The following is a 60,414-nucleotide window of genomic DNA, read 5'->3' as shown; positions in this document are numbered from 1 at the left end:
CTGAGAAAAACTGTAATCAGGTCAAATCTTGTCCATGTCTTTTGCCTGTCTCTCTTTCTCTCTGTTTTTACATCTTTCTGTCTGTAGTTTTTACCGACTTCCTGATGATTGCATCCAGCTATCATACTCCATAAAACTGATGAAGCGAGAGAAATGCAGAGAGAGCCATTAAATATAGCTCCATCCCCCACATATTCTCTCGACTGCTCATGCCACTTAAAGCTTTCCTTCAGTGTTCACTCACAATAGTTGCCAAAATAATGTTGTTGGGACTGATGGTCCAGAATCTCAGAAAATAATCAGAAAATTATCAAATATAGGCTGTACATTAATATTAGAATGTCTGCAAATACACATAACCTACTTTAGAATTGTGCATTGCTTATAGGCCTGTGTCTGTGTAATAGTGTTATCTTGGATAACTGTGTCTGCTAAATGACTAATATATGTGAGGACTGACAAGTTGACTTGTACTGAGAACCTTTAGAGTGATATCTAAACAATTCATTTTCTCTTTTTCAATTGTATTTGCTTTTTGATTGATAAACTTCAATGCCGCGCCTCCTATTTCCCAGTCAGAAACAGCCTTTTAAATCAGTCCTTGCAATATTTTGTGCTGTTCATGTAAAACGTTTTAGAAAAAGCATCTGTTTGACATTCTTTTTTTACACTCTCACAAAAAAGGTACAAAAGCTGTCACTGGGGCAGTACCTTTCAAAAAGGACACTTTTGCTTTTTTAATTAATGACCCAGAAGTAGTGTACTATCTTAATTACTTCTTTGTCATTTTGTGTTTCTTAACTTTTTTTCACTGAAGAAAAAGTGTACTCTTTTTAAAACCTAGCCTATTACTTCTCATTATTGACCAATAGGGGGCAGCAAAGTTTTGTTATACATTATTTCACTTTTGGAAGCGAGACTTCTATAACTTCTAAGCAATTTGAAACAAAATCACTGTAGTTGATTGATGACAAATAAAGTTAAAATGTAAAACTAATAATATGTGATGTATGTATCTTAATTTGCTATCGTTACCATTTTACAGGCCTACCAGATAAATGAAGTGACACTGGGTTTGTCCACTAAGAAGCACTAGCGAGCAGCTTCCGATAGGTGGCATTTGTGTGTGTGTGTGTGTGTGTGTGTGTGTGTGTGTGTGTTTTTCTTTTCTTTTTTTAATCCTGTGGATTGAACCACTGACTGCATTACTGCACATTTTGTATATCTCCAGTAGCCTATTATCTGATCCAGTGGCTCCCAATCCTGGTCCTGTGTGTCAGAGAAGAGAGACAACAAACGTGCAGTGTTGGGGGTTCTCCAGTTTTGAAAAAAATAAATAAATAAATAATAACAATAATAATACAACTTTAAATTCACTCCGTTAATACAATAAATAAATAAATAAAAATCACTTGATATATTTTATTCTCAAACGCAATAGCGTTCGTACATTTACCAAATAGTTAATGTTACAAAAAAATAACTTTATTGTGTTTGAAAGTCTATTTATTTTTTCTTCAAAATCTCTTACAATAAACCCTGCAACCTAGTCTGTTTGATCCTGTGCAAATATCCAAAAGAAGGTTACAAATCTGTAATCTTCAATGCATGCGTCAACAAATTCATGCGCTGACTATGTCAGTGTGTCATTGTGTGATGAAAATCTGATCATTGTATGTCTGACGCGTGCACAGATGGTCCGGCAGTGCGCGCGCAGCCGGGTCGCATTGTTCTGAGTGTGACACTTTCTATGCGCTAGTTAATGAGAACAGACTGACTCTAGTTTTCCCCTCTAAGCGGTTTTTTCTATTCTTTTCTTTATAAACCCCCTTAATGTCGTCTTCCTCTCATCCGTCCGTTTCCATCTGGCCACAAATAATTTAACCAAACTGACAGATTGACCCGGGATAGACAGACAGACAGACTGATAGAAAGACAGACAGACAGACAGACAGACAGACAGATAGACAGATAGACAGATAGACAGATAGATAGATAGATAGATAGATAGATTTTTACTATGGAGATTTTTAACAGATGGAGAAAATATTGTATAGGCTAGGCCTATAGCTTAATACGTGGATTTTATTTGATCAGGATTTAATCTCTTTTTGTTTTATCATCTAAGACACTTGTAGAGACGGCAGATTGGCTCTTTGCTTGAAGGGTCAAAGTCTAATCTGGCTACCTGAGTTTAAGGCCAATGTATTCGACCCTTCTCCGTGACATACACCCAGACATATGGCGTTACAGCGGGGCTGAGGGTCATTCATTAGATAATCCACTAACGAGACTTTTTCACGTCCAGAGCACACAAACTGATCAGCCCGTTTGCCAGGGCGAGGAACATAATGTAACTTCTGGGATGTGTTTAGTTAGCCTAGAGCTTAAGTGTAAACCTAAAATATTTGTTTTCATCTAAACACATTTCCACAAACTAACAATGTCTTTACTGATTGAGTGAAACAATCAAATTTGAGATCGACTGTAACCCTTAAAGTTGCATCATCATCGGCTGAGTAAAAATCTTTAATGTGAAATATGACCAACTTGGACACGTACACGCGCACATGCTCTCTTGCTCTTTCCCACGGGACGCAGCAGAAGGGTCGTAATTTGGTTGCCTTGGCCCGTCTGGACGAGCACCTGTCTCCTCTCTGGGGAGAAAGTCGCCTTTGGGCCGTGAGCAGAGCGGACTGAATGTGTTGTGTGACAGCATGAAAAGGTCTTTTTTCATGACTTTTTTTTTTTTTTTTTTTTTTTTTTTTTTGACAGTGAATTTCATAATGTGAGCCTATAGTTCGTTCATTTCAGGTTTCTGAGATGACGTGCGTGAAAGTATATGAACAGAGAACATCATATTGGCACAATATCTTTAATTTCATTTTGTTTTATACAAAAACTACAACAGACGAATCAGCGCTTAATTAATATGTTTACTATTTATTCTAAAATAGTTATGAAAAACTGCGATACAAACCAGTGTAGCTACTGGCTATTCCACTACAAAATGACAAACAAAACCCTGAATTAACAGGGTGATCTTTGGATATGAGGCAGATGTGAGATCTTTTGTTCACTTTAAAATTCCCCAAAAGTTCACAAGAATCAAGTAAACAAATAATCTCTATAAATAGTTTATAAAAGAAAAATAAAACTACTTTGAGATCATTTTTGGTCGCAGCAAAGAGAGCGTCGATGGGTAGCTTGTAGACTTGGAAGGCAGGCAATACGCTTTTTATGTCTATGCCCAAATTATTTATCTGGCATTGATTATGATGTATTTAATTAGTATAATTGTACTCTTAACCACCCCAAGTCATCGGGTACCCAAAGCGCTATCTATGAGCACTTTGTAAACAAAATAAAAAATACAGCAATAGATCCTATCCGATGGGAAGTGCTTCTCGTTATCATAGGACAGGACATCAACAGCAACACCATTAGCTATATTAATAAATGTAGTGCACACACAGCGAAGGCCCTCCTACTCTTAAGAAAACTGCCAATGAAAAGTGCAAGTGAAAACCAACAGTAAACCCAAACTCTGCGACATCAGTCTAAAATAATAAAACATTAAATATTTACATTTATACGTAAACACTTCAGATATGCTATTTTAAGGACACTCGCATAATTTAATTTACTTCATAAATAAATAAACAAGAACATAAAAATTAACCACCAACAAGGTTACGATTTGTTCCAGCACATAGAAGTAGCCTATACATTTCTCCACACGGTTGGTAGCCTGTAAAATCAGCTTGATTTATAACAAGCTTGCGAAAGATAACTATTTGTTTTGTTTGATGTAGCCTAATGAGATCCAACCCGTCAAATCTCTCCACAACTTTTGCCACAAACGTGCTCATATGATGTGGGATGTTGAACAGGATAGCTAATCTTTGAAAAGCTATCCAAAACTACACTAGCTATCAAAAACAACAAGCTTCAGTTATTGCGACAGCCTACGTAAAATTTCGGTAGCTAATGTTTTATAATAGGCGTAATTAAAATACTTTCTCCCATCCCATTGTTCCGATTTCCCTTTTCTTATTTAGTGGGACAACAAAACGTAGCCTCTCTCTCTTTTAATAGGCTGTTTGTGTGAAAGCTGGAATATGCAACTTCTCAATGTTTATAAAAGTAGCTATTATTTTTGTTCATTTGTAGGGTTTTGTTATAAGGTACTGGTAAATGTTCGTTTAAACGTCCAAAACGTGGTTAAGATAAGAAATGTAACATATAGCTAGGCGAAGTATTTCGATTTTTGACAGCTTTTTGTCGGGTGGAAGTGTTGGTAGCAGCTTTCTCAGCTCAGCGAACGCTACGTTGAACGCTTCCACTCGGATGCGCTCGCGCGTGGCATGCGCAGAACGGTATTTGGCGGTCGCGCGCCTCCTCCGTCTCTTCTCCTCTCTGGTGAGCGCGGCTGGCACGAGTGCGCGAGTCTTGCCATCCTCGGCCTCTAAGGGCTCGTGGGCCACACACTCCACCTTCATGACGTTCAGACATTCCTCGTCCGGTTGTGTCCAGGTGAGGTCAGGATCCGTCTGATCGGGACTCAGCATCATTTTCAGATCCGTTTGATCAAGGCTTCAGTGGTGCACTGATTGTTAACTGCCCTGGTGAATTAGACACAAAATGATTTGTTTTTTATAAATATAAAAAAAATCTGTAGGCCTACATATTATAATAAGTTCAACAAATACAACGGTTATATCTCATGAAATGACTAAATCATTGTATTTAGACTCTGTTTTTAAAAGTAACACTGTAGGCTATTGGTTTCTGTTACTTTAAAAACAGTTCAGTAGCTACTAAATGTTGGTAAATGGTTGTCAATGTGCATTTTGCAATTTAGCTCACTCAGCCCACATTACCCTCAGTAGATGATTATAAATATTCACCGGTTCCATGCAAAAGTTAATGGAAATCAAGTAGTCTATTGTCATAAAACCAAAGTCATAGCTGACCATCTGTCGCAAATGCAAATGCAAAGCCTATAGCTCCAGATGACACAAGGGTGCGTGAATCTCAAGACATAGATTCAATCACAAGGAATGTTTTTAATAAAAAGAAAAAAGGTATAAGATGGTTGATGTGTTTAATGTTTATTTTGTATATTATATGTTCAGGATACTTTTATTTGAGCGTTGCAGCTAAACACTGTAAAATGCCTACCCATTACAACTGAAAAATGTACATTTAATTGCTGTTTTAATTTTGAAAGACAAAACCCCAAAGCAGTGCAAAGGTGACAACCTGCAGTGATTAGTTATTTACACTTGTTTAACCATTTGAAATATGGAAGATCTAATTGAAATCCTAAAAACAACGTGGACATTATTGTGACAGGTTAAACGGATGAATACAAAGATGTTGTTATCATAAAAAGGTGTAGGCCTATCACTGTACAAAATTGTTTTGCAGAGCTGCTTTTTTATAGACTGTTGCTATGGCTAATAATTCAATATAATGGCATTTACAACATGAAGATGAGGGAAAAGTATAATCAACATTTTATGAAATTGATTTGAAACTCACCTCTGTTGATGATGAATTGGATGAGAATCAATTTATTCCCTCAGATCCCTTTTATCAAGTCTGTTTTCAGTCACTGATTCATGTTCATCTGTCCATTGCGCTTTCTGAATATTTATTTCAGCATCAGCGTATTTTAGTAATACTTTCCTCGTCACTAATTTCTCGCAGTCTGCAACGATGATTTGTGTTGATATATCATGAAATTCCCGTAAGCAGAGTTACAGAATGGATATAAATATCAGGACCGGTAACGCACGCTCGGAGATGTGTTGCCCTCTGACCCGTGTGTGGCTAACAATGGACACGCGTCCTCAGATAAGATCGATTAGATATACGAAAGTATCGTCTCAGGCTGTCCTTTCTGTTTCCCGTGGATTAGGACAACATTGCTCCAGTCATCCTAACAGCCACGCGTGCTGGTCCTCGTGCCTCGGATGATTTGAGAGATAACATCCCGCTGGCTCCCTTTAAAGTCTCCCTCTCTCGCTCTCTTGCTCTCTCGCTCGCTCTTACAAATCATTCACTTTATGCACTTATCCACGACAGTCACACCTCCGTCCCACCCCCTCTGTTCTCTCTCCTTCCACTCAGCGAGTTCTTTCTCGAACAGATTGAAAGGCGCGCCTGAGGCTAGAGCTGGACGCAAATGTTTGGCAGTAACGCATGGGTTGTACGCCTGTGTTAAAGTGGTGCAATTGTTTGTAAAACTTTTTGTAATTTTTTTAGCTAAATTAAGTGGTAAGTTGTTATATTTTAAGAAAATACATTTTTAGGGTGACGTTTTGAATGGCAGGAGTATCGCGAAGGCTATAGCAAATTTTATACATTTTTATGACTTAAATTGAGAGACATATTTGAGGAAAATACTAACAAATTATCCGTAATACAACATGGATATTAAAATGAACTGCCACAAAGCAAAGCTACAAAGATAATTAAAATGGTGTAAATTTCAAAGGAAATTGTTATGTGATAGTATACGTGAAACTAAGTTTTAATCTAAAAACCATGGGCGGACAAAATTTTTTTTTATTTTAAATGTTATTTTTAGCTACCTGTTTACAAAGATGTTTTTATTTTTATTTTTATTTTTTACTTTGGATCCAACTATAAAATTTGTTTGCCTTACATGATAGTCTATGAATTTCATGAAGTTTATAATTTTAACAAAATCTAAGCTGTCCAGAAGTCATAATAATGATTTAAGCATTGATGGGCCACAAATATAAATGTTTATTATTATTACTATTGGCATCTGAGGCTCCACGAGGAGCCTTTAACATTCACAGACCCAAAAGGATAGTAAAAAAAGTTTCTTCAGATTTTCACACACACACACAACAAAATGCTCTTTTAACTGTTTTCTGAAAGATTCTTTTTGGGGAACCAGAAATAATTCTTCTGTGGCATCACTGCAAAACCCCCTTTTGGAAGTTTTTTGTTTTTAAAAAGTGTAGTACAAATATTCTTTGATCAATTCTTTAATTTTCCAGTAAAAAAAAAAAAGAGTGAGAGAGAGAGAATGTTAGTAATGATTTGTTGTGAAGATTGTGTGATTACATGAGTAGAGATATGGCCTTAAAGATGCTGATTTGGCAAAGATATTTCCCATGAAGATATTTCTCATTTCTCATAGAAAGATATTTCTCATAAAAGTTTGGGAACAGGGGTGTTTAATGTACTGCCAAACTTCCTGTGAAAGAACTGTAAAGAGTATTTCACTCCATAGTCATATCAATAGCAAATAGATCCAGCTAAAGATCGGTAAAATGAATGTATAGTCCAATACCAAGTTTGATGAGAAAAAAAAAAAGCTTTAATAGAAAATGAAATCATTGGAATTCTCCAGGATCCACAAATCATCCTCAGACTGATTATGTTTTAGACTATTATTGATCATGGCCAATGAGATGTATTAAATTCCATTAAAACCCCTTATTTCTGTCCTCTGTTTGTGAATAAAGTCAGCTGGTCCGTTATTTCCTGCAACACACCCCTCCCCTCCTCACACATACACATATAAATACACAGAGTCAAATGTGAGAAAGAGGCATATGGCTTCGAGTGTCACCCATCCCCCCTCTGCTGCCCTTTTTTGCCTGGTGCATGTGTTCAGATCTGGGCATTGCTATGGGAAGGGGGCAAAGACCTCACTGACTGAATTAAGGTCTACTCTATGTGTGTGTGTGTGTTGGGGCAGCTGGCTGATGTTGCTGGAAGGATGGAAAGATGGATGGGTGGATGGAAGGATGGAGGCAGGATGTCTGACCCAGGGCCAGTGGAGGGGTATGAAAATAATAAGACACAGAGAAAGAGGAAAAAACAGAGGGGAGGACATGGAGGTAGAGAAGTACTGGGACTATGGGATGGGATATTTTGACTGGAAGAGTCAAGTGAAGATCATATGCGTTTTGGGGAATATTATGGCATGAATCACTTTGTAAAGGCTTTGGTTTGTATAATTTGGTTTAGTCAGATTATGCCGTCACTGAAGGAAACGTGTTATCCTATGTGCTTAGTTTCAGGAGGGCTGGTGGAGATCATAAGTATTGATCTCTGTTGTTCATGGTTAAAGAACAATGGATTGCAGCTCATTTCACGGCTTAATTCAGTCCAAGTACGCGGTCAATAAGAATACCTTCTGCCGGGCCAAGCTGTGAGGCATGTTCTTTTAAATCACATAAAACAAATTTCCAATGCTTTATTGTGGTGTGTAGTGCAAAATATTCCCCATCTGCATCATCTCCACATTTATCCCTTATGCATACAAAAAAAAAAAAAAAAAAAATTCAATAACAGTATAGCTCATATAAACTGTTATTCAGGTGGATATATTGACTAACTTACATTTTAGACTCAAAATAGGAAGATATTTTTTGTTCCACCAAAAACTGTACTGAGCAGCTAGTGCACAATTAACTGTAATGCGACTCTGAACAACACACACAGGTGCTTCATTCCTTTATGAATCAGTGTTTTTGAAACAATCGGTTGAATCAATGACACCTTGACTCACTCCTAAAGACAGTCACTTGATTGGCATATCAATGTATTCTTCAAGAAAGAGTCAATTTACCACTAATGCACAGATTGACAGCCTGTATAAAAAGTCATAATTTATGTTGTACTGTATAACTTAATATGAAATAGCATATTAGCATACTTAAAATATTTTTTCTCTGAATACGCCGTTCAGCCACACTCTTAAAAACAGTTCTTATGTGGCACATGTGGTTTTGTGAAGAACCTTTCACTTCCATGGTTCCATGGAACTGTTCACTGAAATGAAATCTTTGGGGAACCCAAAACGGCATTGCTTCACATTTGAGAACTGGAACTAACTGTATAATGTGGGACTTATCTCATATTATTTGGCATTCAGTGGAAATACTACACCTGATTAAGCAAATGTTTGCATGCCTGTTCATAGTACTGTGGTGATCTCAATAGCTTGTCATGGAGGACAAATTAATTTAAATGGAATTTTAATTTAGAAAATCATTTAATGACCTGATCTCATTAAGATAAGTACGTAACTTCTTTACTTTTAGGAGGCTGAATGCATTTGAACAAGGATTGCTATACCGAGGGTAGTCTAAACTCAGCTGCGTGACTGACCCAGGCACTGGAAGCACCCATTACAGCCCCAATGAGAGCCAGCTGCAGCTCATCAGCACAGGACACCTGAGCTCAGCCCTGCTTGGACATACTGCCCTTTACACACAATAACACTGGTTCACACAGAAGCACAATGTTATGTACATGCACATGCATGCATAGGCTTCTCAAGGACACCATCTAATATGGTTTTAGGGGTTATTGTTGGTGTTAATCTGACAGGAGCACAAAGAGTTACTATCCGAGAAAGAGAGACGAGAAAGATGAGCGATGGCATATATTTTCTTCTTTCTCACCTCTCCAGGGTGAGCCCAGATCAGAACACCTCCTCCTCCCCCATGAATTGGGATCAGGTGGGGATCAGCTGGACCTTCAAGAAGGGGGGCAGAGGGTTTATGTGTGTGTGTGTTTTGGTAGTGGTGCTGATGAGCAGAGGACGGTAGGGTGCCAGGCCGGCCGGGGGCCAATGTTGCACCTGTGAGAGATCCTGGAGGCAAATCTGGTTATAGATGCATGGATATGATTGGAAAGGTCCATCTCTGCACCTGCACAGAGAAGATTGAAGAGTTTGACAGGCCCAGAAATCAAAAACAGCAACAACCTAACTTTGGCTTTCATGATACATCCAAGATGTGCTGGATGTGTGGCTGCACTCCTGGGCGGGAAGAACCAATTGGTAAGTCCTTTCCCCCCAAGAACAATCTTTGAGGTGTAAATAACTGAGACAAAGAGGGAGTTAAGAGAGTACCCAACATCTTTCTCCCTTTTTGCTTTTCTCTGTCTCTCTCTTTTTCCCTCCCACTTCGTCTCCAGGGACTGTACCAGCCTGGCTTGAACTGGACACCATCTGCTATAATGTGACAGAATGGAACCCCCAAATACTTTCATTTAATTCTGCTTTGTGAGTGTGAGTGTTTGTTTGTGTGCACATGAGAAGAAAGCTATTATGTTTTTTTTTTTTTTTATCCAGCATTGCTTCTGTAAATAGTATACATTGTATACATACTTGTATACATCCTGATATAAGCACATGTACACTAAAGGAGTGTGGGTCATGTCTGCACCCAGAGTTTGTTCCCCTGGGTACTTTGTTGAATTTAAAGACCATCTGTTTTTCTCTAACAAGCTTTCTCTTTTTCTTTTTGTTATTTTAACAATGTTTTGTGTGTTTTATTTGTTCAAAGTGTGTGTGATTAAATTAAAGTATTTGCTTTTACAGGCCTCTAATATTATAAGAAATGTGAAAGAATCAGCACCATGGACAGTGCTGGAGAACCATATGCGCAGGCATTGCCATACTGAAAGGATTAGTTTTGTTTATTTATTTATTTTTACAGAGGTCTGTGAATGCATGTGCTGAACTTCTTAGGAGCACAACAGGAAGTATCAGATTTCACTGAACATTAAGTAGGCATGAATCCTGTTTAATATGAAAGAGTAAAGCCACGAAGCACTTGTGAAACTCAATTTCTAATCCTTATGGTGGTTTTGCAAATGCAAATTATTTTCTATTAAATGCTAATTATTCAATTGAATAATTTATTAGCTTCAAAGCTGCTAGAGGGTATGATGGGAAACGAAAGCATTTAAAAAATGTGTCTGATAAAATGTGTCATACTATTATATTCTAAAGTCAGAGCATGCTTCTGCTATACACAGTTGTTTGATATTATATTCAATAAAGAGAAAAAAACAGAATGAAAATGAAAGATGTTAAACTTGCGTTTTAGATGTAGCTTTGTCATTAGCATGTTTAGAGAGAGCCAATTCTGGAGGGGATATTTTAATATCCCATCAGAGCCTAATCTACGAGATGAATTACTGAGGATCACTTTTTCACCCCTACATAACCTACATAAAGGCAGTGTTTTGTCTTAGTTGTTGCTCTACGATCAAGATTGATCTCTCCATTGAAAGCTCAACACTCCACCTACCACCAACAGGACAACTCTCTCATTACACCTACTATATTACAAAAAATCTTACAGACCACCAAACATTTGACCAGTAATGTACATATTTGTACATTATCTGCTTACTGCATGTAGAATGCATGCTTTATTCATATACAATCTAAGCACAAACACTGGTCACCGTCGACTGTAATATTCTTCCCTGAGTTTGAAATATGACTGTATCCTATCGATCGTATGTCGTAGCACGGTGACTAGACTACCAGAGAGAGAATACAGCCTTGAAAAAAGTGAACTGAAGGAAAAACAACTTTGGTGGTCATAGTGAGAAACTAGCAGACAGAGTGAAAGGTGATGCAAGGACAGATCGGTATTATTTTAAAGCAAAGTGACAGATTCTCACAAGCACATACATGTGTCTGTGCCTCACTACCCGTGTTATTGTTGAGTGTTTGATGTGGACTTGGCCTCATCTTCTTTGTCCATGAGACTCTGTTACTTTTCTCTCTGCATTCACATCATGTCTCGTCTCTGTCATGCCTGTGCGGCCGTGTGTGTTTGTGGATGATGGGAGTGGAATGGACACATGGATACGAGGAACTGGTGCCTTGCCTGAGGAGAGCTGTAATAGCAGCTGCCAGTGTGACTATCTATCTATCTATCTATCTATCTATCTATCTATCTATCTATCTATCTATCTATCTATCTATCTATCTATCTATCTATCTATCTATCTATCTATCTATCTATCTATCTATCTATCTATCTATCTGTCTGTCTGTCTGTCTGTCTGTCTGTCTGTCTGTCTGTCTGTCTGTCTGTCTGTCTGTCTGTCTGTCTGTCTGCCCATTCATTGATTTTTCTTTCTTTCTTTCTTTCTTTCTTTCTTTCTTTCTTTCTTTCTTTCTTTCTTTTTCATTTGGCTCTTTCACCTAAAAAAAATCACACTATTTCCCTTGGGCCTTTCCTCTACGACCATAATCATCCCTCTAATGAAGAGTGGCAATCCCTATGATGAAGGCCCTTCCCCCCTTTCTCTCCTCTTTCTCTCCCCAACCCCAATTTTACTGTCTGTCCACTTTTTTTTTTTATACAGGTGACTGGGTGTTTTGATTGGGTGCTGCTGCTTCTATTTTGCAATATAATATGGATCAGCTGTCACGTGATTGGTTTTTGCACTGGCCTGGAGTATCTTTTCTACTTTTACATGGCTATTTCCCTGTAGTTTAGACCCCCTCGAGGGATGTGCCATAACTGAAACACTGTGTGAGTGTGTGTTTTGTGTATTTATGATGGAAATATATGAGTCTTGTTTTCTTTTTGTCTCTGAGGGGACAGGTTGCTGTGGTAATGATGCCTAAGGGACAGGGGCAAGATGTAAATTGGGTGATCATCACAGAATGTAAAGTGAAATCTACAGTGTATCACGGGAGTCTGAGTAAGAGAGACAGACGGAGTGAAAAAAGAGAGGGGTCATGTCCTGCAGGCGCTCAGGGTCTAAGATGCTGAATTTCCCAGATGAAAGAGAAAACAGGGCCTGTGTTTTTTGTGGGAGTGTGTTTGTGTGCCTATGATACAGTCAGACTATACAGCATGTCTGGACATGACTGCTCAAAGTCCATAAACTTAATTGGCTCTCTCTTGAGATTATGAGTGCTGGTTAATTGGAAAAACACCCTCACTTGCATTTATACCTATATATATTTCCTCAGGAAAAAAAAAAAAAACAAAAAAAAACAATTGTTAACCATATTTATAAATGCTTAATTAAAATAAACAATTAAATACATAAATACATACAAAAATGTAAAAAAAAATAAAATAAAAAAATAACCGAAGAAATATCAAATAAATTAGCCAAATCCATTCAATTATGAAATTTTATATGTCTGTTTATTTTTCCCTTGTAAAACATTTTTATTTACTGCAATATATACAGTATATATATATATATATATATATATATATATATATATATATATATATATATATATATATATATATATATACACACACACATACAATTATTAAATAATAATATAAAAAATAGCAGTGGACTTCAGCTTGCATGTTTGGGGAGCTTTTTTATTCTCGGAAGCTGCAGGCAAAATGTGTACTTATAACAAAGAAACTGCAATTTCTGGCATCACTAAACATGCACCAGTGGATATGAACAGCACCAAATACTGTAATGCATTTTTTGAGAGGGGAGAAATGGGAAGAGGAAAGGAATATAAAAAGTATACATTTTTACTTGCACGTGTTAAAGTACTGGCATGATTTTAATAGGATAGAAGTATGATTAATTTCAGTGGACATTGGAAATAAAGTATTAGACAACATAACCATATTGTCATGTAAAAAATGGCACATATAACAACAAACATATTTAAATCTGTCTCATTTAATCTACAGAAATGTCAGCAAGAGAAGCTTGTCATGAAGGGGAAAGGTCATTTCTGTGTACTTATTTTTCTCTCCCACACTCTGTTTCTTTTTTCTTAAGCAGCCAATGATATCTCAATGTTTTATTTTTTTCTTCATCCTCTTCCTGAGTTTGTCCAGTTGCCAGGTAACCCTGGGTCACATCTGGGGTCTAAATCGAGCACTTTCTCTTCCTAGTTATCAGAGAGCAGGGCTGTAATTTATTAGTTTGATAAAAAAGAGAAAGGTATTATACAGCACCGCCAATCTCCACAGAGCTTGTTTGGAATTCATGCCCTATCCCATTTCCGGTGCATTCCTTGCGGCATCTCTGAGCCATTCATCTTCAAATTGACCACCTGAGCCAGGTTTCTGCATATTCAGTTGGAAGAAAGCACACTAGGTTTGGACAGCCAGCCCTGTAGATTCAACATGTGCTGTAGCTTAATGGAATTAGGGTTTTTAAAGGGATTTTTGAAGCAATTTTTCATTTATTTATTTCATCAATATATTATGTCTGCGATCGACATTGAAGCATATTTCTGCCACAAAAAAATAAATACAATACAATACAATAAAAAATAAATAATAATGATAAGGAAAAAAATAATGCTTTGGTAAATCATAATTATGACATATAAGGTTGAAATTATGACATAAAAAAGCAAAAATTATTTATGCCATAACTATGACTTTGTCAAGATTTTGAATTCTATATAATTGAGTCTTTTTAATTAGCTTTTTAATCACATAATTTCAACTTTTGTGTCATAATTGTCACTTTGTAGGTCATATTTATTACTTTTTAGGTCATAATTTCGACATTTTTTACTTATGTGATAGCTATGAACATAATTGTCATAATTATGATTTTTTTTGGATAATAATTACCTTTTTAATCACGCAATTTTCACTGATTCGTTTTATCTAAATTTTGTCATAATTATAGCTTTTGATCTGTTTCAGCTTGTCTTTATGTCTTAATTATGACTTTTATGTCACATTATGTATTTTTTTACCTTAATTTTGTCATAACTATGACTTTTATCTGAATATTTCAACTTGTCTTATGATGTCATAATTGACTTTTTATGTCATAATTATAACACTCTGTCATAACTGTGATTTACCAAAGCATATTTTTAGTTTTTCGTATGTGGTAGAAATATGCTTCCATAGAGAGGAGCCGCACTTGCCCAAAAAGAAAAATAAACTGCCAGAGGGGTGTTGCCAAAATGGCTGCAGAGTGGACTGACTTGCTTTAATAGATGGGGACTTTAAAATTAAAAAATTATATCACCAACAGTCGTCACCATAAATAGCCAACTTTAACTGAAAATGAATGACTTCCGGCAGTTTGGTCAGCGCAAATGGCCGTATGTGTGGATGCTCCTTGAAAGAGTGCCAGGGATCTGGAAGCAGTATGGTTGTGAAATGCCAGAAAGACACATACTCTGGCATTTGGGAAGGTGCACAGATGCAGTCCGTGAGTGTTGAAGGTGACAGACAGCCAAGAAGAGAAGCACAGGGATTTGTTTAAAAGCTTCTGTCATCCTCCCCTGAGTTTCAGATATGTGTCTCTGCTTAAATAATTAATTACTGGGAAATGCCGTGGAACCAGTTATACATAACAAACCACACAATCCACCACAAAGTGCAAACAAGCAGACAAACATCTTATATGAGAACGTTCGAAACTGTTCTTAAGTGAGACCAAGTCCAGAAAAGTTATTTCCTGTCTTAGCAGCAGATGCACATCCGCAAACTTGCCAATCAGTTCAGAACTACACATATATAAATGAAATTATAGAACATATTACACCTCCAAAGCTGTGTGTATGCTGCGTAAAATTCATTTTGAAGCATTTGCACACCTGCTCCTTTGTGGCTCTGGCTGCTGTTATGATCACAACTTGCAATTGGCTATTTATAGAGATCTCCTGCTCCAATCTGAGGAGCAGATGATGCATCTATCACAAAGAGGTGTTTATGAAGAGGGTTAACCGTCCCAGGTCCCCAGTATAAGTGGCGCTTGAATTGATGTCCCTAGCTGTGAATTAGGACACACTAAACTGACAGGTTTCCAATGATTATGGCAATACTTTGATTAGAGAGAAAGATAAACAAAAACAAACGCACCTGTATTTTCACAGGAGAAGTGCGACCGAGTCCCGCGAGACCTGTAAAATGGACGCCCAGTTTCCACCTCAAGGCAATTACGTGCCATCTGCTCTAGTCTGTGTCTGTTTTTCGGGTTGTTGATGTAGAATTACGCGCTTTAAATTGACATAATCCATGACGGATTGTGATTGACGGCCGCAGAATTAATCATATGGCTAAAGCGAGTGGTCAGTTACTTTCAAAGACTAAAACGAACACCTGGAGTGCATACCATCAGCCAAAACTGAAGACACAACATGATATGACGCTATCTATTATTTCTATTCTATGGACAGGTTGGGAAATTTTTCTTGCTTGACATTCTTTTCCATGGTTTTGCGTCTTCTGTTGTAATTGTGGTTTTATTGGATATCAAGCCTCCTTTGGCAGTGAACATCTGGGCATCTACAGCAATAACGGCAACATTTACGCTTGTATCTCAAACACCTGCGAAATCTCACTGAGATGTATGAACATATTGAATTTATCTCATTTGAATATGTAATTTTTTCCTCTTTGGTGCGGGAAGAAGTACAAATCGATTTTTATTGTTATATTATAAATGCTGTTGTTGTTCAAAAGTCATTCATTACATAAGGAATCCTAAGAATGAATTCTAACATATTCCACCTTATTTTAGAAGTAAGGTTTTTTTTTTATTATTATTTGGCAAACTTCTGATTTATTAGCCACTATAGGCCGAACTAGAAGAATAAAGTGCAGTAAACTTTAAAGCTTTTTGAAAACCACTGTGTTTATGGTGGTGATAATGAATTAAATTCTCATGATAACATATCAGTTTGCAACACAAAGAATCTTAACAGGTAAAATAACTGGAGGCAAATGAAACCGGAAGCCTTTCCCATTCAAGTTACGAATGATTGTGTCCCTTCTTACATTAAACACAAAGCTGATAGTTATTATACATTTTCTGATAATCCGTTTATTTGAATGATTTATTTAGCTGTTTTTCAGCTAGATGAGAAATAAAGCCTCTTATTTTTCTTTTTTTTTTGCATCCGAGACAAACCTGAGGACAACGGCGATCACCACTAGTGGGTAACACTATACACCCAGTGGTAGGCCCAGTAATTTGCTACCACAGCAGGACCCGGCGCAAAAATGTAGTTGAGACAGGCCCTGATACACCACCACCACACAGAGAGACAAACAGAGAGAAGAAGAAGAAGCTGTTTCTGTATTCAATATCACTTGAATTGTTATTAAGCAAGATAAGACATGCACATGCTCTGAGATGTGTTCAAAACAAACACACTTACTCTCTGAGGATTTCATCAGAGTGTCAGACTCCAAAGCAGGAGTGGGAGAGTGGGTTTTCACTTTGGCGCCAATTCATGGCACCAATGAACCAAGTTCAGAGTCATGATAATACTAACAATTTAAAAGGATAACTATGCACTATAGTTTGGTTGAGCCAATGTGAATTGGTATTCTTCATTTGTTGCTTAATTGAAGAAGAACATTACCAGACTTACTCAATTAAGATTGAGATGATTATAAACTGCACTGCAGTATTTTGATTGCTGACAGCAGATTTCCTGTTCCAATGGAGTTTGCAGTCACAGAAGCACACCAAGCAAGGATAAACAGCACTGAATTCACAGAATCCAGACTTCCTACATTCTTGTAATTTTCTTCACCAAAACACAAGAGTGTGGTAAGGAGACTAACAAATAATGAATTCTGCATGGCAGGAAAATTCATATTATGAAAACCAGGCCTGGCAACAGCTTTAACATTAAGTTGGGCCACAGGAATCTTTGGGTGGACTATAAAGTTGCTGGATTTCTCTCTATTGTTCCTCTGTGGAGTTGTTTTGGAATTAAGAAAAACAACCTATAGTAAATCTTAATAGCACAGATATATGAGGCATGTACCTTCAAACTGACTTCCCTTCCTCTGGTAACTGTGAAAGTGGAGTATGTGCTGCCACCCAGCGTCTCGATAGAGTTTCACATCTGCAACTAAACGCTAACAGTGGCGATATATATATATATATATATATATATATATATATATATATATATATATATATATATATATATATATATATATATATATATATATTATCTTTTTGTTAAATGAAAAAACAATACTCTAAAAGTGTAATTATTTTCCTTTAATGTATCTCATAAAACTGCACTCATAACAGTACAGATTGTCTTCTGTATCTACAAGCCACAATTTAATTACATTAATGATACTGTTCAAATGTGTTTTTAAAGTTTTTGAAAGAAGTCTCTTCTGCTCAGCAAGGCTGCGCGTATTTGATCAAATGCAACATAATATTCTGCAATATTATTACAATTCAAAATTATTTGTTTGAATTAATATAAATCTTTTATAACATTCTAAACGGCTTTACTGTCACTTTTGATCATTTTAATAAATCCCTGATTTATAAATGTACCCCAACCATTAAAACGGTATATTTTATGTATAGTTTAATATTTTACAAATATCCTCTACTTGCATTTAATCTCTTTTCTGATCCTTTGTTTCTGTCTTTATTTGCTCTTCCCCTGTCTCTTTTTTCTCCTTTTCACTTTTCTCATTCCCTCCTGCATTCTTCTCCTTTTCTCCCAGGCTTTCCTCTCCTCCATCACCTTCTCCTCTCTCTCCTTCCACTACTGTCTCCTCTTCATCTTCCTTCTCCCCTTCCCCTTCCCCTTTCCCATCCCCAATCTCCCTCTCTTTTACCATTTTCTGCTCTTCTATTTCTCCCTGTGCACCCTCGGCCACAATTCCTTCCCATCCTTCGGTCTGCAGTTCCAGTTGTTCCACTCTTTGCATCATTTTCCGGGCAGTAGACTCCAATTCAGCGATCAGCCGAGCCAGTTTGGTCTGCAGGGCCTCTAGGCTGGCCTCTAAGCGCTTCACCTTGTCCTCCGTTTTCTCCACCTCTCCCTCCCGTTCGTCTGTCTCTTCCAGCATCCCCATCTTTGTCAGGATCTGATGACCCTTCTCCTCCAACAGGCGTTTGGCTGCAGGGTACTCAAGAAGTGTTTCAGTCAGGTCCTCTTTCGATAGGCTGAAGAGATCTGAGTAACCAATGCTGCGAATGTTGGCTGTTCGTCTATTTCCTGATTTGTTACCTATACATTAATGAGAATTTGTGTCATATATGGTGATTCATTATGTGTCTACAGCTAAATATTATTTTATACAACAAAAGCAGATAGTGTTTTTACTGCTGAACTGAAAAAACAACAACAACAACAAAAAAAAAAAAAAAAAAACAGCAATAATGAAGTCAATCCACACAATGGTCTCCGTAGCAAAATTATATTGCATAACACAACCACAAACGACAGAAGAAGTCAATTTTTATTTTTACAAAACAATAAAAAGGATTTTAGTTGTTGTTGTTGATGGAAATTATAAAAAATGTTGCCATCACCATGATGATGGTTAATACTGTATGTTGTTATTGAATATAAAGAATGCAGTTATACTTTATGTATTGAATACTTTACTCATCTTTATCATTTCCTACCTTTGATATTCAAGATACTGATTTCTCCAAAGAAGTTTCCTTCCCCCAGAACAGCAAACTGAGTAACTCCATCATCTGCAACCACTGCCAGCTTCCCCTCTTTAATGATATACATCTCATGACCTACATCTCCCTTCTTGCATACATACTCTCCTGGGCTATACACCTAAACAGGATAGCAATGATTAGTGTATGTTTTGGAAAATATGCTAACAAATGATACCATCTGATAATAACAACATTATAAATATAACATTGCTGAGGTAAAGTATAAGTCTCAGTTCAACTGGCTCTAGTGTTAGACTTAATCCTGTCCAGGTGTGCCACCTGTTTCTAACCTGGGGGGTGAGTTTAAGTACCAGCTGCTCCAACAGACTGGTCTCACAGTTCTGAAAGATGGTGACTTTGGACAGAGTGGGCAGATGCACACTCACTGCAATTGCTGTCTGAAGTGTGGTTGGAAGATGCTGAAGAATCTCATTCTCCCGTGTGATCTTTCTGTTCCAGACACATGACACATAATAATGGAAGAGGAACAGCTTTAAGGGATTTAATGGCATGTTACAAAAGAAAAGGGCTAAAACTAGTTCTGAGAAAAGCTAGCATGTTTTTTTTTCAGTTGCCATTTAATGTGATATTTTGCAGTTTAGCAATCTTTTATATTTACACTGCTTTTCAAAGTTTAGATAGAACTTGGAAGAAGTCTCACCAATTGCATCTATTTGATCAAAAATACAGTAAAAAGTTAACATTGTGAATTATTATTATTTAAAATAATATTTTGAATTTAAGTCTCTTTCATGATTACATTTTTAAAGAGCATTTGTTATTTTTTTTTGTAACAAAATATTTACTGTGACTTTTGGTCAATTTAATGCATAACACTGAATAAAAGTGTTAATTTCTGAAAATATCTCACTGACACCAAAACTTTGAATGGTAATGAACCCTAAAGTAGTGTATTTAACATACATTTATTTCACACTAAAATTAGTTCAAATCTATTAACATATGTACTTGGCATCAATTGAGACTTAGTGATATAAAAATGATAATGAATCTTTATTTGAAGTACTATTTGTGTACAATGCACATTTCTGAATATTATGCCTAAACTGTGTTTTGTAACACCATTGATGAGGACTGTATGATCTTTGAATAATATCAGTCTTTAAATGCAAGATATTTCAAGTGTACTATAGTTGGAATAGTTCCACTTCAGCAAAATCAGATATACAGATATACTCAGTATATCTTTAGTTGGACTTCAGCACTACTTCTGCGCAATTAAAATGCAATTAAGTACAAAAGTACAAAATTAGTTGTTCCAGTTTAGCAGACTTTTAGTACACCAGTTTAGTATACTACAATTACAACTGCAGAGTAGCCTTTTTTTAAGCACATACACATAAATGTAAATGTAGTATACTTAGCATAAAATAAATGTATTTCAAATACGTTTTAATATTCCAGCAAACCCATCGTTTCATCACAATTTCACCATCAAGTTAGGCACATCAACCATAACTCCTTCAAAAACAGCTAGAAGCCTTGGAGTTATGATTGATGATCAGCTGACTTTCTCAGACCACATTGCTAAAACTGTCCGGTCCTGCAGATTGGCTTTATTCAACATCAAGAAGATCAGGCCCTTTCTTTCGGATCATGCTGCACAACTCCTTGTTCAAGCTCTTGTTCTGTCCAGGCTGGACTATTGCAATGCCCTATTAGCAGGTCTTCCAGCCAGTATCAAACCTTTCAAATTAATCCAGAACGCGGCAGCAAGATTACATTTTTATGAGCCAAAAAAAATACACGTCACACCTCTGTTTATCAATTTTCACTGGCTTCCAATAGCTGCTCGCATAAAATTCAAGGAATTGATGTTTGCCTACAAAACTACCACTGGCTCTGCACCCATTACCTTAGCCATCTTCAAGAATCGGCTTAAAACCCATTTCTTCCATCTTTATTTTACCCTCTAACTTTTAACACTCACTATTCTAATTATATTCCTAAAAAAAAAAAAAATCTAACTACCTTTCTAATCTTTTTGAATTCTATTTTATTTTCATTTATAATGCAATTGTGTGTGTGTGTGTGTGTGTGTGTAAATACCTCTGACACTAGCTTGCTCTATTCTTTTATTATTCTATCTTTTTTTATTATTCTATCTGTTTTTTCTTTTTTTTCATTTATTATATTATTTAAAAGCCTATGCTACATGTACTGTGTTAACCTAACTGAGACTTGTTATAGCACTTATATATCATTGCTCTTTTTGTTATTTTTGATTGCTACAACTGTCCTCATTTGTAAGTCGCTTTGGATAAAAGCGTCTGCTAAATGAATAAATGTAAATGTAATATATTTATTTTTCACTAAATCTGATGTTGCTTGACTGTCTTTAAATTCTGCTGTTTGTGATTTTGCCAGAGTCAGACTTTTGTTGATCCTGGAAACAACATTACTGTCCAATAACATAGACCTAACTCTATCCCTACCCCTAACCCTAACCATAATTTATCACAAAAATCAGAGGGAAATGATAGCTGAATAACAGGGGTGGTTGATTTGGATGTTGTTACAGGAACATCACATTCACCCACACACTATAAAGGAAAGACCCACTTGTTGATGTGGAGATGCTGGTACCAGTCGTTGACGCGTTTCTGCAGCTCTTTGCTGATGCGCCGGCTGCGTAGGTAACCCTTCACCAGCTCATGATTGGGGAAAAAAACGTTGTCACGATCACGCAAGCTTGATATCACGTCCCCCATGCTCCCCACGACAGAAGCAAACACTAGCACGGCGATCAACATGTCTGCGACTAAAAACAGATACTCTTCTTCGCGTTCAGGCGGAGGAGTGTCACCCACTGTGGTGAGGATGAGAGTGGAGAACCAGAAGCAATAGAAGTACTGGCGTCTCGTGGCAGCAAAGTCCGGGTCAGAGATGTTGGGATAGACCCAGGGATCCGCACCGAAGCCTATGTAATTAGACAGAGAGAAGTAGACGCAGGCGTTCCAGTGGATGAGCACGAAAATATACAGCATGAGTTTGGCGACGCGGAAGGTGTTTGGATAGGATGTGCGTGTTTCCATGCGGTCCAGGGCCTCGTTCATACGGCCCGTTCGCAGGAAGCGGTTGACCCGAACTAGAGGTGTGTGGATCCCCAGATTCAGGTAGAGTAGATCAGTGGGCAACAGGGAGGCAATGTCCCACTTGAATCGAGAAGAGCGCATGTAACGCTTTTTTAAAAGGGACAAGTCTCGCACCAGGATCCCCTGCTCCAGAAAAGCTGTAAAACAGGAAGGTCTTTTATTATTTATATTGTGTCTTGAGGTTTTCCAGTTGCGATCTGAGGAATCACAAATGGTGCATTAAGTTCCTTTTCATATATAAAGTGACAAAAATGTGAAGTCATTCACGCAAACTTGAAAATTAAATAAGTACTACATTCAGACTGATAGGACAAACAAATAAAGCAACAAGATGCACACTTACCTGTGCGAAACCCAATAACTGTGTCAAGCACATAGAACAAGTCACAAATATAATCCAAGGTAAGCCATGTTGCCACAAACTTCTCCTCAATGGCATAGAAGCATGTCCTTTGAACAATACACATATATTTGAACAATTTTTCATACCTGTGTTGACTTAATGTAGCAAATGAAATACTGTTAGGACTCTGCAAATGTGATGCTATTTTAAGAACTAATATATTAGTGTCTTTGTTAATGTTCTCAATTCAGTTATACAAGATTTTTCTAAAATGCTGTAAAAAAATAAATAAGTGATTTATTAAACCATATACAGATGTAGTTCAACACCAATCAGTAAAACCTCAGTGTTTTCCTACCTGAATATTATGATGACCCAATTGTAGCAGATAGGGAGTATCATAATTTGTAACCATGTATAATAAAACTCTTCAGATGGATCAATTATCCATTCCTTCCATCTGAAAGATTACAAAATTTTATGTTAGTGTTTTTTGTATAGTGTACTTTTTTTTTTAAAACCAAACCCCTTAAAATGACAAACAACTGTATTTGTGTGCATGTGTGTGTATTTGGTGCATTGCTGTCAAACTTAAACTTAATCTTTTTTTTTTACAGTGTAATATTACAGTAACAAATTTGACAACTAAACATTTGAACTAAAACTCACTTTAATTTTGTTGTCTCATCTTTCTTCTTCTCTTTTGGTTCTTGTTCCTTATTCTCTTCCTCTTCACCATTCTTCTTCATGCGTTGCCATGTGAAAAGCCTTGTCCAGCGATTCATGTTCATATTTAGTATTTACCAAGAAAATATGAAGCTAAGCAAGTTTATAACAACATTACAAAACAGATGAAGAAAACACAACCATTGTTTGACCACATAGCTGTGTCATCATAACAACAAGCAGCCCCACCCATATAACACAGGTATTATGTGATGCTTATTGCCATGACACCATTCCTCTGGGGGGCGGGACAGGTAAGCAGGTTCCTCCTGGCTCAGCAATCTGTTGGAACAATCACATTTCTGAAAACTCATAACTGAAATGGACAATAGTTAAAAAAGATCCATCAAGTGTCTGAAACCTAAATATTTCAGATTACAAACTAAAAATAAAAAATAGCTCTATTATGTTTGAATACTATAATATATGCAGTGTAAGCATAGTATTTTTTTCAGTGTATTAGTATCAGACAGGAAAAATACATCAAATTGCCACTTGGCAGCAGCATTTATACCAATTTTTTTTTGTATTTTATTTTTTTCTGTACAGCGGTGGACGCATTTTCATCCACCACGTGGCCAAGTCATGAATATTAATTACGCACCGTGTCTGGTCGCCTCTTAAAGGTTACGAACCAACGCTACGTCATCACAATCTTATAAAATATTCATGCACCACTTTATCAATTCTCCAATTTCCCCGGCGGTGGCGCTCCGAGCAAAACAATAGACTTCTTGGCCGCCACCCTCCGGCGTGACGTCACAGCGTCCCGTGCGCGTGGGTGTGTCCGTGGAATCTGAGGAGAAAGATGGCTGCGGGACGAAGGGAGAGGTTGACAAATCTGAGATTCGCTGTTTGAGTATAGACAGGTTACGGCGGAGGACGAAGCGGAAAAGGACACTCGCTTGCGTAAGTGTTTTTTTGCTCAGGTTTTAACTGTCGAATCGCGCTGTGTGGTCTGGTCACCGTTCGTTGTTTCCCGCTCGGCTCGCGAGCTCAACGGACAGCGTCAAATTAGATCTGACCCGCTGCGAGCTCACTGTGCGGCTAACGGTGAAACTCTACACAGATGAGACGAGAAAAATATCACTGGCAGTGGAAGAAAATATGCGTAAACTATGCACCATAAGCCATGCTAATGTTGAAAGCGTCAATAATTAGGTTTGATTTGTGTTATCCACTTGACATAACCGCACAGAATAACGGTTCGTAACCGCTCGGTTTCTAGTTAAACGTTATGTGTTTAAAACGACACATCACTGCGTGGGAATGTGTAGCGTGACACATAAGTAACGTTCTCGTACTGAAAGCGAGAAAGACCGAGCTGCATTGGCATAAACTTCAACACATGATTGGTAGCTGGTTAGGTATTTGTAGGTCTGCTTTTTCTTGATTTGAACAATTAAAATGATTTTGTTACAAGTGATCTTTGACCTTCATGATAATGGTAATTGGTGTGGTGATTCCAGTTTTAACCTCTAAAATGTTTGTTGTCATAAATGATGAACCTTCGGCTTCAAAATGACTTATGTTGTTGTGTAACCTGAGTAAGTTGCTCAACACTTTGCTGTGGGGCAGGTCATAATTATGGTGCATTATTTTGATCCAAATCGTATATAATCACGTGGTCTGTCCTTTGTAACTAACCTGTTTTTAAATGAGTCAAACCTTAAGTCTGATTATGATAGTTTATTCCCTCGGATGTGATTTGTGGTAGAAAACAATCTCTCACGAATATGATTATGGCTACAACACTGGGTGGCAGCAAGGGAAGTTGCTCCTTTGAGGTGGAATGTGTCAATCATATAAAAGCCTGTTGAGCACTTTATGAAAACTATGCATGAAGTCACTGTATTTATCAATAAATGTGAGAGTATGCAGTCTTCCTGGTCCCTGGATTGATCATATGCTCTCTTTTTTAATAGGATAAAATGGCAGGTTTTGCATGGACATTATTGTCAGTTTTTGAGAGGTCTGCAGAAAAGTAATGATGCTCAAGTAGGTTCTCAACCTTATTTCTGTTGATAGTGTATTATTAAATGTTTAACAGGTTTAAGCTTAGTATTTCATATTTCAGGTGTAGGTGCTGGGATTCTTCTCAGCCACTCATTTTTGATTACTTTTTATCTAAGACAATATTGATTTATATTCTCATCATTCATCTTATTATAAATTGTGTAAATCATTTTTTTGCAAAAAATTTACTTGGAAAAGCTGATGTCTATAATGATTAAGACCGGTGTTGTTTTAGTATAATTGAGAGTTTTTTTTAATAATATTTTTATATTTTTTTCATGTTTCTGTTTTTTTAGTTAAACATGTAGTAATTTTGTTGCATGTGTTTTTGTCATTTTTTTGTATGTCCATATTTTTTTATACTTTTTTTTTTCTAAGAAACATTTTTATCTCAAATTAAATGAAAATTGCCGTGGCAGCTAGCGGAGTATAATATGTTTAAGTTTTTTTTTAAAACATTTTATTTCAAATCCCATTATTTTATTTTTATTTTTTTTTGTTGTCTGCAGTAGCTCTGATTCAATCATACTTTTTACTCCATGAAGTCTATATATAACATCAGCCACTAGAGCACCATTTCTGTGCCATAAAATCATATCAACTTTTGTGCTCTAGTGAAGATGTACTTCAAACTCTCTTTGTCTGTCTGTCTTCACCCCGTCTGCTGCACAGACACATACAAACAATTGCTGGAGTCATTTTGACCTGTTGTGTTCAGGTTTATTTTCCTTCAGAAAATGCTGCAGCAGTCCTAAACTCAATTTCAAAGTCGGAATGACCGAACTTTGAACCCTTGATGATTATAACCCAGGGAATGCACTCGTTCTCTCTCTCTCTCTCTCTGTTCTGTTGTTCTCCTTATTATTTCCAACTGCCAGTGGTCAACACTCTCTAGTTGGGATTCCAGTGAATTTAGTCATTTATAGTTTTGTATGATTCACCTTTTCCATTTTTACCTCAATTGGTATAAATATGAAGCATGCCAAAAGAGAAGTAAATGCATGGCCTAAAACTTGGCTCATAAGGAAGTATAAGCATTTGGTGGTAAGGACTCGTTTCAGATGTCCTTTCTTTTAAATAACCTTGGCTCAGATTTGCAGGGTAATGTGAATCTTGTAGAAAGCCTCCTTGTTTAAGCACACTACTGTATATTTAGAGGTTGTGCAGGGCTCTAGACTAACTTTCTGCACCGGTGCACCCAAATTTTTGACTGTATCGCATTTTACACTCCGTTTTTACAAGTTAACTTTTTTTTTTTTTCGCTGTCCATATAGGCAATATTGACATGTAGCCTAAATGATTAACTAACAATCTGGTCAACATAAAGTTCATTATTTGAAGCACAATTCTACAAGAAAGGTAACTTACTGAAAAAGTGTTGGTGCTTAAAGTGCTTCACTGAGCTGAAAATTAAACTTAAAACATCTCAAGATAAATGTAATAAAGAAAATCTAAATTAAGTGTTTTAAGTGATCTCATGGCTTGATGTCTTATGGACTATCCTCGATTGTAGTCACATGCCCCTCGGATGACCATCTCCTGTAGTTTGGCCTTGATCTTTGCCCTTGGCTAAACCAGCTGGACACACTCTCTTTAGCAGCTAAATCTTCCAGACTTGGCCCCTCTACACTGATTCTGATCACATCTTCACTGTGTCTGAATGAAGGATGATTTGAACAGCTAAACAGTCCCTAACTTATACTACTATTTCATCAAAATAGTTCCGTTTTGTATGTAATAGCAAAGTGATTGTTTAGTTTAGTTTTTTATTAAGTTAATATATAAAATGTTTGGAGCATTTTTTGTTTGTTAAATATAAGTGTTAGTGTTTTTTTTTTTTTTTTTTTTTTTTTTAAGTAACGACCGAGCTACCAGTGGCAGACAGTGAGCCTATTTTTGAGCCATTTAGCCTTCTCAAATCATCATGACTTGTCTAAAATAAAATCTATAGATATAAAATAGTTGAAGCATATAACAATATTTAAACGTTAGACCCAGATAAATGTGCACTATATTAAATAGTTTTTGCGAAGACGCTTCAGTACAGATGCCAGCGTGATCCCTTGCATTTTTTCAGTGGATACGCTGTCATTTTTGCACATAAAGGTAAGAGTAATACATCATTCGTAACTGCAAAGGGTTTACTTTTATTTGTGTGCAATCAGAATTTTAACAAAATTACACTTAACACTGTTGAGCTGCTCTTGACAGTCGCGGTAGCATGGTCTAATGTTGTTCCCACCAGCGTGGCAATTTTGTTTCATCTCTAATTAATGGATGTCTAAAATATAAAAGTAAGGAGAAGTCTAAAGCAGGCGGAAGGCCCGGGCCGCATCTGAACTATGACGTGAAAAGCCCGGCTCAAGTGGCGTAAAAAAAGGGGGTGGACCATCGGATTTGGGATGAAATTCAGGGCTCTAGTGTCTGTTGTTGAACCTCAGGGAGACTTTTTTACCCCCTCAAACGGCTGATCGCACTGGTCTGAACTAATATGTTTTTAGTTGCACCAAAATTGGTCGCACTCTGGAGCCCTGTAATGTGTTTTGTGCAATGTCTTGATCGAGGGTACAGTGATTATTGAAGAGCATAACTGTTATCTTATTAACCCCTTTTCTTTTTACTTAGTGGTAGCAGCACAGATCTTTAACCGTAACGATTAGGTTCGGTCAGGGGTGTCAAACTCTTCTCTCTTGTGTGCACTGGGAATCATATTTTTCAGATAACACTCATTTTACTTACAGCATTTAGAAAATAACATGAAATGACAGTGGGCAAATGCATAAAGCACAGCATAATTTGAATAGGTTTAAAGTTTAAAGCAGGGTTTGGCAAACTTTTCGGCATGAAGTGCCATTTAAAAAAAATTTGGGTTACCCACTGTGCTAACAAACCCCCTCCCCATTTTAATGTATTCTGTAATTAAAAAGTACATACACATTTTTAAATGATATGATAAAAAAAAACAATTTGATGCAAATAGTTTGGGGAATATTTTTTAATAAATAGTAGGGATGCACGATATTGGATTTTGGCCGATATTCGATATGCCGATATTTTCTAAATAATTTTGGCCGATGCCGATACCGATATCGATATATATACAAATATATACTGATATATTTACAAATATATACTGATATATTTAAACTTTAATTTTACTGAAGAGAAATCCATGTATCTCTTCTGTACTGATTCTACCATAAATGTATTATTTTACAAATGTAGACAGACATTCACATCTGAAAAACAGGTCAATTATTTCACTTGGAGAATATCGGTTTGGCTCATCGGCAGAAATATTCATATCGGCCGATACCGATAATGGTCATTTTAAGCTTTTATCGGCCGATACCGATGTTGTGCCGATATTATCGTGCATCCCTAATAAATAGTTTTAAAACGCTGCTTTAATTGATGCACATGTGCACATTAGGGCTGTGTATCACCAGCAAAGTCACGATACGATACATATCACGATACAGAGGCTACGATACAATATATATATACAGGACTGTACTTAATTTTACCTCAGTAGAATTTTATGTTTATGAAACACTGCATACTTTAGGGCCAGTGCTAACTATAAGCAGTTGACCTATGCAATATGAAGGGCCTCCATAACTGTACCACAGTACTATATAGGTAATGGCATATGTTTAATGTTTCCATTGGGCAATCCCCACCAGGTACAACATTCTGATTGTTGCATTTTGTTTTTAAGCCCATAAATAGTAATTTACTCATTCTAATACATTTATATTGTAATGTACTCATATTAATATATATTTATAAAAAAAAAAAAATCTTAACATTGATGGTAGGTAATCATTGCACAAATGAATGCACTCTCTACTTTTTACAAATGAAATAAAAAGTTGTAAACTAATGTGCTGTTATCTGTATCTTACACACATGCTCAGTCACTCACACAGATCACGCATTGCATGCAATCAGACATTCAGGAACAAACTTTTTAGCGCTGCCCCGCATATTTTTATAAACTAAAATTGCTTAATCGCTCAAGTGCTACATTGTCTTCCTCAACAAGGTGCTGGTAAAATCATTGTTTCTAAAGGAATTAAAGCCACAGCTTCACTGTTAATAGAGAAATGTGACAAAACTTTGCAGAGACTTGACAAAGACTGTATTTCCCCGTATATGTAAAAAAAAAAAAAAAAAAACTTATCATCTACAACATGCTGGAACTTGTTTATAATATAATTAATGTTTAGCATACAAAACATGCACAAAGCGCACTTGCATTTGTGATGAATGAGAGTGTTATGCAGGCTAAAATTTATTTGTATGGCATATCTTGCACATGCAATAGATTGTTTCACTTTAAATAAATTTGTTATGGCTGTGCATTATACGTGCCATATAATGCAAAAATCACTTTTATAAGGTGTTAGAACACAGATGTGTAGCCACAAACAACCAGCCTGTAATGGTAAAAATCCACTCATCGTTTTATAATCGCAAAAATCATAAACGGTCTCTCCACACGAGCAGTTCCAGACTATGATGATAATCTGTGAAAGTCCCGCCCATTTGTGATGCCCTCTGCCATATTAGCATATACGCAGCTCTGAGTGAGAAGCTGTGGTCAGCCATTAAATTTTTCTTGCTGTAGCTGCTGGAGGTACAATGCAAGCGCCAAAGATCCACTAAAAGTGTTGTGTGTTGGGATGCACCAACGAACATAGGCATCTCCATAGACCGCTGACTTTCATTTTCAAAGGAAATGTCCCAGAAAAAAAAACGCAAAAGTCCTATACATTTGCGCTAACATTTTACACCGGCCTCACAAACGAGGGTCAGTTCAGCGCTGGAGCTGTGTAAAGATTGCTTCTGAAAGAGGGATTGATACCAACGGTTCGTGCGCAAACATCTCCAGACAAAGTAAGCATCACGCATCATATTTAAGGGGTCGACCAAAATGTTTTTTTCAAGGCCGATACAGATTATTACAGATCAAGTAAACCGATAACCGATATTTTGAACTGATATATATATGTCTGGTGTACAATGAAGACGACGACGGCGAAAAATATTCGTTAACAAAAAAAATTTCTGTGACAAGACGAGACGTTGATGGGCTAAAAATAATATTTGATCAATTTAAATACACAACACAGAATTTCTGAGGGAAAAAAAAGTGGCACAGAAGGCCACTTTAAGAAAAAAATTAAAATAAATTAAGTTGTTCTATGCATTCAAATAATTACACATGATAAACAGAATTTGCTTACAATAAAAAAAAAAAAAAAAACATTTAATAGGGCCCTAAACATGTAATTTTTGTTAAACTTTTAATAAATTTATGTGCAAATTTATATTTCATGATTTATGTTTTTTGATTAATACAATTTAATTTAGTTATTAAAAAGGAGTTGAGAAAATTTAAACACATAAAAAAACAATTTGGAAAAATTTAAACCAAAAATTTGATTTTTAAAAAAAATGGAATTTAGGAAAAAATCAAATGGATTTTATAGGGCCCTACATGATTCAGGTGTTTCCTCTGTGTCATTACTGCCTGGGAGATGATCTTTAGGTTTAGCATGATTGTCCTCTCCAATGATATATTGATTACTTCTACAAAGCAATTTCTGAAACACTTTGCATGTGCCCGTGGTGAGTCACAACTGTTTGTATTTGTTCATGTTTTAAAAGACATAGATGTGAATCTTGATATGCCAGTAGTGTGCATCTGTGGTGTTTGTGGTTGCAGGGTTGATAAAGAAATCACAGTGAAACACAAGGAGCTGACTGTTCTCCCTTGGGCATTAAGCAGTCAGTAAGCAGGCAGAGCTGGACTGCTCAGATATTCGCTGCTGTTTAGTCCCATTACAGCACCACTAGTTGTGTTATGCTGGATTGTTGTAGCATGCAAAGTATTTGTAAAAACACTTTGTCTCCGTGAGTTGCCAAAAATTTATCTTGGGATTTGAGAAACAGGTGAGTGACAGTGTCAATAAGGTAAGACCAGAACGAAGCACACAAATTATTCTTTGCATTGGTGTGGCAGCTAATATTATTTAAAGTCTTAAACTCAAAAATAAATGAATATCTTTCACAGTATTTGTTTTCTAGTAAAAATAGCTTTTAATCAAGACACATTAACTTAAGATGTCCCTCAAAATCCGAAATTTACTGGAAATTTTCCACCTTTTTGCAACCTTTAGGGTGAAGTCATGGCCTAGTGGTTAGAGTGTTTGACTCCTAACAATAAGTTTGTGAGTTCGAGTCGCAAGGCCGGCAATACCACGACTGAGATGCCCTTGAGCAAGGCACCGAACCCCCAACTCAACCCGATTTTCGATTTTAATCGATTTTTTTTTCTATTTAAAAACAAACTACATCCGACAAAGAAATTGCTCAAAACAAATGTACTCTTTATTTTGTTCTGATTTTCACTTATGCAGTTTAATCTAAATTTCCCCTTTGTGCATAAGTGTAACAGGAAACAAGCCTCAAAACATGCTTGTAAACGAAATGGCAGGCACAGCTTATCAGTTTTCTAATAACTTACAGTGACACAATGCACCTTCAAAATAAATTAAAATATAAATAAAAAATAAAATTGTGTGTCCCTCTTTGATAAAACACTTTTGGTTAAATAAATGTAACAAAAATGACAAAATTAGATCTATTACAAAAATACATACTTGTAACAGTGGTATTCATAAAGTGCTAAAAAAACTTTAAACTCATTAGCGTTAGCATTACAGATAGGTCTGATTTACGCACTGTTACAACAGTCATTGTTTTTTTCTTTTTACATTGACATTTGAGTTCATGATTTTAATGTTGTTTTTTGTGGCACACTAAAGACTAATGACAGACTGTTGATCTTTGAATAATCTCATCTGGTCACCCTAACGCTAGTGAAGTATAACCACACTTTGGAACGTTTTGCCCTCTCCGCCATCGTCACTCTTTATTATTAAGCGTGAGTTTTCGTTCTGTTATTCGTGTGTGTGCGCCGCACTCGTTCTTGTTCTGTGTGTGTGTGTGTGTGTGACTGACAGACAGCCTCCGCAGCGTGCATGACAGATTTCGCAGATCCCACAGACAAACGACTTAATATGGTTGCACATTAGAAATGTTTGGTGAGATAAAATGTGCACAATAACATTATTCAGAAAAAATACATAGTATTAAAAAAAATTTTCCCTCCAGTACCGAAAGCACACCTGTGTAAACGGGGCTAGAGTTGGGTCCGAGTCCACCTTTGTCGAGTACGAGTCAAGACCAAGTCCTCAAACATCGAGTCCGAGTCCAAAAGTGTCCGAGTTGGACTCAAGTCCGAGTCCTTAAAGGCCGAGTCCGAGTCGAGTCCGCCCGAGTCCAGAAAGTAATTAAATTAAAAAAGTTTATAAATTGGTATTGTGAATTTTTACATTCTATTAATATTTTAACCTTTCAACCCATTAAACCAATGGCAATATAAAAATGTAATAAAAAAATACCACTGTTACATCTAGTCATTGCCATTGAACATTTTTATTTTATGTAAACAGAACTAGTTTCCTATCAAAAAAGGTTTCAAAGTTTTATTGTATTACAAGTGCATGAAAATACAAATGAACCTGTTTTATTATTGTATCACACTATTGTCCTCCAGTTAAAGCTGACATTTCAATTATTCACTGCCTCTCCCCCACATTCGACAGAGGTAAAGTTCAGCCAATGAGGAGATCCTTAATGATGACATTATGAATTTCTTGTTGTCTTGGAGACCTTGCATTATAAAGTTGCACTGCTTGTTTGGTGAATTCTGGTCTTGCAAATCCTGCAATGCTGCGCTGTGCAGCATCTGTTGGTTGCTGCTGCTGTCTTTGGTAGTCGGTTGCATCAGTTTTCGGATCACCAGTACACTGAACCGAAAACCGTTTCTTTCGGACACGTCCGATTTAAGAACCGATGAACTGATGATAACTGCGCATGCGTGTAATTTTTCAAGTATTTTGTTAAACATCGGAAATTGTGCTAAAATAACTAAATTTTATATATATATATATATATATATATATATATATATATATATATTTATTATATATATATTTATTATATATTAAATATATATTTATTTATTTATTTATTTATTTATTATATATTAAATATATATTTATTTATTTTTTAATGCATGTTTCTAATCTGTATATTGTAGATTATGTATGGGCCAAAGGGGTTTTCAGGGAAGTTGGACAATAATTAAATCTCTAAAGACTCTATGTTTAATAGGAATAAGGGATGATTTATGAAATATCAGTACTGTATTTATAGTTAATGATGACACATTCACAAATTGAGTTTGTAGTAAACAGAACGTGAACACGAGTAAAGCAGCTGATGATACTGAACTGCAGCACGTGCAGGTTAGAGCGGTTCTCGTTCTCGAGTCAAGAACCGGTTGCATCGGCTTTCGGATCATCAGTAAACTGAACCGAAAACAGTTTCTTCTATGTTTCTTTTGGACGCGTCCGATTCGAGAACCGAGGAGCTGATGATACTGCGCATGTGTGATTCAGCGTAAAGCCGACTGACTCATAGCGCGTCTGAACCGAACTGATTCTTTTGGTGATTGATTCTGAACTGATTCTGTGCTAATATGAGCGCGGGTAAACTGAGGGCTTGAATGAAGGGCAATCTGGCGAAACGTAAGTTCATGTAATAACAAATACATCGCAATGGATTATGTATAGTAAGTGGATCATGGTTTCTGCGCTGAAGACACCTAATTGATTTACTTTTTTTCAACCGGTTTATTGAATCAAACCGTCCGAAAGAACCTTGTTCGCGGAAAAGAATCGAATTTTCCCATCACTAATCCACATTGATATCCAGTGAGTGATGTGTGTGTTTCGTCTGCAAGCATGAGATGATATGCTACTGCTGCCTGCCGATGTGGTGCAGTAAAATGACAGAAGGGGAGACATTCATTAATTTCTCATCTCAATTTTATGCTGGTTTTATTGTTACACATGATGCGGACTCGACTGTACTCAGAATATTTTCTGAGTCCAAAATGTTCAAGTCCGTGTCAAGTCAGAGTACAAATTCACCCGAGTGCGTGACAAGTCCGAGTTCATTCAAAATTGGACTCGAGTCCGGACTCGAGTCCGAGTCCAAGTTCGAGTAACCCAACTCTAAACGGGGCCTTACATTTTCTTACTTTTTTTTCTCCTTATTAACACTTACAGAAACCCTGTATCTGAAACCACAAATTTCTGATTATGAAACTGCTTCATAATGTTCTTGAGAGTAAAAGCTGAGAATCTTTTTTTTTTTATATCACTGCTACTACTGCCACTACTTTTTTACTTAAATGTGACATTTTTTTATTATAGACTATGAATGTCATTATATGACTGTTGTTTTTGCAGCTGAATTGTGCTGAATATAATGTGTGTGTGTGTGTGTATGTGTGTGTTTGTGTTGATAATAGACATGCCAATATCATATCACAGTGATGAATATGCATTATACTGTTATCGTGGACACTTTTAAAATGCAGAGAATAATTATATATTAAAAATGATTCTACATTTTTAATTGATTTTAAGAATACTTTTCCCATCAACTGATCACAATGCACAACATGGCTCTCTTCTGCATCGTAGAAGCATGTAGTGCACTCAGATGTAAACAAGCACAATGAGAAGCATATGGTGGAGCGTGTCAAAGATGCTCTGGATGAAAATGCACATTCACTTTCCGACAGCAGATGGTGTTAAACTGCAGAAATGCAGCCGTTACCCCAGAAACCCCAAAGGCATTTAAATTATTTAAACAGCCATTCATATTTTTGCATTCACTATGGTGTTAATCACAGTGTCAAATAATTGAATATTTAGACTTAATAGAAAGAACTTCAAAAAAGAAAATTTAATTTAAGAAATTCGTTCGGGTGTGCAAATAGGCCTTGAAATCATCTAGTGTGTGGCCAGCCTTAGTTAATTCCAATATTTAATAACCCATTCTTAAAATCAAAAGTTGCAACGGTGTTATTTAATGAGCTAAAATGAACTAAGAGTTGTATTTTAAAATATGAAGATCAATAACTTGTTGCAAATATAGGTATTTCTCATTGTGAAGAAATAAGGTTAACTAATGAGATCATATTGTAAAGTGATACATACTGTATTGGTCTTTTTGCACTTTGATCTGTGTAAAATTTGTAAAATTAGTCTACATTTTTTTGTGTATTGCTTAATGTAGGCCTATTTAAATGTTCAGTTATTTTTGTTATTAAAATTTAACCTGTTATACTGTATTATGATAACACTTTTTTTGCAACTAAATTTCAGTATTGTAATAATACCATATACCAGTGGTTTCAGCTGGTAATACCAGTGGTTTTTCAAGCGGTGCCAGCCCAAGTTATATTCTGTTCATTGCCAGTTCATTTATTAAAGACAGTTAACAATCTAGCTTCTGAGTACTAAGTTATTAACCCAAAAAGTTAAAAAAGTTTGGGAACCACTGCCATATACCATTATAAAAGCATTAGCAATTAATTGCAACATGAAAATTTTAAAGTGGGATAACCCTAGTTGATAACAACAGTCATTGCTGCTGCCACAAAGTATGATTTGGCAGTGATGTAACAAATGAGTGACTTAAGCAATAACTGTGAGAGAGACACTAAACATATTAAAGGAGCTGTCGTACTGCCTCTTTGCTGGCTAGAAACTGTGCACTTGTAAGTAGATGTTGTTTGACTTGATCTGCAACATTGGACACTGCTGTAGTTGAATTTGTCCTTGACTCATACCATCCAATTTACAGTACCAAGAAGCCTTTATATCCCCTTGAGTTTGTGACACATGGCTCCTCCCTTGTACAGGGGCCCTTCCTCAAAGAGACAGCCTCTATAGCATTATGTCATTGGAATTGTGAACTGTCTTTCTTGGGATAAGGGAGTTTCTTGTCAGGGTCAAGGAAGGTTTTAAGGAATGGCTGGGTGGAGTGTCTGTATGTGTTTGGTGCTTCCTTGAAAATGGATTTTGAATTTGTTTGCATTTTTTGACCCATTTCTCAAGTCAGCTTTTTTCTCCTCCCTTGTTGTTTGTATTGAAATTAAAATACTAAAACAATATGAAGCGTCACTGGTTTTGATAATGCAGGAAGTGTTGTTGCGTTAGTTAAGACCACAGGAAGACGTGTGTGTAACCTAACAAAAATACTACTGCTGCAGATGTTTTTTTTGCTTGTAGGTTTTCAGAAATGCCAGATAAATGCATAGATGAATATACAGTAGGCTTCCACTTGCAGTATTTAGACTTGTGAGTGCTTCTGCCTGTTGTATTATGGGTGCAATTGTTTCACCAGACACACCATATTGATTAGATGGTGAACCTGATATGGAGATCTACTAGTGTGCTGCATTCTACTATTGCTCTTTATTTACGATTAAACCTTTCCTTCCTTTCTGCTTTTAAGCCTTAATTATTTATCTCAGGGTGCTATGCAAACAAATTCTGTTTATGAGCAAACAAATTATTTGTATGTTGTAGACTCGTCAAAATAAAGTGTTCGAGAATATTAAACAGACTACTAATACTCTAATGACTGCTAGTTGTCTTGCAGTTGCAAAGTTAGTTACTGTTAGTAAAATGTCTAAAGTGGACTGTCAAAGTAAAGTGTTACTGCAACATCTTCATGACTCCATTAATATTCATACCCTGTACCATAACTTTGCTTCAAACATGCATGCATGATGTGTTTTTGTCACAAACGGCAAAATGGAATGAACCGATCCAAGGAGTCTTGTTGTTCATTTTGCTTTTTGCAAATGTGAGGAATGGGCAAGATGTGTAATAAAAAATTTTTTTTTAACAGGGTCATATGATGAGTTTTCAAGTTTTCCTTTCTTTTTGGAGTGTTACAAGCTGTTTGTGAATAGGTTAAATCCCCAAAGTTGGAAAGACTAAAGTCTCAAACCCAAAGAGATATTCTTTATAAAAGTTAAGACTCGTCTACGCCCTCCTAAAATGCCTTGAGACACGCCCCCATGTCTACATCATTGTGTGGGAACATTTGCATAACACTGCCAAATGTTCACAAAAAAAAGAATGCCTAACTTTTATTCTTGCTGTAGTATTGTTGCTACAACTGCCATGCCGTGGAGATGCTGTGTGTTTTGTTGTGAAAGCAAAACTACTTTTTTTTTTAGTCTTCCAAAAGAGGACACGACTAGAAATCAGTGGTTAAGTTGTATCTACGACACTATACCTGAACAGTTGCTGTTTCCTGGGAGAGTAGCCTACAATGCCAGTGTTCTGACAAATAAAGCTGACTCACATTCTGTAAATACATTTTCATGGAAGCCGCATGAAAGTTTTTACAACTTGATTCAAAAGCGAGTTTTGAGTAGTGTAGAGTAGTGCTTGTTGTTTATAATTTCTCAGATCACAAATGCAGACAACGTTTTATGTATATGTGGCGTGATGCAACACAACACGTAAAAACAGACCAAAAAAAAAAACGAAATAAAAATAGAATGTACAATTCATTATAATCAGTAATTATGTCCCCACTGGATGCTACAAATTATTCTTTAAGAAAGTTTTTTTTTTTTTTTTTTTTGTCGCTCTGGACACAGCTTCACAGTATGTGAGGGGCGTAACATTTCCGTCACACGCTTGAGGTATTCAGCCAATCACAACACACTGGATAGCTGGCCAATCAGAGCGCACCTCGCTTTTTAGAACAATGAGCTTTGGAAAAAATCGACGCGTTTCAGAAAGGCAGTAATGTGGAAAATGAACTTTCAATGAACTAACCCTTTAAGCCACATAAACACATTTCATTACACCAAAATACACAAAATAATGTTCTTTTTTTAGCAACGTCATATGACCCCTTTAATAAAATTCCATAAATGGTGCTTTTTAATTAAAGTGAGACTGTATGGTACAGTGCAAAAGTTGGGGGTCTATACAGTAAAATAAATAAATACATTTTTAAAGTCTTTTATGTTCCCCAAGGCTACATTAGTTTGATCACAAATACAATAAAAACATTAATATTGAAATTGAATTGAAATTTTCATTTAAAACAAGTATTTTATATAGTATATTTAAAAATATATATTTTTTTGCCTCTGGTGGCAACGCATCCGTTACTCCAGTCCGTTATGTTTGATCAATTAAATGAGAACTTGCTCATCCAAAACCTTTGAACAGTAGAGTGTATATTAATCATATTATCACACGTTTTGATTCTCAAAATAGTTGCAGCCCTCAAGAATAAAAAAAAAAAAATGTTTTTAGTCCTGTGATGTAGGGGTGTCCCCGACTAAGGATTTTCATAGTCAAATCTGAATTTTCGAATCTTGCTGATATTCAACTGATGGTCGAAATATATGTTTGGGGATGGGGCAAAATACATTGAGTCAAGTCAGACATTCGACAGCCATGATTACTGATGTTAACACACAGGGGAAATGTGAAATAAATGCCTCGCAGATACAAACGGGGTAAATAATGTTTTGATGTTTTGATTAAAAGATAGTTAACACTAAGCATCAGCAAAATCCTAACAATTCAAAATTTTTACAGTAGTGCTCTCATTATGAAAGGTAGCCTATATGACAGTAGTTATTAATGTTCTGCATTTCTGTTTTGAGAGGCACGCGCTGAAGATGACCAGCAGAGTAGGGCTGTCAACGAATTTTCTAAATTCGAATATGTATTCGAATAGTTTTAAGAAAACGAATTTCGAAGGTAAAAATTAATATTCGAATTTCAAACAAATGTGGGAAAAAATGCCCGCGGTGGTAGAGGCGTGGTTGTCTGCTTTGCGAGTGGGCGCGCTAGCGCGCCTGAGGGTTCAGAACAGGTCACAGGAGTCGCACTGTCTGGCACAGAATCACTGCTGAAAGTTGACGCGTCTTCATGGTAGATGCCAGCAAGTGCAGAGCCCAACTCGACCGCTGCAGAGAAAATGAGGTAAAATTGTTGACCTGCGAGATAAAGTTGTATGCAAGCTATTTAAGATACAGTTAGCATTTCATTCAACCACTAGCAACATGAGGTCACATCTCAAAAATGTGCACCCAAATGAGCATGGCATAATGTGTGGAACTCCAGCTAAACAGTCACGTCTTGACTCTTAACGTTACTTTGCATCGCCCGCCACAAGCTCATTGTCTGCAACACGACAAGAGCCATAATGGATACAATAATTTTGTTCATTTGTAAGGACATGAGACCGATCAGTATCGCGAATGGGGCAGGCTTCGGGGAGTTCTGTCAAGCAATGGATCCGAGATTTTATTATTTATCGTTAAATGTCAAGGAAAAGTTCCATGTTTACCACAGCACAGCTTGCTCGGAGCATTGAATGTCAATTCTATATGCTGTAAAACTTCAATTAATATTAATAATATTTGTTTCAATCACTAAATGAAGCCTGCTATATTTGGGACAACATTCGCGACCTTAAATTGCTTGCACAAAACTCTTGATCAGCACTCAAAATTTGTTTGTTCATGTAAACCGTTATGCGCAGAGAACGTGAGGGTGAGAGAGCGTGAGGTCTGCAGTCTTAGCCATTAGTTGATTTCCTTGTTTTTGTGTAGGTAGTACGTTGTCGTATATGTTTAAACTTAAATAGACTACCTATACAAATAGTTATGTCTCTTTGTACTATTGTGTCCTGTTATTGACGTAATGCGTGTCATTGACAACATTCAAACAGATGTACGAATAGTTTGAATATTCATGTTTTTTTTTAGAGGGAATATTCAAACATCATTTTTGAGCAATTTTGACAGCCCTACAGTAGAGTGACGCATTTGATAGCAAGTTTTTAATCAATGGGATTAAACTCATAATTTCATATAAAATATGCTTTGTTGTTTATACTACATAACATTAATATTAAGACTTATTGGCTATCTGCAAAAAGAGCCCTAATGCACATGAACATATCTGTGGGGCTCTGAATGCGTTCTTCACGAAACAATGTGCAGAAACAGCAGCTAAACTCTAAAAATTCACAGCGTTTTATTATAATGGTGTTCTCATGGTATGGGTGTGACAGTCCCAGTCATAGTTATTAACATTCTGCATTGTAGTTTGACCTGCTCGCGCTGTGCGCTGAAGAGATATCACCGTAGTACTACAATGAAGCGCTTGACTCAAAACCAGATGCATCTTATATCAGGTAAATAATTTATCCACAATATATATACACCGGCTGAAATGTTTTGAAATCACTTGTGCCCTACCTGATTGAAAAAATCCAGTCTCAGTCCGTGTCAGTTTGAGTCTTGGTAAAGTTTTAAATCCCTGCCGCCAAGATGCTCCTCTGTCCGTCACGGATTATGGAAAGTGAAACATAAATCTATAGGGGTGGTTGGATTTATTCACACACTTTAAAATATTTATTTGAAGATTCTTTCTTTTAAGATTCTAATTCATGGCTTAATCATAATAGGCTGCATATTAACTTATTGGGAGTAAACCGCAAGTTCTATGTGAAATAAGACATTTGATCGCTCTGAGTCAGAGTCACATTAGTCAGAATGGCATAATCATAAGACCCCGCGAATATTCAACTATGAGATTGGTAGTCAAATCAGGCTCCTCGAATCAAAGCATCGAATCGTTGACTATTTGGGGTCACCCCTACTGTGATGGCAAAGCTGACTTTTCACAATCCATTACTGACATAAGTGTATATATTAATCCCATTAATATGTATGTTAATCAATTCTCAAAATTGTTGCTGCCCTAATAGAATTTATGGTATGTGCCTTGCCCTTTCTATCTCCCTCAGAATATAACCTTTATACTGACTGGCTGTACTGTTTTTGTTTTTACCTGCAGCTGTGAATGTGTCATCAGTGACCTCTCGCTCTCTTTCTGTCCCTGCAGGTGTGTGTGGAGGAGTCTATGTATCGGTATGGAGTATAGTGCTGACAGCAAACTGGTTGACAGGAAGTGCAGACTACCCTCGCATGCTCACACACTGATCACTGGTGTACAGTGACTGTTGCTCGAGATTCCATCCTGTCTGTGATTTTACCTCTATTTCTTCAAACTGGACTCTTTAATTTCTTGATTTTTGGACGCCTTTTGTGAGCAGCCTCACCCCCCTTCCCCTTTTCCCTTTTCTCTCCTTCTCCACACTTCTCTTCCCTTTCTCTCCTTTATTCTTCCCTGTTGACCTTTTGGTCAAATTTGGATCACCCGTACACTAAGATGAGTTGGTTGAGTCGTTTAAATCCAAGAGGTCCAGGCACTCGGACCGGTCGACATGCAGCCCCATCCAGCCCATGCACTGCCGACCCTGAGACTTGTCTTATGGTGTTTGAAAATCACTGGAGACAGGTGAGACACAGCATATTCTTATTTTCTTTCATAACGGTTTTGTAAATAAACTCCTTTAAACTGCAATCATCGAAATAGATTTTTGTGTTTTTACTTGTTAACAAAGTATGAACTATCAGTCAGAGGGCATTAGGCACTTAGTAGATTGTGTGCAACAGGTTTTACAGCAAATTTTTGAATGTTGATAAAACAGAGTTTGAATTCATGTATCAAACATGATGATGTGGGCTTTACAGGATTAAAATCAATGCTCTGCATGCTGCTCTGACTAAGAGGCTCATAGTTGCCTTTCCATATTAATAAGTCAAAATCACTTTCTTGCTTTGTAATTTGGAAATGTGTGTATTGTGTGAAAACAAATACCTTTATAGTTTTATGTCTTTAGGGCATGTCAGTAACCTTTTATGCTCAAATATAATACATACAGTAGGTACTCCCACACATCATCAGGTTTTGCTCCTTAGTGTATGTCAGTGCTCTCTTATTTGGATTGTTTTCTACTACATCAATAGGGACACCTATTCCTCTTTGACCTTGCCACAAATAGAATTGAACTGTTCCTTGTCTTTTTGTCAGGTGTCCGGGGTGTTGAAACTGAGAGAGTCTTCAGTGGGCGGTTATGCCGATGATCTCACTGCAGTTCGCAATCACACAGATCAGATGCTGTGCCTGCTAGCTGAAGAGAGCCCAGCAGGGGGAGACATTGAATCACCAGGTTAAAACACTCTCCTGTGAGCTGCATGGAGCATACATTTGTGCTGTTTCACAGTAATATATGAAACACTGCTTTATGTGACAATGGATTGTGAAATGTCTGCAGCAATGGGTCCTATTCTGGAGATGGTGGTGGCAGAGAACATCCTTGATGAGTTGGTTCAATGGCATTTGCGCCGTGGTCTGGATCCAGACAGCCAGCTGGAGCTGTTGAAATTGTTTGAGATGCTGATTGGACAGTCACATCAGCCCCTGCTCCTGCACAGTGCAGTGCTACAACCGCTCCTAAGCCTGCTGGGAGCATGTGTGGATCCCCAGCTGGGCTGCTCTGCTTCCCTGGAGTCCAGCCTTGTACTGCTGCTAAATCAGGTGTTTGACAGGCAGATGCTGACACCTGTTTGAACCATTTACTGTTAGTCATGACCACGCCTGCACAGAACCTGCTCTGCAGACTCATCATTTGTGCATTTTCCCAAATTTAAATTGATTCCACAGAATTTTGTAGATTACAATCATTGAACCAGTCTTTGTCCTTGAGTTCCATTAGTTCCAGTGTCAACATTTTTGGAACAGCATTCACAACCAACCAAATTGAGCTTACAACTTGTTCACCTTTCCCCTGTAATTTAATGTTTAGGTTATTGTTAAGTTTTGGGTTAGAGGTCTGGATTGGGTTAGAACTTATTTTTCTGACAGGAATGTGAATATGTGATTACAATTCCATGTTTTTTTTTCTTTGAACGGAAATGCTCTAATTAAATATTTGAAAAAGCAGGTGAGAAATTTCACATGAGCTCAAGCATGAAGTCATACAGCTGTGATGCATAATGATTTTGTGCATAATTGAATATGAATGTGTTTTCCTAATTTGTAGCTAAATAACGTTTGTTTGTGTCAGGTATGTGTGTGCATGGCGAAGGAAACTGCAGTTTTGGAGTTGATATTTAGGTGTGGACCGGTACAGCAGGGTTCCACTAACCTGCTGATCTTCTCCCTGTTGGTGCCATTTATTCATCGAGATGGTTCTCTGGGGCAGCAGGCCCGTGATGCACTGCTGCTCGTCATGGCAACCTCTGCCAGCAACCACGCTGTTGCACGTCACATCGCAGAGAACTCCTACTTCTGCCCAGTAAGCCTGAGTGTGTTGTGTATCCTCCTGTTTTTCTCTTAGCATGTCTTTATTAATATATCCTTTCTGTTCATGTTATGATGTACCTTTTTTTGTCTGTGCCATGCAATTGAAATGTTGCTTGTTAATTTCTTGAGTGCTTTTTGGAGCTGTTTCAGTGAAGATATAAAGTCCTTTAGTATTTTCTTTGGGTTGCATTGGCTACTGTGGAATGAAAAGGCCATTTGTCATCTGCAGTTCTCCTCTGTCCTCTTTTCTCTTGAGAATAATGTATGAGCGTTCATCTGACCCACTTAACACATGCAACTGGAGGTTTCATCTAGGACTCTATGCTGCTGCAGTACCTCTCAACATTTTCCTCTCTCACTTTATTTTTATTTTTTTTACTTTGTGCCACATATATCTATTTTTATGCTAGAGATGCATAGGTCTTGCTGGCGGTTTCTTTGGTGGCCTGTTCTGTGGCTCTAGAAGACTTGAAGTTCCAGATGTAAAATTAGCCCTGATGGGAATGATGTTCTTCACCATACTTGAGCATTAAGGGTTTAACCATTATTCAGTGAATGTTCACATTTGACAATCCAGTAATTTAAATAAAAATCCTTATGGTTAGGAAATTGCTAATTTCTGAATTTTTTGAGTTTTGAAGATTAGATAACAATTATTCCATGCTTCGGAGGGAGCGGGATGAACAATATTTTTCCCTCTAACACCATTTCTACACTGGACGTAAGCGGCGCGTTGCAACAAAATACAGTAGAACCTATTATGCTCTCTACACTGGTTGCGGCCCAGCGGCAAATCCCCGACAGTAAACTGCAGCTGCGTTCTGTTTATGACTTACTGACACAAATTTCGAATTATTTTCAACAGTCACTTTCCGCTGTTGCAGCACGACACAACTGTCGCAATAAAGGCGAGAATATCTTTGTTTAAAAAAAGAAAAGAAAAGATTATTCGATTCTCAGAATTGAAAATCTAATGCCAACTGACCGAACCGATATTTGAATAATCAAATATTCTGGTCCAGCCCTACAAATTAGTCTCCATTTTGGAGACAACATTTTGCTCAATTTTAATTAAAGTGAGTGTGTCATTATTCCTTGCTAAAATGTTGGAATAACAACACCTGTCTTGAAATAAGAACTGTACTTGTGTTTTAGTTGAGCAAAACTTTTTTTTTCATTCATGTTAGAAATTGGTGAACTTTATGAAATAATGTTGGCACCTATTGTTCTGTCTCCCAGGTGCTAGCGACAGGGCTGAGTGGACTGTATTCATCCCTGCCACGGAAGATTGAGGTACGGGGCGATGACTGGCACACTCTGCAGAGGGAGGACTGGATGGGCGTCTCCTCTCTAGTGCTTTTCATGAACAGTCTTGAATTCTGTAATGCTGTAGTACAGGTGGCACACCCTCTTGTGCGCTGCCAACTGCTTGACTACCTCCACAACGGCTTCCTGGTTCCAGTCATGGGCCCTGCCCTGCACAAGGTGAACCACACTGAAATGGGCTGAAGATGTGAGCCATATTTGGCATAGATGGCAGATTCCATATTCACTCATTATAAAACAATGTTATGAATAGTAGTTTTCTCTTATTTAGATTTCTTCTCTCTCTTTCTCTCTCATGGTTCCTCTGTCAGTCGTCAGTGGATGAGATGATAGCAAGCACGGCATATCTGGACTTGTTTTTACGCAGTATCACAGAAACTTCCCTTCTTAAGACCTTCCTGCGCTTCATTCTGTTGCATCGCCATGACAACGACACCATCCTTGATACACTACTCACACGCATCAGCAGCAATTCACGGGTTAGTTTGGCACACGCTACAACTAGGGTGCATGTACAGATAGAAAAGACACTGTTTTGTCAGTGCTGTAGACTTAGCATTGAGGAAGCAGTATATTCCTGGGAATGTGGAGTGACTAAAGTTGCATTGTTTTTTTCCTCTCCTCTCTTTGAAGCTGTGCATGGTCTCTCTGAGTCTGTTCAAGACATTGCTCAGTCTCAACTGTGAAGATCTCATGCTCCAGCTTGTTCTCAGGTATTTTGTGTGCTTGGGTGTGTCTCTCAATTTTCAATCAAGAAAGCCTACAAAATAAGTTTTGGCTGTTTATAGATTTGGACCAAAAAAAAAATAATTATTTGTGTAAAAAATTAAAAGTTTATTTAATGTTCGTTTCTAGGTATCTGTTGCCATGCACACATGTAATGCTGAGTCAGCGAAGGGCAGTCAGAGAAACAGACCTTTATGGCAAATCAGCTGACAAGTTCCTTTCCCTCATACCAGAATGCTGCCAAATCGCTGCAGCGCCCTCTAGTGAGCGGGATGATGAACCTGCCTTTTGGGGAAAGGGTAAGTCTGTGTCGGTACATTTACAGATGTGCTTTTAGACTGCGATGAAAAAACTTTGCCGCAGTTCATGCCTACGAAATGTATTTTCTCTCCGTTTTTCCTACAGTGTTAGGTAGTCCCACTTCAGAGTCACCGGTTCACCCAAGACCCAGCACTCCTTCACGTCTCGCTCTCTTTATTCGACAGCAAAGCTCAGGAGGCCAAGCCAATCCCCCCTCGTCTGGCTCGGAGAACGCTCCCTCTTCTCCTCGTGGTAGTGTTTCCTCCTCACTTGTTTCCTCCTCACTGTCTCCTGACAGCCCCATGCACCAACTCCAAGACGCTTCAGAAGGAGAGACTGGCTACCTGGAGTACCTGCGTGATGCTCGGAAGGGTATTGAGCTCTGCTCCTGGGCCTGTCGAGACTGGTCAGCCCCTTACGATGGAGAAAATCCCTCTCCAAACTCTGCTCTTCCTCAACCTCCCCCTCCTATGTCCAACCCCTCCCTCAGTATGGTACAAGAGCATTTCTCCATAATGGACCCCGCTCAGCAGAGGGCAGCAGTGGTGGCTGCAGCACGTGCAGAGTGGAGCAGTTCAGATCGAGATAGTGGAGAGTGGGATGTTACCATCAGCAAGAACTGTATCAGTCTCACACCCCGCAGTAAGAAACGCAGCCTTCTTCCCAGTTCTATACCTCTCCAGTCTTCTTCTTCCACATCAGTCTCTACAGAAATAACAGGTGCTGTGAAAACCGTATCCCAACACTCTCATTCGGCACCTCATCCAGCACTCTATAATGGTATGGGGCAGGTGGAGCTCACAGACAGTGTGGATGAGAGAATGGACGTTAAGAAAGTGAAAAGGGACTCTGATGTAAATAACAGCGTGGTGGAGTCAGGGATGAACGGGTCGATGGGTATGTGCCCGGTTGACTACAATGATTTCCATGTAGGATCGTCAGTTAAATCATCTCAGGTGCAGGTGAAGCCACATCTGCAACATCAAACCACTGTGCCCTCTTCTACCCAAGAGTGTCTGCAAAGTGAGAGCCAGAGATTATCTCCTGTTCCCGCCTTAACCGAGACTTCCACAGTTCCCTGTGAAAGCAGGGGTCCCGAGTCCGTTGAGCGTCTGATTGAGGAGTTGCTGGAGCGGGCGCCGTCTGAGCCATTGTCCAGTGACTCGAAATGCCAGGGAATCAGCATTGAGGCTTTTCACCAGGAGCTGAGGGAGCTAGAGGAACGTGTAAGGGAGAGGAGGGTTCTTTTACACAGCTCGGAGGAGTCCTCTCGGGAATCTCACACTGCTACTGCTCCCAGCCTGACCGATGAGGACTGTCTTCCAGTGGAGACTGAGCAGCTCTCCAGTGAAACGAAGCCTGACAGCTCTGCCCCTGGGCTGTTAAGCCCCGCACGACCCCTCGGACAACCTCTTGCTCAACCGTACACAGGTTCTCGATGTAGAGATGACCAAATTAAAGATTTGAGTGCTTATGTTACTTTTGCAAGTTCAGCAAGTGCTAACCATTAGTCACTGGTTCCGCTTCTTCCTCTGTGTAGGTCCATTTATAACAGTCCTGTTCAGTAAACTGGAGAGTATGATGCAGAACTCTCTATATGTGAACATTTTGCTGACGGGTGTTGTGTTCCAGCTGGCCTGTTACCCTCAGCCCCTCCTCCGCTCTTTCCTCCTCAACGCCAACATGGTGTTTCAACCCAGTGTTAAATCACTCATTCAGGTAATGCAGCAACGCATAACGAAGAAATATGACAAATCCATCTGCGTGACCGCTTCATATAAAATATGCAAAGACTGAATCACTTTCAGTTGCTCTTTTTGTCGGTTTGTATATTTTCCGATCAAGATACATCAACTACTTAAAAACACTTTTTTGAGGTCTTATTGTAAAAAAGAAAAAAAAAGCTGCTTAATGTTCTATGAATAAAGTTGGAGTAAGCAATTCATTTAAAATTTGATTTGACAGGAGCTTCAGTGTATAAGAAAATGCATTACATCAAAAATGACTCCTTTTTTCTTTCTACTCTTCAGGTGCTAGGATCAGTAAAAAATCGCATTGAAGCATTTGCAGCAGCACACGAGGATTTCCCTGCCATGTTAAGAAAGGCTCACCGCTTTCTGGTTGCAAGAGGAAAGTTAGACTGGTCGGACTCGCCCATGGGAGTGCCCCACCTCCGTCGTTCAGACTCATTAAGTAGGTGGATTCAAGGGAATTAACTTTCTCAGGAACAAAAACAAGAGTTCATGTTTTTTGATGTGACATGTTTTTGTGACTTTTGGCTTTGTAAAGGTTTAATACACACTAACACGTCTTATCACAAAATAAGCCTTGAAGGATATTTTGAAAACCTAAATATATTAGACCTAAGTATAATAGATAGTATAACAGAATTCCTAATGAACATTTAAAGGGGTCTTAAATCTGGGAACAAAATGCAGAAATTATAAAAATTCATGATTTAATTTATTCTGATTGCTGCACATAAAAAGTCAAAATATGGCTTTATTGAGCATTCTACAGTGTTGTGTTTTCAGAGCAGTTCACAGTCAATTAATACCTTGCATTAATGCAACTGGTTATGATCTGCTTTCAGTGAATTAAAAACAATATTTACCTCATAGGTTTTATAATGTAAAGTTGTAGATGGTTGCAAGAGTGCATACAGATAAGCCCCCCCCCCCAAAAAAAAATAAAATAAAGAAAGAACTAATTAATTGCACATTTTCTTCTGAAATTAATCAGTTAATCCAACCGAACCGTTTTTAAATTTACTTTTATATTGCAAAAATGTCACATTCAGCCTTCAAATTAATGTTGAAACAACATAAAGATAGTATTTTTTTTATATTTGTTCAATGACATCTTTTTATTTTATGATTGAATGCCAGTATCACTGATACAAATACTATAGATGTCTCTAGGAAATAGTTTCCCCCATAATATTTAACCATTGACTATAGCCGTTCAACGTTACAGTATAATTGAGAGCTATCAGTTTCAACATTTATTAGAATTTACTTGAGCCTGAAAACTGAATAAAGTTATGAAAACATGAAATGCTAAATTAAATATGGAAGAATGCTTAAATCTACAAGAGTTATTTATCTTTTGTTCTTTGATTAACAGACATCTCAGCAGCTGGGTTATGAGGATATTATGGCTACTATTACTTTAATAGTTGCCACTGCTAAACATGACATGGATCTGACATGCATATGTTCCACGTCTAAATAAATGCAGTTCTTGTCAAGAAAAAAGACACCGAAGCAGCAGTTCTAAGTTCGGTAGACAACTAGCTCTGCCCCTGCATATATTTTTTTTATATAATTTCCTTTAACGCTAATTTTGACAGCAGTAATTTTAATATATTAGAACATCAACCATTTGAGTAAAATATGTCTTCAGTATTTGCTCTGTATAAATGCACATCATTTTATTTGTGCAGAAGACCGCTCTAAGAAGAGGTATTAAAGTCTAACATTTGATTTTAAAAACTCTTCATTTACCCTGAGATTTTGTCATTATATTCATTCAATTTAAAGGAGACATTTCACTTACCTTTCTAGTCATTTGTGAAATGGCCTAAAGATGAATTATAATGCACATGGAAACTTATTAACTTATTTATTTTCTCTGTCTCTTTTTCTCTTCCACAGTTAAAAGCCGAAAACCATCTCTGGGCGATCTTATACTGAGGCACACCAACAGTCCTACGAGAGCTCGACATGCAGCTCAGTTGGCCTTTGCCCATGTGAGAGACGGAGGGCAGTCTCTGCACAGTGCTTTGTTTCGGGGAGGTGCAGTCAGCGGGGCCTCTGGCCTGGAGAAGCAGGCAGAGGCACTAAGGGTGAAAAACGCAGTCTACTGTTCTGTTATTTTCTCTGAGTTTCTCAAAGAGCTAGCAGCTCTTGCACAGGAGCATGCTGTAGCCCTGCCCTTCCCACCTAGTCAAGGCACTGAGGAATAACACCAGGCCAAAATTTCCTCCATACTTGCTTTATCCACTGTACCTGGCACTGAGCTGTAGACCATGACATCCCTGAGATTTTCAAACAAACAGTCTTTTTTTCAAGGGACATAATGCACTCAAAGAAACCGGAAAACAAAGATTATCATAAAGGTAAAGAGAGAGGACATCTCTTGTTAATAATCTCATGTTCATAATGTCTTTTTTATTATTATTATTATTATTGTACAGGACCATTTATTCATTAAGCTTTAGGAAATTGTGCATATAAATCTTGTATATAGTCTATATAAAATATCTATGTGTATAATGATTTTTGTACACTCAGAGAGACTTGCATCCTTTAAGCTGGAGGAATTTGGCCGTAAACTTGCACTCCCTACGTTTCGAAGTCACTTCAGAGACTAGCTAATTCAGACTCACCACACGTTTCTTTTAAACCTTTATGGAAGTGCCATTTTTATTTTTTAGCAATGTTGAACGGTTATTTTCTCTTTTATAGAAATATAGGTTTAATAGTTCACACCCAGATAAATCTGAAATAATTATCTGGCCTTTTTTAATAAAGGACTAGATGTCAGATGCTGTTTACCAATCACAAGCTGGGTAATAAGTCCTCGTTATCGCAACAGAATTTGACATCTCTGAAAAATCCACAAGTGACAAAATGCTCAAGTTCTGCCAAACTCTAGCACAAATCCAGCACAAAACGTTAGAGCCCATAAAGAGGGGAGAGGGTTCATTTTCCTAAACTCCGTCACAATAAAAACCTGACATTTTAAGCATAGATGGAAAGTTTTTATTTTCATTCTCATGTGTTGCAGCAGCACATTTTTTAGGGTGAGTTTCTGGCTGTTTTAGGGAAATGCAAATGGTACATCCATCTAGCGTCACATTACACAGTTTTTTTGGGAAAGGCACTGATTTTTCTGCCCACAAAGATTTCATGTACTCGATGTTAGCGTCCATTTTGGCGTCTGACTAGGTGCTAATGTCTTAAATATTTGACTGGTATGTGCAAAGAGAAGCTTGATTAATAATTACCTGTCCCTTTAAGGAGTGAGCCAAGTTATGTGAATCATAAGCCATCTTAGTGTTGAATCAGTGTTTTGTTTCTGTTCATTACTTGATTTTGCTAGTGTTATGGAGAATCAGCCGTGATGTGTGCATAGTGGAAACGCCATGGCACTTTTTAATTTGTTTATTGCCAAAATACTTTAGACACTTTAATTTTCAGAATGGAAGTTGGGACATGCATGTGTACCAGATCTGTGAGTGTTTTTAACAGTGAGTGTGCATGTTTTTTTTGTTTTGTTTTTTCAGTATTGTTTTTGCCCATTGTGTCTTAAACACAGTTCTGATCTGAAATCATCCATCCAAGAGCTTTTATCATGCACAAGCCAGATGCACATTACCTCAGTTTACTTAATTTTCTTTCGTTGCAGTGTTTTTTCTGCTTCACTTGTGTTAGTTCAGTAATTCAGTTTGATCAAATATGCTTTTTGATCAGTTTCTTCTAGATGTAAGAGCAGACAATTTGAAAGGCGGTTCTATATTATTTTTCTAGCTGCTAAATTTTCAATCCATCCATTTTCCCCTCCTTCTCTATCCACCCATCCACAGAGGGTCTGTGTGGAACATTATTTTGATGCTTCTCTGCTTTTATTTGAAATAGGAAATGTTTAGCATGTAAATTCCATATTTAAGAATAATAGTAGACCATGTTAGTGTCAAAAAATAGTTTGTGCTTTCCTTGAAACATGCTCTGATGACTGTGTGGGTGAGAGATGAAATGGAAAGGATAAAGAGCAAGAGGTTGAATGACGAAACGGTACATATGGTAGGGTTCAGTTATCTCTATGGAGACAGTGGTTATTATACTTTCTTTTCAGTTTCTAAGTTAGAAATCAAAAAGGCCTATACAGTTGATGTGTCATAAGATACCAATGCACAAGAAATGCAGTTTTATGATGCAATTATTTGTTTGATGTGGAGCAGATAGGAAGGTGTTTTTTTGTTTTGTTTTTTTAAACCAGGAGCTCATTGATTGTGTATGCTTGTTGAAAATTGTTTGTTTGATCAATATACATTGCACAGTTTTTAAGTTGATTTATCTGTATTTGGTTTTCTCTTTATTTTTCTTTCACTGTCCATTTGTTTGAATGAAATGACTTCTGCAGCTTGTTATCTATGCAAACTGGTTTCCGTGTTTCTGAGTAAATGAAGATGGTTAAACCTTTGGGGACAAACACAAACTAAATGTACAATCCGAAACCCCACTCTTCAATAGTTGACTTATCCCTCATCAATTCAGTAATCTACTGGACTGTATGGAATCTCATGCAAAATTATGAATGTTATCAAAATATTTTTTTATATATAAAATGGAGGAGGAAAGTGGAACCGAATGGAGATTTAAATCAACGATAAAACCTTCAAAGACAAACACTAAAAGGGAATGTTTTTATTAATTTATAAATGTTTTACCTGGCAATACCTTTGGCTTCTTTGTCTTTATTTCTGAGAAGTTTATAAAAGTGAGACCTTCTGTTGTTTGTTTTAATTTAAATGTGGTTGATTGTAAATACATTAGAAATAATGATTAAAAAATGCATGTGAAATGGGAACAAAATTATCACATATGCTAAATACACCATTTAGACTTTCTCTGATCTGTTGTTTGGACTTCGATGAATCATGATTTTAAAAATAAATGACACTGACTGTGTTTTGATGGGTGCGTAGACTGGTTTTAAGCCGCAGATTATAAGACACCTTAAATATTGGCTTGTCAGAAAAATGACCCAGTTTACTCTGAGCCATCATGCTCATCATTGGAATTCTCTTCCTCCCTTTTTCTATCATCTCTTCCTAATCTTCTGATAGAGTGCTTCACTTGAGTAAGGATCTGAAACAGTGCTGCTGTAAGGAACAAAGACTTCACGTCTTTCATCAGCTTTGGGTTTTCCTGAAGAAAAAAAAAACAATGCAGCAGTTTTAATAAATATATTAAACAGCAAAAAGTGCTTTTAACATTGATAATCAGTGTTGGGGAAAGTTACTTTTAAAGGTAGTACATTATAATATTGCATTCCTCCCTTAAAAAAAAAAAAGTACCTACGTTAGTTATTTTTATAGAAATTAATGCAGTACATTACTTAGTTACTTAAATCTGGGCAGGAATTGCTTGGTTATTTTTAATACAAAAAGTTATTTTACAAATCTAAAAACCTTTTTTCATAACCTAAGTGAAATGAATATGCCTCAGGCTGAAAGAAATGTAAATTTAGGTCTGTACAGTAGATGGTGCAGCTCAAACAAATTGCACAAAGAATATGACGCAGAAGAAGAAAGTTCAACATTATTCAGCAATAACAAAAATGTTTTTTTGCTTGGTTTGGTTGAATTGGATCATCAAAGGTCAGTAGCAAAGACATTGGTTAATAAAATAGGAATAAATACAAATTTGTCTTATTTAACATTGAATTATTGCAGCTTTGTATAATATACAGTTTGCATTTGCATGTTTTTATTAATTTTGAGGAATACTGAATCTGTTTTTGTTCGAGTGAGATGAGTAAATGCATGTTGCCATTTATGGTGCTTTCACAGCTGTCGCTTTTACCCGAAACGGATTCATATTATTACAGTGTTGCTTTTTATTCTTGGTGCAGTTTGCTTTCACTTAGCAAAGTTTTTAAATAGAGCAAAATTGTTATTACAAGTCACATGCAGGTAAACTGTCCTCTCATTGGTCAAAGTTCCACAGTTTTAAATTCTCCAAGCATTGATAATGCAAGAGCTGGGCTGCCATCAGTCAGGATGTGTCCCAGAATTGATTGAGAGCATGCCAGGGCAAACTGCAGTGGTCCTGGAAAAAGAAGGGTCAACACTGCAAATTTGATAAATTAATATAATTTTCAATAAAAGCCTTTAAAACGTATGGCATTCTTTTAATTATACGTCAGCATACCATAGTAACATCTGACAATAAGATCTAAAAACACTAGCAGTAGACTTTGTGAAAATTAATATTTGTGTCATTCTCAAAACCTTTGGTCGATCGTTCCACCACCTGAAATGATTTGTGTGATCACGATAGCATGAAGTGTTGGATGGAGAGTAATCACTGGAGTGGCATGCAGTACAGTGCTGTGTGTCACTTGGCTATCGCAGTTTATCCTAGTCAAGGCCTACAAGTTGATGTTTGATTAACTAAGGTAAATGTTTTTTATATAATGTTTCTTTTTTTCCCCGAATAGCATTGTCAATAAAGTAAGCTTTTTCTATCAATTCTGTGGCGTGGACCGGTGCACCCTTTTTCCTCCATATATGTCTAGTTGAACCTCTTTTAAAATAATTGGAGGTTTGTTACAATAATAATGTCTATCGAGCTCCAAATCAGCATATAAGAAAGATCTCTGAAGGATCATGAATCAAATATTGTTCTCTAACAAAGATGTGGCAAACTGGCCTTGATCTGAATGAAACATTTGAATCATCACGCCTTCACGACTTTTTGTTCTCGCATACATTTGCAGTTTCATGCTGACTGAAATGACTGGATGGAGTTAGAGTTACATAGAAAATCCAGTGAGGTGCAACCCCAAACCCCCCACCCCAATTAAACTCTATTAAATGTGGTCAAAGTCATATGGTGTGCCACTTCACATGGTTTTGTAATTGAGCCAATTAATTCAGAAATATTACTAGTATATTCAATATCTAAGGTGGCCATTATTCAGATATGACTCCAGCTGTCATGCACTTGATGAGGCTGCAGCTTTGTTCACTATTATTGCATGTTGAAATTTCAATCAAGCACGATTATTTAAGTTATTTTAAAGTTAACTAATGAACAATCGTGAATACGTGCGTGATTTCTGCCATCTTTGGCATCCTGAGGTGCCATAGGCATGTACTGTACAAGAAGAATTTCATTTCAAGATCCCCTGCAGAAGCAAACATTGAAACTGTGAACTTCAGTCTCTGGGCTTCATCAGATGTCTTGATTAGTTAAATGCACTTCAGAGATATACAGTGTGAAGAGCACACTTTGATATAGTTACAGCCAGTGTCTGTGATATGTGAAAGATCCTCAAACTCCCACATGATTGCCATCTTGTTGATTAGACATGTGACTCATGGAGCTGCTTATCCAATAGCTGATCTTTGTTAAGGTTTTTTTTTTTATTTTTATAATGTCAGATTCACTCTGTTATGTAGTCAGCTAGCTGAAAGCGTTATCAAGATTTGCATATTTCGAGGTTTACAAGTGCTTGCTTGTTTTTTATTTATTTCTTTTTTTTATGCAAATCAATTCATAATTAAATAGTTTCAAAAGTTAATAAGATAATTCAACTTTATATTTTTTTTAATAAATTGCATATTTTATAAAGCCAGAGAAATATTAACACAATACTTGTTTGCTCTATTGAAATGAACATATAAGGTACTGGAGGAGTGTAGAACTTGCAGGCCCTAAAATTCTTTTAATTTTACATGGTGACAAAAAAAATACCTTCTTCATGAAAATTGTGTTTCAGTTTAGCTCATGATCACACACACCAAGGTTACTGGTAGTTAAGTAAATTAGTTCTGTACCGTTTCCTAGCAACAGTGGGGCAACTAGCAAGAGAAAAAAACTCATGCCTGTGGGAGAGGAGGTTAGTAACAGAGGAGCAGGTGACAGCCACAGGTAAGACTTTCAGCTTCAGTTCAGTTTGTAGAATTAAAGACCTTTTTTTTTTTTTTTTTTTTTTGCATTAGTATTATACATTCAAATACCTTTTTTTTTTCTGGTTAGTTTTGTGTTGAAAGCTGCTTTTGAAATACGCTGATGTTTTTGTTTTCTTCTTCTGGCCATATTAAAGTGGTTTTAAAAAACAAACAATGTTTTAAATGATTTACAATATTTTTAAAGAGCAGTTAACATCTTTGTGAATTACTTATGTTACATATTTTTGGTTATAAATAAGTAGTTGGAAACTATTCATAATGTTATCTGGCACTGCCAGTTTGCATTTTGTTAAGTGGAGTGATATTTATAGTTAATTGTTTTTGCATAAAGATAGATTTAGTTTGGTATAATAACTTTTTTTTTTGCATGCTAAAAATAGTTAATTGCTTTTCTTCTCTGGCTTTCTTGTGCAAAACCAATATGCAGAGTTCATCTGCAGCAGCCTCATAGATAATGTAAGAGGTAATGTTAGAGGATACCTACAGAAAAGACACAGGAGAACACACAAACACATGCAGCATATCAAATGACTTCGCATGCAGTGTTACGCTCATGCAAATGTCTATTCACATTTCTGCTGCGATGCAATGGTTTAGGCTCCAGTGTTCTAAATTCACATACAAGAGAAGTACCAAGACTTCGGAAAACATAGACAACACTGACATTCTTTTTATAAATCATCTTTGACTGAATTTTCTTTGTCCCATTACAATTGCCCACTTTCTTAAAAAAATAAATAAATAAATAACTACACACGGAGAAAAGTTTGCTGATTTGGCAAATAAAGTGACTAGAAACAGTCCCTTATGTCATTATTTCAAATATTCTCCTGCTTGGCATGTCTTGCTGACATCTATATTTCTGCATTGTCCCTCCTCTCTTTTTTTTACCGTTGTCTCTCAAACTGAACCAATCAGGACTAGTGCTGTAAAATATTATTGCATAAAGTATAGGCTCTATCTCTAATTGGATGGGAAGAATGGAAATATTGTACTACATTACACAATTTCGCTGATAAGCTTTTCCTTAGATTCAGGTATATTGCTATTTACCCCACTTATAGTGTGGTTTTTACTTATAGTTTTCAAATCTAAGTGCAGCTGCATTATGTTTATCATGCATCTCAAGTATGCACAGTTATCAAACATGAATATTCATGTCCTCTGATAATAACCTAATTTTCTTTACTTGCAGTATCTCTTCCTCCCACTACCCATGCACACTTTGGACTCGACTGCTTTAAACTGAATCATGAATTAAGTATTAGAGCGTTGTGCTGATGTCACACTGGGCCTGAAGAGCTGAGATAGAAGGCTGCAGAGTGAGAACACAAGTGAGCAAGGGAGAGCAAGTAGACTTCTCGGTTTTGCGATGACATTTTTTTTCTTTTTAGTCTATCTTTTGCCTCCCACATATATGCTGTCCTCCTTCGTTCACTGCCTGCCTGGCTGAATTTGAAATGCTAATAATCTCCTCTGTGTTAGAAATATTCTGACTCTCTTTCTTCTATCTGTCTCTCCCTCTCCTTTGCTCACATTTGTCTGTCTGCCACACGTTCTCTGTGTGTTTTCCAGTAGTCTTCCTCTAGCCATTCCTTGGTTCCCTCGATTCATCAATTCTGTCAGCTTCTCGGCTTTCTATCTGTCAGTCAAGGTCAAAGCTTTGTTTATCACATGCATATCAGTACAGTGGAAAAGAGATACTTTCTATGCATTACTTCAACATGGAAAGTTATTAAAATAAGTAATATTAATGCTAACACTAAAAATAAAAACAAATAATCTGTAGCAAAGTAAAATGTTCCATATATAGCTGATACACCAGTAATATAAAGGCAGTCAGAAAAGACAAAAAAGTGCATTGTTTGGTCTTGTTTCACTGTTTGCCCTCTCAGATGTGCTCGGCAACTGTTCTGCAGGACAGCAAACCATATCAAATTCCAGAAGTAAGCCGCTTAAGGTTTCCTACTTTCAGTCAGTTCAACAGCCTGAAACAATGGCTTGAGTGTTGTGTTGTTATCTCCAAGAAACTTCTTAGCTATGACAATAAAAATGGGTAAGATGAAATGACTTCTGAGATATACTTATTTAAATGTTGTAATAATTCTGAAGTTATAATCCAGCATATATTTTGATGTAATAACTGGTGATAACAGTCATAAGTTATTTGGATAATAACTGTATCGTAGTGAACTTACATTATTCCTGCACTACTGTCACCTCAATACTTATTTTAAAATATACATCTCATTACTGCTATATTACACATAATTATATGTTATGCTAATTATAAAAATACAATTATTTAATTGGTGTATTTGTTATTTGTGACCCTGGACCACAAAACCAGTCTTAAGTCACTGGGGTTTATATGTAGCAATAGCTAAAAATATACTGTATGGGTTAAATATATTTTAAAATTATAGATTTTTTTTTAATGCTAAAAATTATTAGGATATCGAGTAAACATTATGTTCCATGAAGTTATTTGGTAAATTTCCCACCATAAATATATCAAAACTTCATTTTTGATTGGTAAACTGCATTGCTAAGAACTTCATTTGGACAACTTCATAAGTGATTTTCTCAGTATTTTAATTTTTTTGCTGCCTCAGCCAAATATTGTCCTATCATAACAGACTATACATCAATGGAAAGCTTATTTATTCAGCTTTCAGGTGATGTATAAATCTTAATTTAGAAAAATTGACACTTAAGACTGGTTTTGTGGTCCAGGGTGACATTTATTTATTTTTACTGTGGTATCTTCATGTTGTCATGGCTGATTTTGTCATGACTGTGGTTGCAGCAAAGCAACTGCATCTCTTTTTTTCCTAAACAGTAACGAGAGTATTGATGATGCACGACAAGGTGTTTTATTCACATAAGTAGGTCTTTGCATTTTATTTTTTTTACTTTTAGACTCCAATATGACAAGAATACTTAATACAGTATAAATTAGTAATAGCGGTGCCATATACTGTAAAGGTCAGTTTCAAAAGATAGCTGTTGACATGCTTCATGAAATGTTGATCATGTGTTCCAGAACATCAACTGCAAGCTGGATTTCTTATGTACTTTTTCCACTTGAATGTTTTAGAAATGTTGGCTAATTTGAGTGTTTGCAAAGTTGGTGTTTGACAGTAACATTAACAAAATGAGAGCATCAATGAATTTTCATAACCTGTTTGTTTTGTGTTTAAATGTCATATTATGACATTTTCAATTATATTTATTAAATTAATGTCATTACCATGTACTTTTTTTATTGTAAATGCCTTAACATTAAATACAAATTTGTGCAATGAAGCTCATTTTTCAAATGGACTCAGTATTAAACCCTTTTTCTCTATACCTCTCCTAACAGGTCCAATAAGGTCTTGATACAAGCCTTCTCAAATAGCCTCTACAAATTCTCTGCAAAGATGTCTACTGGATCTCCAATGAGCAACAAGACTTCCCCTAGCACATCTCCACAGCCCGCTCTAAGCCCATTAGCACAGTCAGACATAGAAGGTCATGAAGACCCAAAGCCTACTCCTGCAGCCTCTTCGTTTTCCTTACCGTGTTGGGCTACCCAGGCCCTATGTGATTTAGCAAGATGTGAAACAGACCTCAGGCGACTGAGAGAGCAACAAGTGACTGAAGCACAGATGGTAAGTCGAAGAGTGGAGCGTGCACTGCTTGGAGCTCAAAGGGAGGAGCGCCGTCTACTGGAAAGGGTAGAACAGGATCACAGAGACCTACAGCTCAGACTGGAACAGGTGCAGAGGGACAATGGAGCAGCCATAAGGGTTGGACAAAGATTGGTTGACCAGCGGTTATATAAAGTCATTAAACTTAGAGAGCTAATAAAGATATGTGGTGGTGGTGATGGTAATAAAGATCGAGAGGGGGATCTGAAGCGGGACCAGCTTCTTAAGGGTGTTGCAGAAATAGTCCAACCTTGGGAAGTCTCGCTTGCGCTCAAACGTGTGTCTTTTAAACCAAGTGCACAACCAAACACTGTAACCTTTGGTGAGATCAAAGTACAAGACCACAATGTCCATTTTCCTGTTGGGGGCTGTGGGTCGCAGGGTCAAATGTGTTCCCTCCATGCCAATGAAGCACGCTGTGGGGCTCAAGTCATTGGAGAGGGCCAGAGCACACCTGATGGAACAAGTCCTGGGCTAAACCAAGTCCTATCTCCTGTGCCTAATCCAAAGCACTCATCAACTAGTAGTGGGAACTTGAGGGTTGTCCGGAAGCTCCGTTTGTCAGCCCGAGGTGATGAAGAATCAGGGGAAGAGGTGAAGTGTCATTCCCCACAACTGTGTCACATTTCCCCTAAACAAGTCCCATGTGAACGGGATTCATCACAGGAGGATGAGTGTGAATCTCCTTCATCTGAATGCAAAGGAGATGAGCTCTTTTTGGCTGTACCACCACTTAGTCATGGTGAGTCAGAGGGTGAGGATTTTGCCCATATAGAAAATGGATCAATCGCACAGTGTGCTTCACAGAGAGCAAGAAGGCAACACGAACTCTCTCCATCTCCAGAACAAGGTCACCAAGAACAAGGTGGCTGGTTCTTGCATCACTTTGACCATAAAAATCATGCCAGACAGACTGGATCTACATCACCGCAGAGCCCCAGAGAGATCAGCTCTAGTCAAGGCACCAATAACCACTTCCTTCGTGGCAGGTCTTGTTCTCAATTAAGTGCATCCTCAGATGACCACCCACTAA

The 60,414-nt window shown here is 37.2% G+C and overlaps 3 protein-coding genes across 5 annotated transcripts; 1 reads left to right on the top strand and 2 right to left on the bottom strand.

The window, feature by feature from the left end:
- Positions 1 to 2,859: 2,859 nt before the first annotated feature.
- Positions 2,860 to 6,116, bottom strand: nhlh2 (nescient helix loop helix 2). The gene is made up of 2 exons (XM_052565268.1): positions 5,548 to 6,116; positions 2,860 to 4,625 (listed from the first exon to the last, which is right to left on the bottom strand). The coding sequence occupies exon 2, from the start codon at positions 4,572 to 4,574 to the stop codon at positions 4,206 to 4,208; it is 369 nt and encodes a 122-aa protein (XP_052421228.1). The 5' UTR covers positions 4,575 to 4,625; positions 5,548 to 6,116; the 3' UTR covers positions 2,860 to 4,205.
- An 11,775-nt stretch (positions 6,117 to 17,891) lies between these two features.
- cnga4 (cyclic nucleotide gated channel subunit alpha 4) lies at positions 17,892 to 23,477 on the bottom strand. Its single transcript, XM_052565257.1, has 7 exons — positions 23,356 to 23,477; positions 23,045 to 23,146; positions 22,687 to 22,793; positions 21,811 to 22,480; positions 19,518 to 19,677; positions 19,180 to 19,345; positions 17,892 to 18,778 (listed from the first exon to the last, which is right to left on the bottom strand). Exons 1-7 carry the CDS (start codon positions 23,475 to 23,477, stop codon positions 18,159 to 18,161), a joined length of 1,947 nt encoding a protein of 648 aa, XP_052421217.1. The 3' UTR covers positions 17,892 to 18,158.
- Positions 23,478 to 24,160: 683 nt separating this feature from the next.
- On the top strand, positions 24,161 to 52,443 carry fhip1b (FHF complex subunit HOOK interacting protein 1B). 3 transcript variants are annotated; one of them, XM_052565251.1, is made up of 14 exons: positions 24,162 to 24,321; positions 40,520 to 40,608; positions 41,322 to 41,777; positions 42,354 to 42,492; positions 42,598 to 42,860; positions 43,390 to 43,620; positions 44,868 to 45,113; positions 45,266 to 45,433; positions 45,588 to 45,667; positions 45,810 to 45,979; positions 46,086 to 47,411; positions 47,521 to 47,699; positions 48,011 to 48,173; positions 49,637 to 52,443. In XM_052565251.1, the coding sequence occupies exons 3-14, from the start codon at positions 41,649 to 41,651 to the stop codon at positions 49,945 to 49,947; spliced, it is 3,405 nt and encodes a 1,134-aa protein (XP_052421211.1). In that variant the 5' UTR covers positions 24,162 to 24,321; positions 40,520 to 40,608; positions 41,322 to 41,648; the 3' UTR covers positions 49,948 to 52,443. The 3 variants fall into 3 exon arrangements, with proteins under 3 accessions (XP_052421213.1, XP_052421211.1, XP_052421212.1); XM_052565252.1 differs by lacking the exon at positions 40,520 to 40,608 and adding an exon at positions 25,338 to 25,410; XM_052565253.1 differs by lacking the exon at positions 40,520 to 40,608 and having other exon boundaries at positions 24,161 to 24,321.
- The last annotated feature ends 7,971 nt before the right edge of the window (positions 52,444 to 60,414 follow it).

Source organism: Carassius gibelio, chromosome B9, assembly GCF_023724105.1.
Source record: "Carassius gibelio isolate Cgi1373 ecotype wild population from Czech Republic chromosome B9, carGib1.2-hapl.c, whole genome shotgun sequence".
NCBI lineage: Eukaryota > Metazoa > Chordata > Actinopteri > Cypriniformes > Cyprinidae > Carassius > Carassius gibelio.
Note: the sequence above shows the minus strand (reverse complement) of the source record. Positions and strands in the feature narration are given on the sequence as shown.

Bases quoted from the DNA above. Each gene is read 5' to 3' on its own strand.
- nhlh2 (XM_052565268.1), bottom strand. From the start codon at position 4,574: ATGATGCTGAGTCCCGATCAGACGGATCCTGACCTCACCTGGACACAA.
- cnga4 (XM_052565257.1), bottom strand. From the start codon at position 23,477: ATGAACATGAATCGCTGGACAAGGCTTTTCACATGGCAACGCATGAAG. The intron at 23,147-23,355 runs GTGAGTTTTAGT...GTAATCTTTCAG, and splicing joins GATGAGACAACAAAATTAAA to ATGGAAGGAATGGATAATTG. The intron at 19,346-19,517 runs GTTAGAAACAGG...TATCCTGTTTAG, and splicing joins TACTTAAACTCACCCCCCAG to GTGTATAGCCCAGGAGAGTA.
- fhip1b (XM_052565253.1), top strand. From the start codon at position 41,649: ATGAGTTGGTTGAGTCGTTTAAATCCAAGAGGTCCAGGCACTCGGACC. The intron at 45,668-45,809 runs GTATTTTGTGTG...GTTCGTTTCTAG, and splicing joins ATGCTCCAGCTTGTTCTCAG to GTATCTGTTGCCATGCACAC. The intron at 47,700-48,010 runs GTAATGCAGCAA...TCTACTCTTCAG, and splicing joins GTGTTAAATCACTCATTCAG to GTGCTAGGATCAGTAAAAAA.